The sequence below is a fragment of the Rhinoraja longicauda genome, chromosome 7 (assembly GCF_053455715.1).
Source record: "Rhinoraja longicauda isolate Sanriku21f chromosome 7, sRhiLon1.1, whole genome shotgun sequence".
Lineage (NCBI taxonomy): Eukaryota > Metazoa > Chordata > Chondrichthyes > Rajiformes > Arhynchobatidae > Rhinoraja > Rhinoraja longicauda.
In genome coordinates this window covers 64,749,650-64,821,738 of record NC_135959.1, presented here as the reverse complement: position 1 = coordinate 64,821,738, position 72,089 = coordinate 64,749,650, and positions in this window count along the sequence as shown.

Below are 72,089 nucleotides of genomic sequence, written 5' to 3'. Positions count from 1 at the left end.
GAGTGCTGTGTATTGAAACAGTAAAGCAAGGTCATGCAGCTACGAGATTGCTCGTCTATAGAGATAAGAAAGTTTCTTTCTTAGTAACAACTCCTTATTTGGGTGCGTGTGAAAGTAGGAAAAGTTTTGAATCCACTCTAGGTAAATTGATGCGTTTCTCTAAAAACATGTGACTTATATTAATGGTTTGGTTTCTGAGCATGTGACCTGTATCAATGATTTTGTCTTCTCTGTAACCATGGGAATTGTATTAGATGTGTAATTGGTCCTTGTATTAGATGTGTAATTGGTCCTTGATTTCTTTTTGTCACACCTCTCTTTTTCTGTATAAAAAAGTAAACAATGGTGGAGAAGTTGTTCTTCCCCTCCCCTGAGTTGAGATCTCTTCAGACACTAGTGTTGTGTCTGGAGATCTTCTCGGGAAGAACCCCATGGTGGAATAAATCTGATGTACTAATCCAGTATCACGTGTGATTATTCAGACTGAAGGTAAAGAATTTGATTTAACACCCTCCATCCCAGATCCCCGATGTAGAGAGGGGCAAACTCCAGCTTGTCGAGGCAGCTCACTCCAGCATCGAGAAGATGTGCTAGTGGGTTTAGGTTTGTCCTAACGGCTACATCTTGGCCTTGAGGAGAAGGCAATGTGGCCTTCTACCACAGAAGGCAGTGGAGGCCAAGTCACTGGATGTTTTCAAGAGAGAGTTAGGTTTAGCTCTTCGGGCTAAAGGAATCAAGGGATATGGGGAAAAAGCAGATTTTGGATGATCAGCCATGATCATATTGAATGGTGGTACTGACTTGAAGGGCCGAATGGCCTACTAATGCACCTATTTTTCGAATGTTTTTTAATGTTTTTCTATGTTTCTATTGGTATAGTTGTGGCTTTAAAGGAATGAATCACAGATCTCGACCCGAAACGTCACCCATTCCTTCTCTCCAGAGGTGCTGCCTGACCTGCTGAGTTACTCCAGCATTTTGTGAATAAATACCTTCGATTTGTACCAGCATCTGCAGTTATTTTCTTATACAGATACTCTAGCATAAAGCTTAATCGAGTAAAAAAATATGTACGAACCAATGTGGATTTCATATTGGAGTGTTGTGTGCAGTTTGGCCATACATAATAGAAAATATATTGTGGATGAGGAGAATATCTTCATTCACCAAATTGATGCCATAATGCGAACATAATATACTAAGAAAAGATAAGATGCTGGGACTGTTTCTATTGACAAAGAGTTCGTGAAGCATGAACGAGATTTTGCAAATTATCTTAAAAGGAATTTGAATGTAGCAAATTTGAAGGGCTATTTCCTTTTAATTTGTCAATGGTAAAGAATTGTTAATTTAGAATTGTGGCAGAGTGGAGAGTGATGTTAAAGGGAAATGTTGTTGTATGCAGGATAGTTGGAGTGTAGAATGCTTTGCCTCTGAGCATGATTAGAGCAGAAAACACCAGACACTTCAAGGGAAAATTGGACAAGTATTTGAATCAGAGCAAGATAAAAGGCAGAGAAAAGTGGAGTGATAGGGTTATCCTTTGATTGCCCTAGCAGAGATGGTCTCTTGATCAGGTAAACGACCCCCTACAAGCAGTAATGTTTTTGAGGTTTCTTTAGAATAGAATGTTACATCATTCCCTTTTGATTTATATTCAGTGAATCTGACCAAACGTGGAAGATTACGAATTGCCTCCCAAATCTAAATGTAATCGACCGTTCAGCTATGTTTAATAAGTCAATTGGTGATAAAGATATCTCATCAGGCCAAGTAGAATCAATTAGAAGTAGCTGTACTGATAAGGCTGGTTTAATTATAACATAATCACCAGAATCAAATCAGTAAGCAGGTCAAGTTACAACATTAAGGCAGATGGGTTTGTACATGAATGTTAAGATCCTTTTAGTTTTGTGCCAGATGAAGTTAACTTTGGAATTTAGAACTTCATTATGTTTTAACCTCAATCTTAAACATTTCTATTTTGTAATATTCTCTGGAAGTTAGAAATATTGAGATTTTAATTTATCAGGACAATGTAAAAATATGCTTTAATGGGAAGCCTGAATTTCCTGATAAAATTACAGCAAATTCAATGTGCATGTATTATTGTTGTGTAAATTATTCCAAAATCCATTAAATGATAGTTATTTTCTGTGATTTGATAACGTTTCAAATTGTGTAATAGACAATAGACAATAGACAATAGGTGCAGTAGTAGGCCATTTGGCCAGCACCGCCATTCACTGCCATGGCTGATCATTGTGTAACTAGTTACACGAACAATAGCCTACTATCTGCACCCTGCTGACTTCCAGAAAATTGTTGCGATCATATTAATTTTGAATTAAATGTACTGGGGGAAGTTAACCAGGCAATTAACAGTCAGTAGTCCTTTATAAAATATTTAATGCTCCTGTTGTACAGCTTGACATCACTGGATAGAAAGGGCACAGCTCACGGCATAAGGCCATATGGAATAGGAGCAGAATTAGGCCATTCAGCCCATCGTCTACTCCATCATACAATCATGGCTAATCTATCTGTCCCTCCTAACCCCATTCTCCTGCCTTCTCCCCACTTCACAGATACAATAGTAGGGTTGTATTCCTGTAGGTAAGAAATTTAAAAATAAACTTTAATTTTATCTTTGCTTTATAGTCTCAATCCAAATATTTTGATGTATCTATTTTTCTGTTTTGTTATTGATCCACCTACATAATTGATTTAGAACATGGACCTTTGGTCCTCTGATTCAAGTCCGAGGGGCTCACTCAAAATGATCATTGTATATTTTCAGCAAATTACCAGTTTCTGACTTGAATTTTATTGAAGATGTTTAACATATCAATACACTATATGAGATCCCTGATTCCAGCAAACTAGGAAATACTAATTGTCAGCAGTAACACATACAGGAGTCTCCGGGAATAATTTCATGCCTAAAGATGCAGGATCATTTCATGCCCAAGAGGAAGAAACATACTAAGGGGAGAATGAGGTGTCCGTGGCTGATAAAGGATATCAAAGGTAGCATAAAAGAGCATGAGAAGGCATATAATATTGTAAAGATTAGCAGGAAGCTTGAGGATTGGGAAGCTTTTAAAAAAACAACAGAATGAAACTAAAAAAGCAATGTGTAGAAAACATGAAATATGCAAGTAAGCTAGCTAATAATATAAAAGTGAATACCAAAAGTTTTTTTTAGATATATTCAGAGTAAAAGATAGGCAAGTGTGGACATTGGACCATTGAAAAATGACGCTGGTAAAGAAATGGCGAATGAACTGAATACTTTTTTTTGCATCAGACTTCACAGTGGAAAACACCAACATCATGCCAGAAAATCAAGGAAGTCAGGGGTCAGAAGTGAGTGCAGTCACTATTACCAGGGAGAAAGTGCTGGGGAAGCTGAAAGGTCTGAATTGTGAACGAGATGGACTACATCCCAGGGTTCTGAAAGTGGTAGCTATATTGATTGTGAAGGCATTATTCATGATCTTTCAAGGAGACAGAATAGTTTCAGAGGACTTGAAAATTGCAAATGTAGTTCCACTGTTTAAAAGGGAGCAAGGCAAACAAAAATAAATTGTAGTGTAGATCCGTGGTTGGTAAGATTTTAGAGCCATTATTACAATAGACAATAGACAATAGACAATAGGTGCAGGAGTAGGCCATTCAGCCCTTCGAGCCAGCACCGCCATTCAATGCGATCATGGCTGATCACTCTCAATCAGTACCCCGTTCCTGCCTTCTCCCCATACCCCCTCACTCCGCAAGAATATCCTTCCTCAAATTTGGAGACCAAAACGGTACACAGTACTCCAGGTGCGGTCTCACCAGGGCCCGGTACAACTGTAGAAGGACCTCTTTGCTCCTATACTCAACTACTCTTGTTATGAAGGCCAACATTCCATTGGCTTTCTTCACTGCCTGCTCTACCTGCATGCTTCCTTTCAGTAACTGATGCACTAGGACACCCAGATCTCGTTGAACATCCCCTCTTCCTAACTTGGCACCATTCAGATAATAATCTGCCTTTCTATTCTTACTTCCAAAGTGAATAACCTCACACTTATCTACATTAAACTGCATCTGCCATGTATCCGCCCACTCACACAACCTGTCCAAGTCACCCTGCAGCCTTATTGCATCTTCCTCACAATTCACACTACCCCCCAGCTTAGTATCATCTGCAAATTTGCTAATGGTACTTTTAATCCCTTCATCTAAGTCATTAATGTATATCGTAAATAGCTGGGGTCCCAGCACCGAACCTTGCGGTACCCCACTGGTCACTGCCTGCCATTCCGAAAGGGACCCATTTATCCCCACTCTTTGCTTTCTGTCTGTCAACCAATTTTCTATCCATGTCAGTACCCTACCCCCAATATCATGTGCTCTAATTTTGCCCACTAATCTCCTATGTGGGACCTTGTCGAAGGCTTTCTGAAATTCCAGTAGATTTTTCAAGCATGATTTCCCCTTCGTAAATCCATGCTGACTCGGAATGATCCTGTTACTGCTATCCAAATGCTCAGCAATTCCGTCTTTTATAATTGACTCCAGCATCTTCCCCACCACTGATGTCAGACTAACTGGTCTATAATTACCCATTTTCTCTCCCCCTCCTTTCTTAAAAAGTGGGATAACATTTGCTATCCTCCAATCCACAGGAACTGATCCTGAATCTATAGAACATTGAAAAATGATCTCCAATGCTTCCACTATTTCTAGAGCCACCTCCTTAAGTACCCTGGGATGCAGACCATCAGGCCCTGGGGATTTATCAGCCTTCAGTCCCATCAGTCTACCCAAAACCATTTCCTGCCTAATGTGGATTTCTTTCAGTTCCTCCATCACCCTAGGTTCTCCGGCCCCTAGAACATTTGGGAGATTGTGTGTATCTTCCTCAGTGAAGACAGATCCAAAGTAACGGTTTAACTCGTCTGCCATTTCTTTGTTCCCCATAATAAATTCCCCTGCTTCTGTCTTCAAGGGACCCACATTTGCCTTGACTATTTTTTTCCTCTTCACGTACCTAAAAAAACTTTTGCTATCCTCCTTTATATTATTGGCTAGTTTACCCTCGTACCTCATCTTTTCTCCCCGTATTGCCTTTTTAGTTAACTTTTGTTGCTCTTTAAAAGAGTCCCAATCCTCTGTCTTCCCACTCTTCTTTGCTATGTTATACTTCCTCTCCTTAATTTTTATGCTGTCCCTGACTTCCCTTGTCAGCCACAGGTGTCTCTTACTCCCCTTAGAGTCTTTCCGCCTCTTTGGGATAAATTGATCCTGCAACCTCTGCATTATTCCCAGGAATACCTGCCATTGCTGTTCTACCGTCTTCCCTGCTAGGGCCTCCTTCCAGTCAATTTTGGCCAGCTCCTGCCTCATGCCTCTGTAATCCCCTTTGCTATACTGTCATACTGACACTGATTACGGATGAGGTTTCAGGATACTTGGAAGCACGGGATAAGATCGGCTGACGTCAGCATGGTTTTGTGGAGGGGAGGTCTTGCCTGGAAAATCTATTGGAATTCCTTGAAGAAGTAACAGGCAGGATTGACAAAGGAGGGACAGCAGATTTGTTTACTTGTATTTTAAGAAGGACATCGATAAGGTGCCGCACATAAGGCTAATAAACATGATTGGAGCCCATGGTATTAGAGAGGAAAGGTACTGGCATGGGTGGATGACTGGCTGAATGGAAGAGGGCAAAGAGTGAGAATAAAGTGGGCATTTTCTGGTTGTCTGCCGGTGACTTGTGGTGTTCCACAGGGCTTGGTGTTGGGTCCAATGCATTTCATGTTATACGTTAATAAGGTCATAAGGCTTAGTAGTAGAATTAGGCTATTCGGCCCATCATGTCTATTCCGCCATTCAAACATGGCTGATCTATCTCTCCCTCCCAACCCTATTCGCTTGCCTTCTCCCCATAACCTCTGACACCCGTACTAATCAAGAATCTATCTATCTCTGCCTTAAAAATATCCACTGACTTGGCCTCTACAACCTTCGGAGCCAAAGAATTCCACAGATTCACCACCTTCTGACTAATGAAATTTCTCCCCATCCCCTTCCTCAAAGAACATCCTTTAATTCTGAGGCTCTGACCTCTAGACTCTCCCACTGATGGAAACATCTCCTAGACTCCCACTAATGGAACCATCAATTACCATGGAATTGCTGTCTTTGTGTCCACGTTTGTGGATCATGCGAGGGTAGCTGTGTTAGCAGGTAATGTTGAGGAAGCAGTCAATCTGCAGAAGGACTTAGACATTACAGACATAAACCAGTAGAAGGGTTAGAAAGAAAACACGATCAACGTGGGAGGAAAATTGAAAATACATTATGCACATATTGGTTATTAGTCTTCTTGCTTGCTATTTGATGTGATTTTTGATCCACTTGAAAGGATGTGCGAAGCTTTTACTGGCAACACATTCCTAAGACATATTTTCTTGGGAGCACCATATGGATTTTACTACCTTTCTCGCCACCTCTACCAACACGATATTGTAATCTCTACCCTTTGGATGCAGGTACTTATTTAGCTTGGCCTAAAATATATGTACTTTAAAGTTTTGTTTCTGCTTCAGATTCAGATTCAGATTCAGACAACAACCTTTCTCTCAACACCAGCAAGACAAAGGAGATAGTGATCGACTTGAGGAAGCGGTGCACATACCCCAGTTTGCATTGATGGTCCTACAGTAGAGATGGTCGAAAATTTCAAATCCCTTGGAGTCAATATCACCAACAACTTCTCCTGGACCACCCATATTCAAGCAATGACCAAGAAGGCACACCAACGCCTCTACTTCCTTAGAAGGCTTAGGAGGTTTGGCATGTCCCCTACAACTCTCACCAACTTCTACAGATGTACCATAGAAAACATTTTATCAGGATGCATCACAGCTTGGTTTGGATAAGAAAATAACTGCAGATGCTGGTACAAATCGAAGGTATTTATTCACAAAATGCTGGAGTAACTCAGCAGGTCAGGCAGCATCTCGGGAGAAAAGTCTCGAAGAAGGGTCTCGACCCGAAACGTCACCCATTCCTTCTCTCCTGAGATGCTGCCTGACCTGCTGAGTTACACCAGCATTTTGTGAATAAATACCGCAGCTTGGTTTGGGAACAACTCCATCCAAGGCAGTAAGACATTGCAGCAAATTGTGGACGCAGCCCGGGCCATCACACAAACCAACCTCCCTTCTATCGATTCCATTTATACCTCTCGCTGCCTCGGCAAATAGCAGCATAATCAAGGATGAGCCGACCCCTGGCTACTTCCTCTTCTCCCCTCCCCCATCAGGCACAAGCTATAGAAGTGTGTCAGGGACAATTTCTTCCCAGCTGTTATCAGGCAACTGAATCATCCTGCCACAACCAGAGAGCAGTGCTGAACTACTATCTACCTCTTTGATGTCCCTCGGACATCCTTGACTGGACTTTGCTGGCTTTCCCTTGCACTAAGTTTTATTTCCTTATCATGTATCTATACACTGTAAATGGATTGATATCAATCATGTATTGTCTTTCCACTGACTGGTTAGCACGCAACAAAAAGCTTTTCACTGTACTTCGGTACACGTGACAATAAACCAAACTGAACTGATTACCAGGTTGTAGAATAATTATTTTTTAGCAAGCATGCTAATTACACTGCACTGCCTGTGATATTATACCATAAATTTTTTTTTCTGTATATTAATAGGTTTCCTCTCATTTTTGTTTAGGGGTCTTCACTGTTGCTACAATTTTCACCTGGCATAGCGACCTCCGTTGTGGTCTCCCCTCTGAATTTAGATGAAGATGAGCTTCATGAGAGGGTAGAAAGGCCAGGTCCTTGTTCCTGCTAGTCTGCTAATGGATCTAGTCCTTTGTACCTGGGTAATTCAGCAGGATAAATTGTCTTATCTTGGCCACAGAAGAAAACTGTGAAAGGGTTTTTTTTTCCCCCTCCTACTCCAGAATAACCCACATAAAATATCCACTTCAATGTTTCCCATTGGTGTGAAGGGCAAAAAATAAATGATACATTATCCTTCAAGGCACTCCCAAGAATCACATCAGCCAGTCTAACATCCGACTGTGCATCAAACAAACAACATGTATGGTAGAGTTAATATTTTATTCAATTCTCCTGTGGCAAGAGGAATAATTTGACTGGCCACTGATGTCTAATTTTAGATTTTTATTTTATTTTTAGATTTTAGAGATACAGCGCGGAAACAGGCCCTTCGGCCCAACGAGTCCGCGCCGCCCAGCGATCCCCACACATTAACACTATCCTACACACACTAGGGACAATTTTTACATTTACCCAGTCAATTAACCTACATACCTGTACGTCTTTGGAGTGTGGGAGGAAACTGAAGATCTTGGAGAAAACCCACGCAGGTCACGGGGAGAACGTGCAAACTTCGTACAGACGGCGCCCGTAGTCAGGATCAAACCTGAGTCTCCGGCGCTGCATTCGCTGTAAGGCAGCAACTCTACCGCTGCGCCACCATCAGACGGCATGATCCAGAGCAATTGCCTGCTGCAGTATATAATGTCCATCTGGCTGCCCAATCAACTCTCACCAAACCCATGCCCTGTCCAAGGGAAAAGATACTCAATGCAAGGTTGCCCACAAAAACATATCCTTTTATTGGGTGGTTGGCTGTTTCAAAATGTTGTTTGCAAAAATAGGGAAATAGCCTCTGAGACCAAGGTTATTCTTTTTTAATCCTGTCGCATGACCCTCCTAAGAAACCCCCTTGTAAAAGTGACATGGGATATAAGCGGTGGACTCCTATTGAATTAACTGGCAACTGGTAAGCTTCAGCTAAGAATCCAATGCCTGGATTTAACATTGAACACCTTTCACGTGCCTTTGTAAAGTTCTTCCTACTTGCTCCAAATTATACAGCTTTGTCGTGAAGAGAAAAGAACTGTACAAATGAAGAGTAATGTCAATAACAGACGGAGGAGGAGGACAAGAATGAAATCAGCAAACAAATTGCAATCAGGAAGAACAAAGCAATCGTTGAAAACTATATTCAATCATAGAATAATTCAGCAACAGGGGGAGGTCATTTAGCCCATAATACCTTCACCAGCACTTCATAATTGTGTATAAAATCATGAGAGGAATAGATTGGGTAGAAGCACAGAATCTCTTTCCCAGAGTAGTGGAATCGAGGACTAGAGGACATAGGTTCAAGGTGAAGGAGAAAAAATTTAATAGGAATCTTAGGGGTAACTTTTTCACACAAAGGGTGGTGGGTATATGGAACAAGCTGCCAGAGGAGCTAGTTGAGGCTGGGACTATCCCAACATTTAAGAAACTGTTAGACAGGTACATGGATAGGACACGTTTGGAGGGATATGGACCAAGCGTAGGCAGGTGGGACTAGTGTAGCTGGGACATGTAGGCCGGTGTGGGCAAGTTGGGCCGAAGGGCCTGTTTCCACACTGTATCACTCTATGACTCTATGACTCTAATCTTATCCAATTAATCCCATTCCATACTCTTCCCCTCATGTTTTTATGGATTGTCCCTTTTGCTTCATCAAACATTCATCTAATTTCCTCCAGCATTATTGCAATTGCTTTTGGCATTCTTTAGTAGCGTAACCTCGATGAAAACAACTTACACCAGAAAAACCCCCCACCTCATCTCCCAAATTATCCTAAATATATGTCCTCAGGTTGTTGACCATTTTGCCACTGAAATAGTTTCTTCTTAGTAACTTTAACACAACCCTTCAATACTTTGAACACCTGTCAAATTATCTTCCACTAAACCTTGCTGCTCCAAGCAGCACAATCATACCCTTTCTGTCCTTTTGACTTAATGAAGGTTTCACATTCCCTGCTGCTGTTCTTCTCCACACTTTCTGTAAGACCTTGACATCTGTCTTAGTACTTAGAATTGAAAATAATACTCCATTCTGGGCTTCACCAGTAATTTATAAAGAATCCGTTTTATTCCCTGATTGTACTATCAGAGGGTGAATTTTGTCTTGGTCTGTAATGATAAATGCCCAAAACTGAAGCACTGATTTCCAGTGCTCCAATTATGAAAATCAGTTCAACTGAAGCTAATAAATCAAGGATCATATGTGTCTTAACAGTTCTCAAATATCTGTACATCTTCAGAGACTGCACTCTTCCCATTTGGTTTATATCATCTCTTCCCTCTCCACCTTCCAATATGTAACAGTCTATACTTTTGATAGATTTTACCCAGCGTGCAATGAAAGTTGGTTTAATTTCCATGCTTCTCTCAGCTTCATAAGGACCATCTCCGTCTCTTTCCTTCCTCACCTTTTCCATCATCATTTCTGCACCAAGGCTGTAATTCAATCTTTCATAACAGTTATGATGGAAGGTTATTGTCCTTAAGCATTAACACCATCTCTCCACATCTGCTGTTTGACCTGATGAATATTCCCAGTACATTCAGTTTCACTTTTAAATTTCCTACATCTGCAGTACTTTTGTTCTGGCTCGACAGTAAATTGGCTTGCTGACTTGCATAACTATGTGTAGGAAGATACTGCTGATGCTAGTTTAAATCGAAGATAGACACAAAATGCTGGAGTAACTCAGCAGGACAGGTAGCATCATTGGAGAAAAGGAACGGGTACCGTTTCAGGTTGAGACCCTTCTCCAAAGATGCTGCTCGTCCTGCTGAGTTACCCCAGCATTTTGTGTCTATCTGCGCCTTGCATAACTACGTTGATTATACTTCCTCCGAGTCGGCTCCTGGAAGGCTTCTATTCCATTCCTTCTTCAGTATTTCTACTTCATGTTGATGAAGCAAACTTCCATACTAATGGTCCTGTAGTATCTTCTTCAGAGCACGACTTCTAGTGGCTCACCAGATCCATTGAATGTGCCTTCGCTGTTTCCATGTGTCTGTGCTCACCTTTTATTTAGAATGCTGCTTTGATGATATTATTTTCAATATTAGAGTGTCATGTGCATCCTGGTGGTGCTGCTGTGGCCATGACATAGGCCAGACACTCTTCAGAACTCCCCTGCATCCCATTTGTTTTGCAAATTGCTTGGCACACGCTGTCCTCACAGTGCCACGTGTAATTAAATGTTTTATCACCTATGTGAGCAGTAAACAGGATCTGGAATGTCATCCTCAAACAGATTATCGCTATCCTTGTGCCACTGAAGGCAACCAGTGGAGCTGGTCTCACCAGCAGTATTGCAGCCATTTGTCATTTGATAGCTGGGGAAACCACTGGCTGTAAAAACTAACTACAGTTTGGTTTAATTTAGTTTCGTTTAGCGATGTGGTGTGGTGTGAAAACAAGCCCTTCGGCCCACCGAGTTGGCACCGATCATCGCTCACCCATACACTAGTTCTATCTAAAACAACTTTTACATAAGTGAGGGCAAGGAACAGATAGTTTTACTCTGAGGGCTAACATTGTTTTGATGGCCCTTCTGTGAGATGAAAAACTTGGGATAATCACTTTGGATCTGAACTGCTGACACTGTGAGTCATAGCTTTGTGCCTCAGCCGACTTTTGCATCCTATATACCAGGGGCAATTTACAGAATTGTTTACATATTCTGTTGTGCTGCTGCAAGCAAGAATTTCAATGTTCTATCGGGGACATTTGACAATAAAACACTCTTGACTCTTGTGTAGGAAGGAACTGCAGATGCTGGTTTAATTCGAAGAAAGACACAAAATGCTGGAGTAACTCAGCGGAACAGGCAGCATCTCTGGATCTTTGTTCGGACTGAGAAAGGGTCTCGATCCGAAACATCACCCATTCCTTCTCTCCAGAGATGCTGCCTGCCCCGCTAGAGTTACTCCAGCATTTTGTGTCTACTCTTGATTCTTGACTCTCTTGAGAAGCCTATTAACGTACAAACCTGCACATCTTTGTTACGTGGGAGAAAGCTGGATCGCCCGCAGAAAATTAATGTGATCCATGCAGGGAGAAGGTACAAATTCTGTACAGACAGCACCCATCGTCAGGATCGAATGTGGATCTCTGTTGCTGTGCCACTCCTCCGTCCCATTCTTGAGTCATAGCTTTGTGCCTCAGCCAACAACTCGCAGTGTGAGCAGTTCAGATCCAAAATGATTATCCCAGGTTTTTCATATTTCTTTACAACGCAGAAGGAGGCTTTTTTGAGCCATAGAAACAATGTTAGCCCTCAGAGCAAAACCATCTGTTCCTTTCTCTCGCGTATGCACAGAGTCTCCTATATCACAATGTAGATATTAATAACAGTACAGTCCAAACAACAATTGTCACTGTGCATAATTTTTGAATCAATTGACCTTGAATTGATTTGAAACCTGGCCCTGGACTATAATCAGGACCGAGGAACAGGACTGAAATTCAATGTCTATCATATGGGCAACCCCTGTGTTAACCCGGTCCAAGCTGTGGAAATTCATACTTGCAGAATTCACAAATCACTCCCCAAAAATTGAGAAATTGAATAAGATTAACACTCGTGAAATATATGTGAAAAAAGTAAATCGGTGGACAGAATTTTTTTTTTTTTATGCTTGATGCACACGAAGATGACTTAAGGTCCTGTCCCACTTTAGCGATTTTTTAGGTGACTGCCGGAGACTGTCAAAGTCGTAGCAGATCGCCAAAATAATTAACCCTATGACAATGTCCACGACAATGACTGCGACAATGCCCAGCGACAAGCTAAGACGACCTACCACATAGGCGGCGGCAAGCTGACGACAACCGGCGACTCAGTCTTCGCTACCTAGGACGTCCACTACAACAGGGACCATGGCAAGCTAAGACAACCAACGAAAACCTGCACTTATGTGGAGGTGTCACAAGCACAACTCACACGTGAACAAACTGACAGCAAGGTCCGCCCAGTGAAATTTCTAGATATATTTTGCAATCGTTTGAAGTGTCCGTTTTAAAAAAAGATTTTGGCTTGCAGTTATCCATCTTTCATAGGAATATATTGTTTTTGAATAAAGTTGATTTAGGTGATTTTTTTAAAAATAGGTGTCGGAATTTATTGAATTTCTAAGTACTTTATCATGACATCTCATTCAAAGATTGTAGTCGTCTTCATTTTGACCATTAAAATTAAACGCTGACACACGCACTGCGCTATGAGAACTCTTTTCATTCATTTATTTAGATCAATAAGGCAAACACATACACAGGCATTTCACTACGTTTATTAAAGGCCAAAGCTCACACAAAGACAGACACTACTAACACAAAGATAAACGGAGTTTTACTGCTATGCTGTTTGTGGGGGGTATGCACACCTGACCACAAGGACAGCAAGGTCTGGCCAGACCATTTCACACGTCTGTCCAGTGAAATTTCTAGGTATATTTTGCATTCGTTTGAAGTTGATGGAGATGGAGTATGAACAAGGGTTTGCAAAATATACCTAGAAATTTCACTGGTCAGGTGTTCATACCCCCTACAAACAGCATAGCAGTAAAACTCTGTTTATCTTTGTGTTAGTAGGGTCTGTCTTTGCCTCATTGATCTAAATAAATGAATGAAAAGAATTCTCATAGCGCAGTGTGTGTGTCAGCATTTGATTTTAATGGTCAAAATGAATGCGACTAGAATCTTTGAATGAGATAACACGATAAAGAACTTAGAAATTCAAAAAATTCCGACACTTTTTTTTTAAAATCACCAAAATCAACTTTATTCAAAAACAATATATTCCTATGAAAGATGGATAACTGCATGCCAATTTTTTTTTAAACGGACACTTTAAATGAATACAAAATATACCTAGAAATTTCACTTCTGTCAGCTGTCAAAACGGGTTTTGACAGTTCCTGTCGGACCTTGTCTTCAACCTGTGTCCGGTTGACATAGGTAGTCTGCAATGAAAGTAGTCCGTCCTCAGTACAGGCGACAACCTTGCAAACCTGGGGACAGCATGCGACAGCGCCCGCGATAAGCAACGATACCTGGCAACAAGCCAGCTGTCGCCGAGAAATTTCAATCCGGTTGATTTCTCAGCGACGCGCTGAGATCCACTAGGATTCTTTGAAGACTCCTCACGATCATGCCCGCAACACCCGGGCGAACTGTCGGCGACAGCCTAATCACCGGCAGTCACCTTCAAATCGCCTATGTGGGACAGGCCTTTAGTTTTGCATTATGGAATTTTAAGATACAGACCACTTTCATGGAAGCACAGCCCCCCTCCCTCCCCCCCCTGCCCCCCCCTCTTCCCCACCCCCCCCTTATCCGCCCCCCAACCCCCTCCCCCCCACATCCCCCCCCTTTTGTAACATGGGGCTATCTATACCATCTATAAGTGATCGTTTTACAATTGTGCGCTAGTGGCAAAGACATTTTCTATTTACACCGTATATTTGGCCATCAACTAAATTTTGAAATTAATTTCACTTCTTGGAGAATCATGCAAGCACTTCCAAGGTCTAAAAAGCTAAACAAATGTTCATATGCCCAGTTACCATAGAAGCCCTTTGCCAAACAGTTACAGTATTATCTAAAGACCACATGCAACCTCTTTATTCAGCTATTCTTTCATATTATAATCTCAACTTTCAAACGATGCAAAAGCACTTCAAAGCACACTTTAAAACAACGTTGGCATTGCTCGCAACAATTTTTTCTTCATCCCTTATTTAATTCTGTGATTGCATCATATTCTTGCTATGGAGGGCGTGCAGCGTAGGTTCACTAGGTTAATTCCCGGAATGGCGGGACTGTCGTATGTTGAAAGGCTGGAGCGATTGGGCTTGTTTACACTGGAATTTAGAAGGATGAGGGGGGATCTTATTGAAACATATAAGATAATTAGGGGATTGGACACATTAGAGGCAGGAAACATGTTCCCAATGTTGGGGGAGTCCAGAACAAGGGGCCACAGTTTAAGAATAAGGGGTAGGCCATTTAGAACGGAGATGAGGAAGAACTTTTTCAGTCAGAGAGTGGTGAAGGTGTGGAATCTGGGCTTCCTGAAAGATTTCCTCAAACTTTGACAGATCGTTTCTCATTTTCTTTCCTACACCTTGTACTACTCCTTGAAATTAGATAATCCTCGTGTTTGTGAATGGGAAACATGATTTTCAATGTCATGGCTAGCTTTTATTCCTCTGCTTATATTCCAGAGTTGTAGAAACATGAAAGCATGGGTTTCTGCTTGTAGATTCTCACTTGCATGCATTGCCAGCTTTGCCAGAGGCAAGCAGGTTCAGGAAGCTGGGCCTGTAGGCTTTCACCCACATTGTGTACACATTGCACTTTGAAGTAAAGAAAATAGTCAGCTTCCAGAAAACTGCACTGCTGGCCAGAATAAACATCACTCTAGCCTTTACCATTGTCTTTAACTTGCACCTCGACCAGTCTTTTAACAAAGTCCACTTTCATTTTACATCCATCACATGCAAATTACTCATGTGATCAATCTACAGCGCTGCCTGTTATGGTTGTATTATTGAGGCTACGCTTCTGTTAATGATTTTCATTGATATTCTGGTGCGATTTTCATTAATATTCTGTTTTATTTTCCTCGCTGCATTTGTTTCTGTGACAGTAAAAGCCCCATTGTTTTTTCTCAGTACTTAACTGTGAACAAAACTTTTATTCGGCATTGTCCTATATTTACTGCAGCATCAACAAAGGCTGGAGACAAAATTGTTGAAGGGGTTTGAATGGATATTGTGCCTTTCTTGGCCTTGAGATGTCACAAAATGCTTTGCAGTTCACAAGTACTCTTGATGGTGCATGGTCTGTTGCAGTATGGGAAGCGCAGCAGTCAATTAGTGTAATGCAAACTCTCAGTAAATGCATCACGAGGAATGGCCAGATAACCTGTTTAGTTTAGTTTAGTTTAGTTTAGAGATACAGCACAGAAACAGGCCCTTCGGCCCACTGAGTCCGGGCCATTCAGCGATCTCCGCACACTAACACTATGAATGAATGAATGAATGAATGAATGAATGAATGAATGAATGAACGAACGGATGAACGAACGAATGAATGAATAAGTCTATTGGCCAAGTATGCATATACAAGGAATGTGCCTTGGTGCTCCGCTCACAAATGACAACACAAACATACAGTTAACAATTAAGAATAAAGCATAATCACATCAAAACAATAAGGATACACCATTACGGTCTAAACATGTGGGTGAAAATAAACCAGAGCAAAAAACGGGACTACAGACTTTGGTTATTGAGTAGAACTACCACTCGTGGAAAAAAGCTGTTTTTATGTCTGGCTGTGGCTGCTTTGACAGTCTGGAGTCGCCTTCCAGAGGGAAGTGCTTCAAAGATTTTGTGGCCAGGGTGAGTGGGGTCCTACACACACTAGGGACAAATTATTACCAAGCCAGTTAACCTACATACCTGTATGTCTTTGGATGTTCTTCTAAGTGTTTACTACGAACAAATATCATTCAGGATAGAGAATACACCTTTGCTCAGATTTGTGCAATGAGAAATATTATGTCCACTTGAGAGAAGGACCAAGCCCTTGATTTAACATTTAACGTCAAGAATGATATTTCTGACAGCTCGAAGGTATTTATTCACAAAATGCTGGAGCAGGACAGGCAGCATCTCAGGAGAGAAGGAATGGGTGACGTTTCGGGTCGAGACCCTTCTTCAGACTGATCCACAAAATGCTGGAGTAACTCAGCAGGTCGGGCAGCATCTGAGGAGAGAAGGAATGGGTGACGTTTCGGGTCGAGACCCTTCTTCAGACAGCTCAGCTTCTCTATCCATTGCACTGCCGTGTAAGCCTTTTCAGCTTGTGACTAAGGTGTGGAACCTAAAGCATGAGTCCACAAACGTCTGACCGAGATGAGAAATTTGTCCTCCATTTGTAACGCTTAACCTGCGGTGTAATAGTGTTTACACTTTGAAGATAGACACAAAATGCTGGAGTAACTCAGCTGGACAGACAGCATCTCTGGAGAGAAGATCCGTCCCAGTGTCTATACTTTGCTTTTCCAAGTAAGATCAATGGAATGAAAATTCAAAAGCCAGCCTTTAGCATCATCGACCCAAGATGAATTTGTGCCATAAAAATCCTACCAACTGTGTCATGCCTGAGGTTCTTTAATAAACAGAATCATTGGCATGGAAATTCAATTGCCTTATGTTATTATCCCCGAGTGTTAATGACTATTTGCAAGTTGATGCGCGTAGCTTCAGAATTTGATCAGTACTTGCCTCTCTGACCCCCACTATCACAACTTATCAAAATTAATGTTGTATGCAACCTCTGGTCCCAATCTCACAGGGTGCAATTTGGTCACGTTTCTGCCATTTTCTCTTCACTCACTAATTAGACCCCCCTGGTTTTCCATGATGTTGTTAGTTCTGTTGCTGCACTCAACATCACCTATTCCTTTTCTCCAGGGATGCTGCCTGACCTGCTGAGTTACTGCAGCTTTTTGTGTCTATCTTCAGTGTAAACCAGCATCTGCGGTTCCTTCCTACCCATTCTCCACATGTACTCAATCTCCCCCACACTCAATATCCCATGGACAATTGCTAGCTTTTTGTCACTTGTTTTTCAGCTAGACTCTGATTCCCTATCTGGTCCCAATGGCAAAGAGCAGACGTATTGAAGAGGATTACTGATTGTGAAGTATATCCTGGGCCCAGCCACACCCCAAGGCTGGTTCTCAACTCTGTACAATTGAAATGGGTTGGAGATTCTGAGTAAAGTGATAAATAGTTTAGATAATTCCCTTTATCTTAATGTGTCTTTTAAACAATTTTTAGTACTCCTTGTAAAAAAAACATTTAGACAGACACTTGAGCAGGTTAAGGGCAAAAGGACACAGAGCAAATGTGGGCATATAGGATTAGTATAAATGGGCCAGCATGGACATTGTGGATGGAAAGGCCTGTTTCGTGAAGTAGACAGCATGAGTCTACTTCATCTGGTCTGCTGTCTAAAGCCCAAGGGCCTGCCAATGCTGGTTGCCTGCTTGGATATAAAGTTGTATCTTGGGCTATTCTTCATATTTGGAACCAGGCTTGGTGTACACCCCAGAAAACAAGACATCAGTCCACATTGGGAAGAGACCATTCACAGTGGCCACTTATTTCTCCAAGGTCTCAAGGGACCCAATCTCCTAACAAAACCTTGCCAACGGGTAATATCTGTAGATGATAATATTTACTTTAGTTTAGAGATACAGCACAGAAAAAGGCCCTTCGGCCCACTAAGTCAGCGCTGACCAGAGATCCCTGCACATTGACACTATCCTACACACACTAGGGACAAGTTACATTTATACCAAGCCAATTAACTTACAAACCTATATGACTTTGGAGTGTGGGAGAAAACCCTCGCAGGTCATTAGGAGAACATACATACTCCATACAGACAGCACCCGTTGTCGGAATCGAACCCGGGTCTCTGGCGCTGCAAGGCAGCAACACAACCGCTGTGCCACCGTGCGGCACAAAGTTCATTAAGTCAGTCATCACAATGCTGATAGAGCTAATGCCCGCTGCAACCATTACTAGTAGCGAACTGTCCGAGCACAAGCCCCTGAAAGATGCTGAGATTACCAAAGTGCTCATCACCCAGAAAAGGATTTCTCCTTCCCAGTGCGTCGGCTCTGGCAGCACGCTCGTAATCTCTGTGTCAGGCATACAAAGTGAAGTCCAACCATGACAAGAATGTACTGGATGCATTACCTGCCTCAATGAGATCTCAAACCTCTTGGCACCCCCTGTGTTGGCTGCTTACAATGGCAGACTGCATTTGTGTCAACCAGGCAGCATTGCACCTGCTGTTTGTATAATTCATCCTCAGACAAGATCAATCCTCTCATGGCAGTCAGTTCCTTCCATTTATTAAAGAAGTCTTGGAGTCAACTTGCTTAAGAGATCTGTTGCCAGGATCTCCGGCATAAATGTGGCGGTAGTCAATGAGATGTGACGTAATAGTATTCTCAATTATCAGTTAGATTAAAGCCATGCTGTGGCGCATAATGGATAAATGCTGATCGCTTAATTACAAGAATATTAGCCTCAGCTACACCAGGGGTTTAGTGTGTCTTTAGACAAGGACAGCTTGTTCTCTGTGCATATTTGTGTGTATTCATGTTTTGACCCCATTGGACAGGGGAATCATGAGATGCCTGCTTTATAGCAATGCAGTGATGCCAAAGGCCTTCCGTCCACTCCCTTAACTGTCTTGGTGTTCTGCTTGCAGAACAATCCATTATCACTCTGATTATCTGTGAGGGATTGTGACGCATTTAAAGGTAGAGGTTAAGTTCCAAGACGTTGTCTTTCTCATCATTTTGATTTGAATGTTTCCATCTGACTGACGGGTTGAGTCTGAGAAAGTCCAAGGCAGCCCAGAAGAAACAGGCTGAGTGTCCTGGCCATTTACTAAAGAGAAGGCAATAAAAATGAATCAATGTCAGGAGTGAAGTCGCTATGATGAATTGTCGACCATAATTTAAATGTTTGCATCCGGTAAATCATATTGTGCTAATGGAAAGAGACGGTCTGTATGGGACAAGAGGTGCCGTGCATGGATTCCCTCACCATGCATGTTATGCCAGTTCTAACATACAAACAAAAACAAAAAATCCTGGAACAACTCGACACGGCAGGCAGCATCAGTTGAAAGTGAGGCATGTCCAACATCTTGAACAGGAATAGGTTCTTTGGCCCACAATGTCTATGCTGAACATGATGCCAAGAGAAACTAATCTCCTCTACCTGCATGTAATCCATTTCCCTCCATTATCACGTGCCAATTGAAACCTCATTATCACAATCTACCCTGCCAAACGCCACTCTCTGTCTAAATGTCATGCCTCATACAGTACATCTCCAGTAAACTTTGCCCCTCTGATCTTAGAGGTATATTATCTAATCTTTGACATGTCCACACAGGGAAAAAAAGTTCTGACTGTCTCCCCTTTCTATTCCTTTCACTATTTTATAAACTTCCATCAGGTTTCACCCTCAACTTCAAACGCTCCAAAGAAAATAATCCGAGTTTGTTCAACTTTTCTAATAGCTAACAGGTGTCAGAGGTTATGGGGAGAAGGCAGGAGAATGGGGTTAGGAGGGAGAGATAGATCAACCATGATTGAATGGCAAAGTAGACTTGATACTACAAACTTGCACAAAAGTCTCTTATTGGGCAGCACAGAACGCCATAGGGGATCCTTTATCGCTGTGGTCATCAAACTCAATAGTCAATAGTCAATTTATTTGTCACATACACATAAATGTGCAGTGAAATGAAAGATTACCCACAGTCCAACAATAAGACCAATAAAAATAAGCAATAAAAATATGCAATAACACATACAATCATAAACCAACACCAAACAAAAGAAACATCCATCACAGTGAGGCTCCTCCAGTCACCTCCTCACTGTGATGGAAGGCCAGAATATATTTTCTCTTCCCCTGCCGCCTTCACCCGCCATCAGGCTGTTGAAGTTGCCACATCGGGGCGGTCGGGGCTCCCGACAATGAAGCCCCCGCCGGGCAGAGAAAATCCTGCGGCCTATTCCAGGCCGCGCCGGACGGTGAAAGGTCCGCAGTGGGCCGACCCAAGCCCCGCAATCATCCTTTTTCTGTCATGGGGTTGACTGACTCCCCACCCCCTCCCCCCACCCCAATCTTCGCACCACCCCAATCCTGGACTCGTCACTTTAATTTCATGTTTCATGTATCGTGTTGTGTTTTATGACTGTTGACAAACCAATTTCCCTCCTCTGATGAATAATGACCGTAATCTCCTTTGTCACATGCCACATGCCCTCCTTAAAATGGTGTCACATCATCACTGATATATGAAATCCCTGAACAAGGCGACTTTAAACTTGTGCATGTGTGTGTGCATGTGTGTGTGCATGTGCGGGTGTTTGTGCATGTGGGTGTGCATAGGCGTGTGCATCTGCGCATGTGTGTGCGAGTGTATGTGCGCATGTTTGTGCAGGTGCACGTGTGTGTGTGCCTGCCTATGTGTATGTTTGTGTGCACTGTGGGGGGTGGGGTTGCACACAGTTAGCTGAGTATAAACCATGTAACTGTTAAATCAGAAATAGCATAAAATGGTGGTTCAGATTCATTCTGGCTCCATAGTATTGACATTTATAATAATGGCGAGAGCCATTGATTGCTTATGTAGGACAGATATTGGTGTTCTTCAGGGCATAAAACATTGTTGAAATCAAGGATGAGGGCAACACTATTCCTGCTCCAAACCTGTACAAGAGAGCAATATCTTTGGTGTTGAGGCCGGCTTGGTTGGATGTGCAGATGGCCCAGCTACCATGGAAGGAAAAAGATGTTCCATTCGATGAGGTGCTAGAGAGATTGCAGATTGACTTTAATCTTCAGAGATTGTGGAAGTTTACAAATTCAGAAGCAGAAACCAATGCCTAGCTGTGACCATGTGTGATAACGTATTAACGGTGAAGAATCTGTCACTGTAATTTTGGCACCTTCATGAATCAAGTAGATGGCTTCCAAACTCACTAAAGGATCTCAGCTGCAGACTACTGCTAGTATTAACACTGTATATGGGCACAAAACAGAAGTAAGGGTGAAAGCTGGGTATTAAGCACTGGTCACGTGAGTAAGCTTGGCGCAAAAGGTGAGATTGTTGGGAAAAGGTGCTATCAGTGTAATGGAGAACATCCATCACAATTTGCCAGTTTCGACTGGTGAAATGCTCCGACTAAACACAGGCGCTGTGTGTGAGGCTGAGCCCTGGAGCACTAGCCAGAATATTGTCAGCCAAGTAGTCCCCAATGCAAGGACAACTGTTAAACAGAAAGCCACATAATATTGAAGCTGATGAGCTGCGGGAAAAGCAAAAAGCATCTGTGCCACAAGCGGCAGTCATGAAAAATGCAGTGATTTTAAAATTAGAGGGAAAGTTAAAGATGAGTTTAAAGATATGAAAATTGATCCTGCTTGATTCTTGACAGGGATGCGTACATCAGGGAGTGCAGCAAAGTGAGATGAATCTGAAGGCCTGTTCTGGTGGGACGCTCTAGGTCATTTGTGATGTATAGTTTCTCATGATGCTAGAACAGTGACGTTTCCAATCATGGATGAATGAATGAATGAATGAATGAATGAATGAATGAATAAGTTTATTGGCCAAGTATGCAGATACAAGGAATGTGCCTTTGTGCTCCACTCACAAATGACAACACAAACTGGTAGGGCCGGACAGGCCTGTTTCCATGCTGTAGTTGTTATATGTTATATGTTATATGTTAAACATACAGTTAACAATTAAGAATAAAGCATAACCACATCAAATCAATAAGGATACAACATTACGGTCTAAACATGTGGGTGAAAATAAACCAGAGCAAAAAAGAGACTACAGACTTTGGTTATTGAGTAGAACTACTACTTGTGGAAAAAAAGCTGTTTTTATGTCTGGCTGTGGCTGCTTTAACTGTCTGGAGTCCCCTTCCAGAGGGAAGTGCTTCAAATATTTTGTGGCCAGGGTGAGAGGGGTCAGAGATGATCTTGCCTGCTCGCTTCGTGGCCCTTGCAGTGTACAGTATATGTAGGTATTCCCAATGATTCATTTATTGGAATTAAAGGGCAGGTAATGCAAGCATGCATTAGGCCAAAATGTCAACTAATGCAGGCCTAGACTGAGGCCTACCTAATGCAGATGGCAGATGGCTGGAAAAACGTCCAGAGGTTAAAATTGAAGGTGTGAGACAAAAAGACTGAAGGGTTGAAAATTGTGAAGCCAGAGGAATGAATGAATGAATGAATGAATGAATGAATGAATGAATGAATGAATGAATGAATGAATGAATGAATGAACGAATGATTGAATGAATGAATAAATGAGTGAGTGAATGAAAGAATGAATGGTGGGTGGAGGGGGAGGGGGAGAGGGGACATAGGTGTGAGTCTGTCCATCATTTTATTGTCTCTATATGAGACATTGGAGGGATAACTAAGAAGGAGTACCACAGCTGAGCATTCATACAAACCACCACACTTCATGCTGCCAGGGAGAGGAATTATTGAAAAGCACATCAAATATACAAATCAATCCATAAACCTGACGTTAAAACAGTAAAAAAAAACCTCAGCTAATCATTATGTCTTACAACATTAATAATAAATGAAACTAAATGTGGCAATACTTCCCATTAAGCAGCTGTTTCTCATTAGAAGGGACTGCCTTCTCACCATTACGCAGTCTGTAGTTCTCCCTTTGTTCTTTTTTAAACATCTTTTGTGAGGTCTTTCCACAGTTTATGCACAAAGGGTGTACAGTTGAGATCAAAATTTACCTGCATAAACAAAATGGCCATTTTTTGCAGAGCGCTGAGTCATGGGTTTTCACCTAGCTAGACTGAGTTCATTATTGTAAAGTCCTCCACTATGCTGCCAGGTGGACACTATAGGGAGTCATGGTGATCAAATTAGATCTCTCTGTCCTCTGAAATGCATGTCAGAAACCAGCTCTTCTTGTGCATTCAGCTGATATTATCAGGCAGATTATTGGTTTTTATTTATCCATTCAATCAATAAAACAATTCTTGTCCTTCACACGGTGGCAATTTTGTTTGGCACTGGCAATGCTACTTTGTATGTCATTCCTCTCTGGCATGTTCCTCAGACAGGGTCCGCTGCTTTCAAAGGCTAGTTTACATAGATCCAGGCAACCCAGTGCTGTAGAAAAAGAATTCTCGAATGCATTCTTCACTAATTTCCCCCTCCTCAAGCAAACACTGGAGGAAGCAGCTATGTGTCTGATTTGACAAACCCTCTCTGCCCTTAGCCTCTTTGTAAAGCTTTCTTGAATAGCATGGATTTGCAAAACAACTTCAGTCACAGATGATTCAATTTTCTCAATTCCTCCTGAAAGGGGTCTATTTGTTTACAAGTAAAAGCAAACTACAGTTTTGTTTTGAGGCTGGTTAAAGATGTTTTCTAACAATGTGAGGCACTTTTCTTGGGTGGAAAATATGCCTCAAAAATCAACAAATCTCTGCCTGCTACTGGTCTGAGAGATATGAACTACTTGTTGCTGTTTTCTAATATTTCCAAACATTCTAGGTTGGCACAAATTGCCAGAACTCTTTCAGTTCTTTGATGCAAACAGCGTAAATGTGAACGGATTTATAAAGGTTCACAGCAAATCACTTTGAATCAAGTCTGCTGCTTTTTGTCATGAACAGTGTGCTCATCGCAACCAAACATCCCTTTGCTTTGTCTGAATTGTGATTTTTATCACACGTTGTTTATCCAGACCGTTTAGCACCAACAAGATCTGTATTGGTGTTATCTGCACAAGGTCCGGCAAGCTTTTCACTGAGATTATTTTTCTCCATCATTCTTAAAGAAATTCACGTTGCAAGTAAGATGTTTTGCCTGGTGGGGGAGGCTGTTGCTTTCATCCTGATTGTTGCAAGAAAACAGTGCACCAGAACAAGGTGCAGCTTCTTAATGTTTGATGCATCCAATCTCAGTGAGAAAGCACTAACTGAGTGTTCCTTTGAATTACACGATAGTTCTACCATTGACAATGGTGCCAATAGGTTGCGCGAATTTCCCTCTGATCTTTTCTGCGTGGTTGAAAGTCTTGTCAGAGTTTTATAATCAATTGTGATGTGTGATTATTAAATTTAAATCATTGTCAATGGTGTAAAGAATTGTGGGCAAACAGTATCTCACTCACATGAATATGACCCATTTCTATATTTTGTTTCATTTAAATAATGAAACTCTTCTGATCGGACATGTACGATGCTCCTCAGCATCCTGGTGTTTTTTAGTTTGAAGATGCTGTGTAATATCACTTTGGTTGCTGCAAGACATTGAAAAGTGTCCTCTAACAATCTGACAAACTATATTAAGTCCGCGTTATCTGCTGATTTACTATCCATGGATCGGACTCGAGAATGTTACCAGGAGTGTTGATAAATATTGTGCATCCCTCCAGAACCCTCTCCTGTGAATCTGTGGAATTCTCTGCCACAGAAGGCAGTGGAGGCCAATTCACTGGATGTTTTCGAGAGAGTTAGATTTAGCTCTTTGGTCTAACGGAATCAAGGGATATGGGGAGTAAACAGGAACGGGGTACTGATGTAGGATGATCAGCCAAGATCATATTGAGTAACCGTGCTGGCTTGAAGTGTCAAATTCAGCACCTATTTTCTCCTGGAACGTGGCAACTTCAACAGCCTGACCCCGGGAGAAGACGGCAGGGGAAGAGAAAATACATTCTGGCCTTCCATCACAGTGAGGAGGTGACTGGAGGAGACTCACTGTGATGGATGTTTCTTTTTGTTTGGTGTTGGTTTATGATTGTGTGTGTTATTGCTTATTTTTATTGGTCTTATTGTTGGACTGTGGGTAATCTCTCATTTCACTGCACATTTATGTGTATGTGACAAATAAAATTGACTATTGACTATTGGCTATTCTATGTATCCATGTCTGGTGAATCCTGTTTGTCTTGAGATGTTTTGCCTTTGATATTTTGTGCTAGGAAATGGTGAGATATCAATAATCAGAGGGTTGTCAGAGAGGGGGTTTGGACAGAAAACTCCAGGAATCCACGTTGTGGGTAAGAGTACAGTATGTTTGCCGGGGCATGAGCGTATGGCCAGATTTGGGGTTGAGATTGATGCAGCAAACACAGGGGGTCAATAGTTAGGCTTGCAGGTGGAGCCAGGGTCAGGGCTTAAGGTCATAAGTCATAAGGTCATAAGGAATAGGAGTAGAATGACACCATTCGGCCCATCAAGCCTACGCCATTCAATCATGTCTGATCTTTCTCTCCCTCCTAACCCCATTCTGCCTTCTCCCCATAACCCCTGACACCAGTACTAATCAAGAATCTATGTCTGCCTTAAAAATATCCACTGACTTGGCCTCTACAGCCTTCTGTGGCAAAGAATTCCACAGATTCACCACCCTCTGACTAAATAAATTTCTCCCCATCTCCTTCCTGGAAGAACGTCCTTTGATTTTGAGATTATGACCTCTAGTCCTAGACTCTCCCACAAGTTTAAACATCTTCTCCACATCCACTCTATCCAAGCCTTTCACTATTCTGTATGTTTCCATTAGGTCCCCCCTCAGTCATCTAAACTCCAGCGAATACAGGCCCAGTGCCGACAAATGCTCATCATAGGTTAACCTACTCATTCCTGGGATCATTCTTGTGAACCTCCTCTGGACCCTCTCCAGAGCCAGCACATCCTTCCTCAGATATGGTGCCCAAAATTGCTCATAATATTCCAAATGCGGCCTGACCAGCACCTTACCCTCCTCCCTTCCCCTGGAACAGGCTGATCCTGCACGTTGACCAGCTGGCCTTCAAAATACTCCCACATGTCATCTAACAAAGCATGAGCGTAAATGTGTCAAACAGAGCTGAGCGCATTGATAATAGTTGTTGGAATCAAAACATTCCAGTTCTTGTTGATCACCTACCACAAACACATGTTGGCCATTCTTGGCTATAAGTCTGCAATCCCACTAAGGCATCCTTTAAAATGCACCATTGAGCCATCTTCCTGCTCCAACACACTTCTAATGTTAAAAATTGAGCTTCCCAACTTCTGATTCTTTTACCAATTCCTTTCATTCTTTGTCCCCGACATCAATGAGAACAGTTTCTTTTCCATCTATTCTGCATGTCCTTCATAATTGTTAGTACCTTTATCAGATTCCCAATCCCCAACCCCTTTATTCTACAAAGAACAGTTCTAGCTTTCCAAATCTATGCATATATCTAAAGCTTCACATCTAACTGGAACATTTTGCAACTTCACTAAAAAATCTTTCCTTTCTTCTAAAATCTGCATGCCCAAAATTGAACATAGTATTCCAGTTGTGCCTCAGGCATACATATCTGGTTTGCAATTTATAACTGTTTCATCCTTAAAGACATGAGTAAACTAGGAAAGAATCGTTTGAAAGCATGTAACAATAGATTAACGTTTTTTGAGCCGATAAGAAAATTAATTACTGATTTAGAAATAAACAATTAAAGTTCTCAATGAATGAATTTTAACACAAATTCTGTGGGTTACTAGCCCAATAACATAACTCAAACATACTGGACCTAATGCCCATTGAACATGTACACAACCTTAGTTTGATAAATAATACATTTTCTTCTCCCTATCATTGCACGTGAAGTGAAACAATTTATTCCAACTAATTATTTTGCGAAATTAGATACTTGGTATTTCATAAATTATTAATCAATGTCGTTTATCATAATTGATACAACCATTATTTAATGTTATTCTGATAAACCCCTGCAGTCTTAGCTAGATGTTGTTAACTACAGCATCTATGCTTTGCTGGTATGTTTTGCTGGTATGGCTGAGTGAAGGGAGCTATTTAGACCATCATATTCATGTTGTTTATTCCCCGAGGGCAGGTGGCCTCTTATTTCTCAAATAATCTGGAATAATTTGTTGGACAAAATCTCCTCATAATTTTGAAACAATATACTTTATTAAATATTAAGGCTTGGATAGAGTGGATGTGGAGAGGATGTTTCCACTAGTGGGAGAGTCTAGGACCAGAAGTCATAGACTCAGAATAAAAGGACGTTCCTTTAGGAAGGAGATGAGGAGGAATTTATTTTGTCAGAGGGTAGTGAAATTGTGGTGTTCATTGCCACAGAAGGCTGTGTAGGCCGTCAATGAATATTTTTAAAGCAGAGATAAATAGATTCTTGATTAGTACGGGTGTCAGGTGTTATGGGGAGCAGGCAGGAGAATGAGGTTGAGAGGGATAGATAGATCAGCCATGATTGTATGGTGGTCTTGATGGGCCGAATGGCCTAATTCTGCTCCTATCACTTATGGATAGGAGAAGAAACCTCAGGTTTTTCTGCACCAACAAAAATTAGATCTGTAGTTCATTTTCCTTTGGGCTCATCTTTTTCTTCATTGGCATTGTCTTGGAAAACAATTATTTACCTGGAACATCAATTGAATAATGTTATTTTCAGCATTATATGGTTAAAAAATGAACCATTCCAGAATGAATGTGATAATGAATATTTTTGGTAGCAATGACACACAAGATGGTCTATTCAATGTGCCACAAATCTCCAGAATATTTCAAGGGAACTTGGATTACATTGGTCCAGGCGTGATGACACTGAGAGTTTCTCCAACATAGACTGGCAGATAAGACTCTGACTAACATTTTATCTACTGGCACCATCAGCCACCTGTGGCAAGGGTCTAAAGATTCCACTGGTCCCAATTCTCAACCTCTGATTGCTTGATCCCCTAAACTCTTGGCTTCTGAACTAATAATTCCACAACGACAGATTATGATACCCCAAACCATTGGTTCCGATAAAATGCCAGTGACCTCCCCCTTCCCTCCTTGACCATATTGCCTGCGACATATTACCTCTCTCTGCAACGATCTTGCTATCTTTACACTGCACAGCACAGGCTCTTAGATGTCTCTCTCCAGCATTTAAAATGGTACATTAGAGTAACACCCTTGGTGTTGGTGCGACATGGTGGCGCAGCGGTAGAACTACAGCCTTACAGCGCCAGAGACCTGGGTTTGATTCTGTCTACGGGTGCTCGTTTGTACGCAGTTTGTACGCTCTCCCCGTGACCAGCGTGGGTTTTCTCCAGGATCTTCGGTTTCCTCCCACACTCCAAAGACGTACAGGTTTGCGGGTTAATTGGCTTGGTATAAATGTAAAATTGTCACTAGTGTTAGATGAGTAGTGTTAATGTGGTCAGTGCGGACACATTGGGCCAAAGGGCCTGTTTCGGTGCTGTATCTATAAAATAAATTAAACCAACCCCTGATGTCTATTATCATCAACAGAGCGACAGTATAGGCCCATGCTGTTTCCACTCTCCTCAACTAACAATGAAGGTTGCTAAGGCCTCTTCTACCCATCACACAACTAGTTCTAATTCCTGTCCTTCTCTCCCTATCTTGGTCATAGGCCAGGCACAATCAGGCTTCACTGGCCCATGGATACTCCTGACTCTCTCGATTCAGCTTCAGAAATGCCTCCTGAGAACCAGTTTTTCCTCTCAGAAAATAAAATAAACAAAAGGACATCTGCTTTGACATACATTGAGGTCCTATTGCAGTATCTAGTTAGCAGAGCCTTTCCAGTTCATCAGAATTTACAAGGCTTGGATTTTTCTCAACAGAATTCTCCAAGCTAAATAGAGTAACATATCAGCTACCAAGCTGTTACTTGTTAAAAAATTACCATAAACCCTTTAATTTTTGTATCCTGTATCTTCTTTATTTATTCTTGAATTTGGCTAGACTCCTTAGTGGTTTCATAACCTTCAAGTATTCCTTCAATGTCCTCGTTCCTATTTCCACATATAATTTCTCACATTTTCTCAGTGATTTGCAAGGGGGTGGACCTTCTATCTCTGCAGTATTGCTAAATCAGTGGAATTTCCCAGCTCAAAAAAATATTTCGGATTAGTATTACCAGGATCAACTTTATCGGCATAGGCCCAAGAGGCCACAATGCCTTTTAATCATTGTCTTTCGTTTCAACTCACACAGTGAAATAATGAGGAAGGGTTGTCCGTTTTATTGATAAGCTTATTGGTGAACAATTGAGTGGAGACTATTTCAGAGAGACAGTTCATTGACATACAATCAATGCGGGCAGCACAGAGGCACACAAGCAATCAGTCAGCAATCATGGTGTGTGGGTGAACTTCAATTCAGCAAGGAAAAGTAAGTCGGGAGCCAGTCAGGATCTAAGTGAAGCCCGGGAAATAGTTAAGGAAGCTTCCTCCAACCCTCTCAACCCTCAGCAACAATGGTGTGGATGTTCCTTCTGTTATTTTTCCTGGTCTTCAGAAGCATTATGTAGCTGTTATGAATAAAGGCGAGATTAAGCTTTTGTTATTCTGCACAAATATTGTTGTCTCTAAAATATAATTGGTGAAAAATTCAGACTTGGTTTCACCTTTCAAATTTTGTTGAAACTAAACAGGGAGGAAATTTAGTGATAGCAATCGATCGTGGATTTTGCTTTGCCCTTTGGAGCTGGCAGCAGGATACCCAGCGATAGAAAAAGGATCCTTTGGAAATATCTCAGAACAATTTTGTGGATGCCTTGCCAATGATGTAGCATTAGGTGGAGGCCTTGCTTGAGTGTGGGGAAGAATACCATACCGGCCTTCAAATAGAGTTATCAACTAATGTCTTTAAAACAACCAGAAATGGAGATGGACAAAACATGAGGGAAATGCCAGAGAGCATAGAAGGCCTTTGAATGCTGTTGGAGAGTGAAGAAGGCCTTCGGAGAGCGAGGAGGGCCGCCGAGAATGGGGACCTGGCAGGAAGGGGCCATGAAAATGAAGGGGAGACCCAGTGGGGGGGTTGGGGGGGGCGGAGTATGGAAGGGAGAGGGGGGCGGGGTTGCTGCAAAGTGCGGCAGCGGGCAGTAGATAGGATTGTTCGGTGAACTTTTATAACTTTGTCAGCGCCAAAATGTGGTGACGCTTGTCTACTGCCCAGGTGAGGTCTGCTGTATGATTTTATCGGGTTGTATGCAAAACAAAGCATTGCACTGTACATGTGACAATAATAAAGTATCATTGAATTCATTCATTGAATCATCTACCGCTGTGCCACTTACATCCAGTCACATACAGTGTGGCATGTTGGACACTAGACTGTTGAACCAGGTAGACTATTTGTAGTGATGAGTTTGTAAGGCTTTATAAATTTATGTTTATAAGGAGGAAAAGATTCACGGATGTGCCCACTGCATCTTGGACATCCGAGGCTTATGACCACTCAAAAAATGGACATTGGTTTGGTATTGAGAATCTCAAGCCTATATATTGAGAAAGACACTGAACCCCTTCATGAATGGTAGAAAATGCTCTCCACCTCAAAAACTACCCGACATCGCCCCCCAAACTATCAGCTGCTTCTCAACCACCTGTGAAGAGTCTGCAGTTAAGATAGGCACACAACGCTGGAAACCTGTTTCCCTCACCCCAACTCTCAATCTGAAGAAGGGTCTCGACTCAAAACGTCACCCATTGCTTCTCTCCAGGGATGCTGTCTGTCCCGCTGAGTTACTCCAGGATTTAGTGTATATCTTCGGTGTAAACCAACATCTGCAGTTCCTTCTTCCTACACAAGAGTCCGCAGTTCCTACATTGACCTCATCGGTCAGCCCAGAACCCACATAGTGTCATCCTTGGGCACGAGGGACTGCCAAACAAGTTCACTCCAATAACCTATGAACAATCGATAACCGCAAGCCATCCTGTACCATCTAATACCGTCTGTGATGTTTTCAATTGTTAGACCCTTGGAGTCAAACGTTTCAAAATGACACCGCATGGCAACATGATTGACATTTTAGGCGCATGAATTATATATTGGAACTATGGATCACAACCTTAGTCATCTGGATGCTAAGACGTCCGGACGCATTTAAGCTAGCCCTTTATATGGTAATAAAAACACAGTGAGGCAGAAATTCCTGCTTGTAGCTTGTACTACACCTGTACATAGCAACAGCTGCCTGCCTTATCCATTTCCAAAATTAGATCCCATTGAAGTCAAATTCAGAAGCACGGTACAATGTGCAGCAGCTACAATGCTGCTTCTTTTGGCCTTGGGTCTATGATTGAATTTGTATTTCATTGTACCTCCATTCGTTTCTGTGTCAACTGAACCACTAGTTCTGATAAGCAAATGATGATTAAGGAACAGCAGATGCATCAAAACAAATTTACCTTAAATTCCATGGGAATTCGACTGCAAACAACAGTGAACCCGAGTCCACATAGCGCAACTCACGGAAAACAGAACTAACCTGCTGCCTTATTAAGATTTCCTGAAGAGAAGTACGGCCTTTTCTTAAAGTAAAAATGAAGCCATTTACGTTGAAAACTTTCAACAATATCTTGCCATTTAATGCTCGTAACATCAATCTGTGGCTATTCCCCTCTGTGCTGATCTTGCAGCTAGCTGGAATGAGATATTTCATAACGTTTTGTACTGTGAATACTCAAGCATTGAGCTCTACAGTATCTGCCATAACCATACATGTAACAACACGTTTCAAAATCTCAAACGCAGCTGCTTAATATCTTCTTTGGAACTGGGGGAAGCAAACTACGGTGAATGAATACTTAATGGCACACATAACATCCCGATGCCCACCTAGAGGGCTTGAGCGGTGAATGAGCTTACGATTGGGCAGACCCATCAAGGGGCATTAAAATATGTTTTGTCATGGTAAACAGAGCTAATGTGTAGAAGTGATCCACGATCCTTCAAATAAGCATTAAAGTTCTGTTGGAAGAAATATCAGGGGATGGTAAAAAAAGTTGGTTCCAGGATAGGTTTTAAGGAGCAATTAAATGTGGAAATAAGAAAAGGGCCAAAATGAAAGGAGCACAGAGACTTGTGATGGTTGCTTGGCTGGGGGATACTGCAGAGAGGTAGAGAGAAGAAGAGGTGACCCTGCTGACAGCACCCTGATCCTGGAACCAAACAAACACAAGCTTAATAAGTAAATAAGTCTGAAGAAGGGGGTCGACCCGAAACGTCACCCATTCCTTCTCTCCAGAGATGCTGCCTGTCCCGTTGAGTTGCTCCAGCTTTTTGTGTCTATCTTAAGTAAATATGATCGGTGCAACCTCAGGGCATCCCAAAATATTCTTTGTAACCAGGGAAATGTAGTCTCAGCTTTGCATTAGGGGTAATTTCTACATGTGAAATGCTTTCAGTTGGTCACAATTTGATGTACAACTCCCTCCTTTGCAAATAGACCTAATTTTTACAAATGGAATCATAGATACATAATCTAAGTCTTCCCTCTGCACAGTGCAGCAGATAACATATGCTGAGGAATTAGCAGTTCAAAATTAACTGCATACAAAAACCAACACACGGCTAGTGAGAAGCACTGAGGCACCATAAGGTCATAAGTTCATGAGGTCATAAGTGATTGGAGCAGAATTAAGCCATTTGGCCCATCAAGTCTGCTCTGCCATTCTATTATGGCTGATCTATCTCTCCCTCCTAACCCCATTCTCCTGCATTCTCCTCAGAACCCCTGATACCTATGAGGTCCATGCTCCATCTGGGTCAGGGTAACATCTGAATTCTCTTCAAAGACCCAACCAGTATTGTCCAGCATTTTTGAGAAATAATTGGTTTTCAAATATCCAAATATAAATCTGAGATTAACTGGACACATTCTAGATTAGTACGGGTGCCAGGGATCATGGGGAGAAGGCAGGAGAAAATTGGGTTAGGAAGAAGAGATCGCTCCATGAAGAGCCATGATTGAAAGGCAGAGTAGACTTAAAGGGCCTAATGGCCTAATTCTGCTCCTATCACTTATGACATCTTTGATGTCATAAAAGCTGTACAATAAACCGTTTACTTTCACAAGGGATATATTCCAGACATTGCTGCAAATGTTAATAAATGTAAATACCAGTTTTATGTTAGTAGGTAAGTCTCTGCCTGGCCTATAGTGCCCCTTGCATATTTACTTTGCCTCATTATTAAACAAATCTGTCAATATGCATAAACACTGAGGAAAATATCACGGCCCATATGAATGTAATGCTTTTTTTCCAGAGGACTTGTGTTAAGTGGTTCCCTGCTATGTGCACCTTCTGATTTCAAAATTGATCACTTGGTAAGAATCAGTACATTCAATGGTCTGGATGGAAAAGAGAATTAAAGATAGCCACAGAGGGTGTAGGAAGGAACTACAGATGCTGGTTCTCCAGAAGGGTCTCGGCCCAAACGTCACCCATTCCTTCTCTCCAGAGATGCTGCCTGACCCACTGAGTTACTCCATCATTTTGTGTCTATCTTCAGTATAACCACAGAGGGGTCGACTGTAAATTTGCAAAGCTGTACAAGATAAATACGTGAAAATTAAGAGTAGCACATCATTAACCAAGGAACAAATGAAAAAAATAATAAACAAAAATGAAAATAGACACAAAAAGATGGGGGAACTCAGCGTGTCAGGCAGCATCTCTGGAGAAAAGGAATAAGGGACGTTTCAGAACACAAGAGATATAGACGGTCATCTATCTATATGCTCAAACTCTCGTTTGTTTGTTTGTTCCTGAAAGGAGGGGTGGAGGCAGGGGTAGGGGGGTGGGGAGAGGGGAGGAGGGAGGGGGGAGGAGGGAGTGAGGGGGAGGGGGGAAGGGGGAAGATAAGGGGGGTTGAGGGGGTTGGAGTGGGGGGAGGGAAATAGGGGAGGGGAAGGGGGAGGTGGAGGAGAGGGGGGGAGCGGGAGGGGTTGGAGGGGGAGGAGAGGGTGCTGCACCAAATGCAGAAGATGTTTGGGCCCAACGGGTCCGCTTGGTCTAGTATATTGCTAAAACTCTGTGTCGCAGTGAGGGACGTGAGGATGTTTGTGATGTGAGGATGTTTGTTATTTGTTTTGGCTGCCTGTGATATAATGGTATTTGTGCCCCCGTGTGACACTACGTGTGACAATTTTAGATCCACATTATTCACCTTTGCACCTTTGCACCTTTGATCCAAGTTTCATTCAAATTGGTCTTATATATTTAAAGTTAGAGAGATTTTAATGTGTAAAATTTCGCTTAATAAACTGAACTAAACTGGCACGGCTCAGCGTGTGACGAACACAATGGGAGGGGGAGGGCACATACAATGAGGGAGGGGGCAGGACTTTCGATCCAGCTCGACGCTCGCTTGGTCCGGGTTCCACGTGGGGGGGGGGGGGGAGGCGCAGCCCCCACTCTTCCCTCTCCTTCGAGCTGCAAGAGGCGGCGGCAGAGGGTCCAACAAGATGGTGGTCGGTGTCACTGCTGTTTGCCGTCGCCGCTGTTCGCCTTCGCCGTCGTCGTCGCCTTCACCGCCGCCATTCCCCACCAGGCAGCGCTGCACGCGCGAGGCACAGGTAACTGGCTTTAGCCACCAATGGGTCCACGGATCAGTAGGGTTCCTGCCCGCATCACGGCCCCAGCGGAAACTCCCCACCCGCCACCGCGTCCTGCCCACCGCCCCGGGGAACGCTATCCCCGCTCGCTAACGGGTGTATGGATCGGTGGGGTTGCTGAGATGGCCGCCAGATCTCCAATGGGTCCGCATCTCTGCAGTTGGGGCCCGTTGATATTGAGAGGGGATGGGGAGGGTGAGTGGGGGGGAAGGGAGGAGAGGGGAGGGAGCAATGGAGGGGGAGGGGGTAGTGGAGGGGGAGGGGGCAGTAGGGGGGAAGGGGAGTGGGAGGGAGGTGGGGTGGGAGGGAGAGGGGGTCAGGGAGGGCGAGGGTGGGAGTGGAGGGGGAGGAGTGGAGTGGGGGGAAGGGGAGGGGGGAGTGCGAGGGGAGTAGGGATGGGGGGCAGGGATGGGGAGGGGGCAGTGTAGCGGGAGGGGGGAGTGGGGGAGCGGAGGGTGCTAGACCAATGCAGGAGAGGCTTTGGGTCCACGGTTCACTCTGGCTGCAGCGCTGGCGACACGGGGCCAAGGTGAGTGGCACCCTCTCCCCTTCCCTGTCCCCCCTCGCCCGTCCACGGCCCCGGGAGACGCTCCCCGCCTGGCAACGTGCTTCATCAGTTGGAGAGGGTTGCCGGCCTCGCAGGGTCGCCAGTTGTGGGAGTGTTGCCCCAGGAGAGGCCCGCAGGAGAGATTTGGATCCAACTGGTCCACTATGTTCTATGTCTCTCTACATCATCATCTATATCTCTTGTTTCCCCCTCCCCTGACTCTCAGACTGAAGAAGGGTATCGACCCAAAGCATCACCTATTCCTTCTCTCCAGCGATGCTGTCTGAGTCGTTGAGTTACTCCAGCTTTTTGTCTATCTGCAGTTTAAACCAGCATCTGCAGACCCTTCCTAAACAAAACTGAAATCTCCATTAGCTGCAGTTTTAGATGCCCCTCCACCTGCAGCACGTTCCACTGGACTGAAAACCAATGGACACAGCTTTACTGTCCAATTTAGAGTTTGCATTCCTTTCTGCTGAAGTCCGTTCAGCCAGTGGGCAAACTGGGTGATCGTTCCCATCGCTTAATTCCCAATCTGCCAGGTAGTTCATGCATGGGCGGAAGGTGGCGCAGCGGTAATACTAATAATAATAATGCATTACATTTATATAGCACTTTTCTAGAAACCCAAAGACGCTTTACATATTAGATCTAACATAAAGATAAATAAATAAACGAACAGAAAGGATGAATAAGGTGGAGCGGCGGTCAATGATTGAAGGCGGTGTTGAACAAGTGAGACTTCAGTGATGTTTTAAATGTGGTGAGTGAGGAGGAATCTCTGACGGTTTGGGGTAGTGAGTTCCAGAGGGTGGGAGCAGCGATGGAGAAAGCCCTGTCCCCCCAGGATCTGAGTTTGGTCCGGATGGGGGGGGGGGGGGGGGGGGGGGCAGGAGGTTAGCAGCAGCAGAGCGGAGGGTGCGGGTGGGAGTGTGTGTGTGGAGGAGGTCAGTCAGGTAGGATGGGGCCAGGTTATGGAGGGCTTTGTAGGTCATGAGGAGGAATTTGTACTGGATTCTGTGGGGGATGGGGAGCCAGTGGAGCTTGTAGAGGACAGGGGTGATATGGTCACGGGTCGGGGAGTGGGTGAGTAGACGGGCAGCGGAGTTCTGGATGCTGTTGCCTTACAGCGTTTGCAGTGCTGGAGACCTGTGTCCGATCCTGACTACATGTGCTTAGTCTGTACGGAATTTGTACGTTCTCCCCGTGACAGCGTGGGTTTTCTCCGAGATCTTCGGTTTCCTCCCTCACTCCAAAGATGTACGGGTTTGTAGGTTGAGTGGCTTGGTATAGGTGTAAATTGTCCTCGGCCTGTATGCAGGATAGTATTAGAAAATAACTGCAGATGCTGGCACAAATCGAAGGCATTTATTTATTCACAAAATCCTGGAGCAACTCAGCAGGCCAGGCGGCATCTCAGGGGAGAAGGAATGGGCGACGTTTCGGGTCGAGACCCTTCTTCAGACAGGATAATGTTAGTGTGCGGGGATCGCTGGTCGGTGCAGGCTCGGTGGATCAAAGGGCCTGTTTCCACGCTGTATCTCCAAACTAATTTTTTTTTAAAATTGTGGAGAGACAGTGGGAGAAAAAAAGATGAGGGTATTAATACAATTAAAGTTTTATTAGTGCACTCAATTCCCCATTCCTCATACTGCTTCCAATTTATTGGCTTTTTGGGAAAGTTTCACATCTCTATGCATTGCTTACTCAAGTTCTGAAAACAGAGAAGCACAGTGTCTGACACAGATTTTACGGTTATGATTTATCATTCTGTATTATTTTCCTATCAGATGCCTATAATGTGTGAAATATACAGTTGAGGCTCCAATGCAAGATGTGTCAAAGCCAATACACAAAGTAATTCAACAAATTACACTTTATGTCTCAAGGTGTATTGTAACTGGCTATCATTAATGAGAAGTTGTACCAGCAGTTACTGTACTGCATAATTCAAACTTTCAGAAAGATATTCAAAGGATTTCCTCCTGACTTCTAATGCCAATTCTCTTTTAGGTCTCATCTGACAGAGTACATGTTCACTGGTGCACAAAATATTTTTCAGCTCCTTTGGAGGTGGGAATTAAACGTCTTAACAACTATGCTATCAAATTATTCCAGCTATTACATCTGCATTCACTAAGTCCTGTGAAAAAGAGGCCAGAAACTGATTAAAAAGTGAGGGATGTTATAGCTTTGTAGTAATTATTGCATTTATAAGCCAGGTCTCGGAGCTGACAGGAAGTTAATATACCAATTGCATGAAGCTTCATTCATTGCAATGTCACGAAGAAGAATGCACAATGTACTTAAATAATATCTCACTTTTATGTGAATGTCGGCTAGGCAATGATCAGATTCTGTCAAACAATAAGAATGACCGGATGAATTAAATGCATCTTCTTGGAAAATTCAACAAGACAAGGTAATGACTTGAATTAAGGTCATAAAACAAAGAAGTGGCTATTTGCCCACTACATATATTTTAATGTTTTAAGGTAGTGTAAATACCTTCTTAAGGTTTTATGGTGTCACTTGAACTTTCTAGTTTTATTCGGAGGAGGGAGGGAGGGGGAGAGGGGAGAGGAGCGGAGGGAGAGGGGAGGGGGGATGTGGGGAGGGGGGAGGGGGGAGGGGGGGAGGAGAGGGTGCTGCACCAATGCAGGAGGGGTTTGGGCCCAAAGGGTCCACTTGGTCTAGTATATCTTAAATTATGTTGTGCATTTGCAAAACATTTGCAGGGGCTCATGTTGTCGACCTCCCCGTGGTGAGCCCTGTCAACTGATCTCAGTCAGGCGAACGACAACAAACAGAGACAGCAGAAGCAGAAGCAGCTTCATAACTTCTGCTGCCTCAAACGCAAGAAGAAGAAGAAAACATTTGCAGCAGTTTTCCTGATTTCCTATCCAGCTCAGCCTTTGTAACATTGATTGGAGTTTTGGCTACCTATTTGACTATGCTTGCAACCAAGCCAATTTGATGGGAGCACATCAGAGGTCATACTATGTTCATGCTGTACGTTGTACGAGAAATATTATTGCCAGCTGCAGTAGAAGCCTAGTTTTGCAGCCAGTAATCTGGAGTGCTCAACTAATAACCCATAGGGCAAGGTGCCTTTCATCATTTCTTCATTCACACTGGTCACAATTTTGGGTTACACTAACGAGCAACATTGCAAGAGTACCTACATCACAAGACCGCAGTTATGTAAGATAAAAGTCATCCACCGCTTTTTCAAATGCTGCCCTTTGCATTGATGCCCACATCCAGAGAAAAAATTAAAAAGAAGCTCATCTTCAAGAAATACAAAAAGTGAAATATTTTTTTAAGAAACAAGATCACTGGAAGCTTGCTTAGCATATAAAATATCCGGATGTCACCGAATATATCAGAAACAATTTACTTCTGATGATGCAGACGATTAATCCAATTTTTTCTCTGCTTTGTTTCGCGTTCTATTAGTTTCTGGTTTCAAACTTTCAGACCACAAATCTAATTGAAAATCTCTTAACTGGTCTAATGTGGTAATGTGCTTCCATCCACATGGAGTTTCTAACTGTGAATGAAAGAGCTAAATGCAAATCCCCTCCTGTGTGGGGAAGGCGCGATAAATAATATATTCCTTGCAATTTTCATGATGGAGCCAGAAAATGTTTTTTTAAAGAAAAGCAAAGGATGCTAAGGCTGTTCAAGGAAAGGTGAGAAAAGACGAAGAAAAGGTACCAGTAATGAGTAAGCAACTCACTTTTTTTTTGCCTACAGACAGTGTTAATGTCTAGTATCTGCAGTTACATTTGCAGATTAGTATTTGCAGTGGTTACATTAATAATTCATTGTTGTGTAATTATTGTATCGTGTACTTATCCTCACTGGTTTTCAGGCAACTCTATTTTTCTTGTAATGTTTTGATTTTTATGTTCTTATGCAAGGGCTATTCAGTCATTACTTTTTAAATTTTTTGTTGTAAACCTAACTTCCCCCATAAGGCTCACTGTTGCTTCATTTTGAAACCTCATCGAGCTTAAATAAACTAATGTTATTTTGTATCTCGGAGCATTGCGCGGTGCAGAAGAAAAGCATCATAAAGCCTGACACTGTTCAACGTCTTTAAAAGAATTGATCTTGACATAACACTACTTTTTGTTTGGATTTAATGTAATTTACCAGTCCATAAATAACATAGTAAATGAAATACCTTTTAATTTTTCGGTCATGTGCAACAATGCCTCTGACTGCAATCCACTTTGAAATAAATATATGACAATTTTTAACTTAACATGCAAGGTAGTTGAAAAACTCTATGAAGTGGCTGGTGTGATTATCACAGTGCCTCAGCACCAATGTAAAATCATTCCTAGCAACACCATGGAAACCTGATCACTGGACTGGATTGCATCTTCAAATTTTGCAATAAATTATGAGTGAGGCTGTACCAGATCTCAACCTAGCAATTACTGCTGATGATATTAGTGAATGCGTGCTTTATGTGTTCAGAAGGCATTTCCAAGCCTATTATTCAGTGCAGGTGTTATGCCATTTATTTTAAATAGATAATTGCGTTCACAAAATTCATTGACAGAAGAACATTATTCAGAAAGAAAAAAAAATTCTCTTCATCTCAGCAAAAGTATTTTCCACGCCCTGGAGAACAGGACAACAACACAAGAACGACCTTTGGCATCGCAAAATGCTGGAGTAATTCAGTGGGTCAGGCAGCATCTCAGGAGGTGCTGAGGTGTTTCATTTACTATCTTTCACACCTGGAGAAGCCAGATAGCACTGTGAGAATCATGTTCTTTGATTTCTCCAGTGCATTCAACATCTTCCAGCCGGGGTTTCTGGGGGGCAAGCTGGAGCGCACAGGAGTGGATCTACCCTGTTGACCCTACACCCCCTTTTATAGGGAAACTGGGTGATTTAGTTGTTTTGGAGGCCAAAATGACGTGAATTGTCTTCAGTTGTCGCCAACAGGGTCGTAGTTTGTCGTAGCTTGTCGCGGATGGATGTAGGTTGACTTTGGTTGTCGTAGGTTGTCGCCTGTGTGGTCGTAGGTTGTTGTAGTAGGTGTGTTCGTAGGTTGTCTTAGGTGCGGTGGTAGGTAGACATCCAGTCGCGAGCATGCCGTAGCTTGACGTCGACTAGGTGGTAGGTTGTTGTAGCTGGTTGTAGTGGGGTCCAGTCGCCGGTATGTAACAGTCGCCGGCAGTCGCCTAAAAAATCGCCTAAGTGGGACAGGTCCTTAAACTAAACTAAACTAAATCTTCTGCCATGGTTCATTTGTGACTGAAGGGAATGGATTTAAGAGTTACTGTTGAAGTAGCCTAATCAAGAAACATGGATTGATGTTGTAATGTCCAATAGCAATCTGAAATAAATACCTAAAAAAAATCTTACATAAGGGTCAGTAGATAAGGGATAGTGAAAGGGAACAGTAAAGTAATGGCAACAGTATTGCCATTTAAACAGGCGCATTAAGGTTAGATGTTGATCCAAATAATAACTGCAAAATCTAACCCAAAATGTTTTTGGTGCCACAAGTGCTATTTTGTTTCCCAAATTTTGTTAGAAGAATCTACCCATACTTATGGCGAGAGTCACACCAAGTATGGCATTCACGAGATAATTGTAGAGCGTGCACCTAATGTCTGGGAAGGGCGGCACGTTGGTGCAGCGGTAGAGTTGCTGCCTTACAGCGAATGCAGCACCGGAGACTCAGTTTGGATCCTGACTACGGGTGCCGTCTGTACGGAGTTTGTACGTTCTCCCCGTGACCTGCGTGGGTTTTCTCCGAGATCTTCGGTTTCCTCCCACACTCCAAAGACGTACAGGTACGTAGGTTAATTGACTGGGTAAATGTCAAAAATTGTCCCTAGTGTGTTGTAGGATAGTGTTAAGGTGCGGGGATCGCTGGGCGGGGCGGACTCGGTGGGCCGAAGGGCCTGTTTCCGCGCTGTGTCTCTAAAATCTAAAAACAATCTAGACAGATTGTGACTTCAGGCAGAGTTCACTTTGTACGAGCACAACTACTTTTGGAATCCAGCTTCTCAACTGATGGGCTCCTGTACCTGCACAGGTGCTTAATGGGAGTTAGAGCACTCCCTCCATTCCTTTCAAGCTAGTCGTGCTAGATTTCTTCAACTGTTGCTACGGTTGTGCAGGTGATTTCCGGAGTTGTTTGGGGCAGCAGATGCGAAAGGACATTATCTTTTCCCTTTGTAAAATCCAGATGGCCGCAGGCATTTGTAGGCGGTTCTGGTGGAATAAAATACTACCCAATGATGAGAAGAGTACACAGCATAGTCTCAGCAGGATGATATCTCCATCCAGGGAGCAATTCAGCTACCTGGATCGCAACAAAGAGCAATATCTAAGGTCACCTGCAATAAAAGCTGTGCCTGCTACAATCTGGGGCAGTGGGGCAAAAATTACATTGCCAATAATTAACTTGGTGACATTATCCATGGGTTTACATGCAATAGTTCTACCTCAGCTGAAGCTAGTGATATTTGCAACCTCTCATAGTTTGCCTGCCATTTGCATGTAGGAGGTTATTGAAACAATATTAAACACGTTACTTCCTGCATGCTGGGGTGCATCAGCCATCGTGAGTACATAGCTTCACCACGATCCGCATGTTTTCCATAGTGAATGATCCCAATTTGTGCAGGAACAATGCGTTGCTTGTGCCACATGTCCATTTTGAGATGTACTGCAACTAAAATATATTCCTTGCATTCAATGGCACCATGGCTTAGTGGTAGAGCTACGGCCTTGCAGCACCAGAGACCCAGGTTCGATCCTGACTACGGATTCTTGTCTGTTCTCCCCATAACCTGCATGGGTTTTCTCTGAGATCTTCGGTTTCCTCCCACACTCCAAAGTCGTAGGGTAATTGGCTTGGTATAAAAATGTAAAAATTGTCCCAAGTGTGTGTAGGGTAGTGTTAATGTGGGGATCGCTGGTCGGCATGGACTCGGTGGGCCGAAGGGCATGTGTCTGCACTGTATCTCTAAACTAAACTAAACTAAACTAAACATGCAGTTATATTTGACTGTGCATAGTGCATAATCCAAGTGCTTTGAAAACAGTTATGACGCCTTCATTCTACCTATACTCTAAATCAAAAACATTTAGGCCACCATGACAAACCTATGGCTGTTGCTTGCTGTGGGGCAAAGTGTATCTGTTGATAACATGATTCATGACTCTGGAATGCAAACAATATATGATTGAGTACTTAACAAAAAAACAACCAAATCAGACCAAATGCACCACTTCCTCTCCTGCTTGAACTGATCTGCAAAAGCCCCACAGTGCAGGCCAGAGCAATTTGTGGCCTGCTATAAGCTATGCAATGTCACCATCGTGTACTATGTGGCAACTAACTGAGGAATAAAAGGATAGGGAAAATGAATGGAAGAGACTTGGCTCCATTCTACATTACCCATGCACAAATCATTCACCGATAGTAATAACACCGCTCCAGTCCCCTATTCTCAACTGCCCTCCACTTGACATCTCTCTATTGCTGACCTTCATAAGGCAAAAATAAAACCCAATATAAAGTACACATTCCATGTTAAATTTAAAAGTCAACCTTCACTATGCATAGAAACATCGGCAAGTCACCCTTGTGCATCCTCTTGCTACCTACCATCTATGTACCTATCTATCTAGGCAGTCTTGGAAGCCTATCCTGCCTAGTCAAACCGCATGTCAAAAACCTCGGCGTGATATTTGACTCTGTATTAAAATTTGACAAGCAAGTCAACGCTGTGGTAAAAGCCAGCTTCTTCCAACTTCGTACCATAGCAAAAATCAAACCTTTCCTCCAATTCGACGACACTGAAAAAATCATTCACGCATTCATTTCCTCCCGCCTAGACTACTGCAACTCCCTATACACTGGGATCAGCCAATCTTCCCTGTCCCGCCTGCAACTGGTCCAAAACGCCGCAGCGAGACTCCTGACGGGTACCCGTAAAAGGGACCACATCACCCCGATTCTGGCCTCTCTCCACTGGCTCCCCGTACGGTACAGAATCAACTTCAAGCTCCTCCTATTCACATATAAAGCCCTAAATGGACATTCCCCCCCTACATCAAAAATCTTCTAACCCACCTCTCTAACTCCAGGTCCCTCAGGTCGGCCGACTTGGGGCTACTCACTATCCCGCGGTCTAGGCTTAAGCTCAGGGGTGACCGCGCTTTTGCGGTTGCAGCTCCTAGACTGTGGAACAGCATCCCTCTCCCCATCAGAACTGCCCCCTCCATCGACTCCTCTAAGTCCAGGCTCAAAACCTATTTCTACTCCCTAGCGTTTGAGGCTCATTGAGGAGGCGCTGTGAACTGTTTTGTATGTGCTGTTATGTTTGCGTGCTACTGTATGTTTAATTTAGTACCTAATCAGATGTACAGCACTTTGGTCAACGTGGGTTGTTTTTAAATGTGCTATACAAATAAAATTGACTTGACTTGACTTGTACCTGGTGCTTCTAAACAGTAGATGGTGGATAGCAGTGGAATACTGTTGACTTACAGTGGGCTGAACTCTAACTTGGGACGTAAAGATAGCAACTGTGGTGTGTCTATAACCTATGGACATTTCCAATGCCACAGGTTGGGCCTCACCTCTATGCAACCTACTTATTCACTGCTACAGTATAGAGCACCCCAACGGCACTGTTCATGGACTCATTGCATCAGGAGGGGCCCCAATTCTGTGGGCAGCTACAACCATTTAACCTTGTTGTGAGACCAAAGCTGATCTGCCCTCTTTGAAGGAGATTTCTATTCCAGTAACAGCTGCTTGGCAAGTAATCGGGAATACATTCTGACTTGGATAGCATTCAAGAAAATCACAGCATGGGAAGCAGCTGTTGCCATGGCTCTTTAACAGTGCACTGAGAGAGTGGTCTAAGAGGCAGAAAGTAGGAGAGAGACCCTGCATCCCTATGGTAACAGGAGATTCTCCAGACACACATTGTGAAGGCAGATGGGAGGAGATTATCGTGATGGCCAATTCCAAGGGACAAACTTAAGGCATGTAGGGAAAAAAACGCAGATGCAGGTTTAAATCGAAGGTAGACACAAAATGCTGGAGTAACTCTTCGGGTCAGGCAGCACCTCAGGAGAGAAGGAATGGGTGGCGTTTCGGGTCTTGACACAAAACGTCACCCATTCCTTCTCTCCTGAGATGCTGCCTGACCCGCTGAGTTACTCCAGCATTTTCTGTCTACCTTTGACAAACTTAAGGCACCTGTTCAATGTATCTGGATGCACAAGGAATTCAATTAAATCATTGATATCTGGTCAGGAAAAGTAAGGGGATCTGTGAATGTCATCTCCAACCAGCCACCTCAATGGCCACAAATATTGCTCACTGCATCAAATCCCTATCCCCATCACTAACCGAACAATAACAGCAATCAGGTAGTGTAAGGAAATAACTGCAGATGCTGGTACAAATCGAAGGTATTTATTTCACAAAATGCTGGACTAATTCAGCAGGTCAGGCAGCATCTCAGGAGAGAAGGAATGGGTGACGTTTCGGGTCGAGACTTTTCTTCAGACTGATGTCAGGGGGGTGGGACAAAGCAAGGATATAGGTGGAGACAGGAAGATAGAGGGAGAACTGGGAAGGGGGAGGGGAAGAGAGGGACAGAGGAACTATCTAAAGTTAGAGAAGTCAATGTTCATACCGCTGGGCTGCAACCTTCCCAAGCGAAATATGAGGTGCTGTTCCTCCAATTTCCGGCATGCCTCACTATGGCTTTTTTCCAACCTTAACAGCCTTAACCAACCTGATCTCCCGGTGGCTGAGCACTTCAACTCCCCCTCCCACTCCCAGTCTGACCTTTCTGTCACGGGCCTCCTCCAGTGCCATAGTGAGGCCCACCGGAAATTGGAAGAACAGCACCTCATATTTCGCTTGGGCAGCCTGCAGCCCAGCGGTATGAACATTGACTTCTCCAACATTAGATAGTTCCTCTGTCCCTCTCTTCCCCTCCCCCTTCCCAGTTCTCCCTCTATCTTCCTGTCTCCACCTATATCCTTCCTTTGTCCCGCCCCCCTGACATCAGTCTGAAGAAGGGTCTCGACCCGAAACGTCACCCATTCCTTCTCTCCTGAGATGCTGCCCGACCTGCTGAGTTACTCCAGCATTTTGTGAAATAAATAACAGCAATCAGGTCTCTAGGCATTTGTATGCTCCAATGGCCCCAAACCCAATACTGCCTGGGCAGAGGGAAAGAATAGCACAAAGCCTGTTCTCCAGAGGTCAAGATCGCATACGTTTGTCTGGTGAGAGTACTGAGTACTGATGCACATTCACTGGAGCAGCTTATGGGAAGGGTCTAAATGATTTACACGATATGGTTAAACTCCAATAATCCACAAGCGCTTGGAAAACCTGACGATTTGATATCTGGCTTGCTCAGGCCCCATCCCAATGCTCAGTTCAGTGCACCAGGGCTCCGGCCCATGCTCCATCTGGACCTCTATTCCTATACTCACTTTAAACATACTGAGGCCATGTTTCAACACATTGGGTTATGCTTCCTGTGCTCCCTTTAAACTCACCTGGATCCCTAATAGATTTGTTAACAAAAGGTGAATGAATATAATAGTGTTGATTGGAATAACGTCCAATAGTCTGGAAAGTCTGCCAGCCAGGCGCCACCATTAAGGTCCTGATGATGTGGGATTATTGGTTTTACTGTCAAATGCCTGATGTGTTGGGAGTGTCAGTGCCAGAGAGCATGGGGAAGTGCAACAACAACCTTGTGCAAGGATTAAAGCTATTTATGCAGATCTGACCACTCTGCAGATCCTGAGGGGGATACCTCAACTTTCACTGCCCAACAAGCTGAAGTTACCTAATTGCTTTCTGTTAGTGGAACAACTCACATTGCTTCCATCTTGGCTAAGGATTCAAAAATTCTTTGCCACAGAAGCCTGCGGAGGATAGGTCAATGAATTTATTTAAAGGCAGAGATAGATTCTTGATTAGTACGGGTGTCTGGAGTTATGGGGAGAAGGCAGAAGAATGAGATTATGATGGAGAGATAAATCAGCCATGATTGAATGGCAGAGTAGACTTGATGGGCCAAATGGCCTAATTCTGCTCCTATCACTTTTGACCTAAAAACCTTCAAAGGAGTTACACTAATCCAAACTTCTGTTCTCCAACAGATTGCTATTACTGAGGAAATGATAGTTCCTCTGTTATCCACAAATCCATTGCCCATAGGATGTCAGCATTGATAAACCCATTACACCCATATTGCCAGTCTATTATTTGTCAGCTCTTATTGATGCTGAACAGTGACAAGATGCTGTCTGAAAACCAGCCTTAGGTCTCATTTATAGATTCACTTACTTAATCTTGGTGCAGTGTTACAATATTCAAGGAATGAATTTGAGTTGGATTGATTAGTTTGTGAAGGTTTTTTAATCAAGAAAAGCAGAGGTGATTGATAAAATGTGGTTGCAGACGAATAGTGAATTGTTGAAATCTTTATTTGCATTGCAGTGGAAAGAATAGTTTGAGAAAAGCTCACCTACAAAGGTAGACACAAAATGCTGGAGTAACTCAGCGGGTCAGGCAGCATCTCGGGAGATAAGGAATGGGTGACGTTTGGTGTTGAGACCCTTTTTCAGACTGATCACCTCCAAAGGTGTCATGCGGGTTACCTATGCTTCTTGTGTAGGAAGACGATCAGTCATGATTGAATGGCGGAGTAGACTCGACGGGCCAAATGGCCTAATTCTACTCCAATCACTTGTGAACTAGTGAACTTGTGAAGGAACTACAGATGCTGGTTTAAACCAAAGATAGACACAAAAAGGTGGAGTAACTCAGTGGGTCAGACAGCATCTTTGGCGAAAAGGAATAAGTGACATTTTGGGTCGAGACCCGTCTGAAGAAGGGTCTCGACCCAAAACGTCACCCATTTCTTTTTTCCAGAGATGCTGTCTAACCCGCTGAGTTACTCCAGCTTTTTGTGTCTGTCTTCATCTACTACTCCTTCTCCATGTCTTTTTCCATCTCTGTTTTCTCCTTCCCTATAGTCGGTGATAAAGATTGAGCCCAGGGGTTCAGATTGATCAGTCTGGAGCAGATTGTTGTGAATCTTGAGAGGAACTTGTCAGCTACTATAAAGTTCCTCCAGTATGATCAGGCCTCCAGAAATAATGTTTGGGCATGCTGATAGTCTTCTTCTTGTGACAGCACAGCACTGCTGTTGTACATGTTGCCCTCGCATGCACTGGTGGGTTGCACATGGGTGGCAAGAGTCATGTTAATTTGCATGTATTGCATGTAGTTCTGGTCGTCCCAGTGGAGGAGAGATGTGGAGCTTCGGAAAGGGTGGAGAGGAGGTTTATCATAGAATCATAGAAACATAGAAACATAGAAAATAGGTGCAGGAGGTCAAGAGAGAGCTAGATAGAGCTCTTAAGGATAGCGGAGTCGGGGGTATGGGGAGAAGGCAAGAACAAGGTACTGAATGAGAGTGATCAGCCATGATCACATTGAATGGCGGTGCTGGCTCGAAGGGCCGAATGGCCTCCTCCTGCACCTATTGCCTATTGTCTATTGTCTATTGCCATTCTGCCCTTCGAGCCAGGTCCGCCACTCATTGTGATCATGGCTGACCGTCCCCTATCAATAACCCGTGCCTGCCTTCTCCCCATCAGAATAACGTGTAGGAAGGAACTGCAAGATGCTGGTTCTCGACCCGAAATGTCACCCGTTCCTTCTCTCCAGAGATGCTGCCCGTCCCGGTATATTATTCCAGCCTTTATGTGTTTATCAGAATAATGCCTGGATTAGGGGTTTCTAGATAGGGAGAGCGGACAGATTCTGGAATGCTGAAGGTTGAGGGGAGACCTGATAGAGGTGTATAAAGTTATGAGAGGCATAGATAGAGTAGGCAGTCAGAACGCTTCCCCAGGATGGGAATATCAAACACTGGACAGCATGGCTTTAAGGTTGGAGGGGCAAAGTTTAAAGGAGTTGTGCAGGCTAACATTTTTACACAGAGGACGGTGCCTACTTGGAATTGCATGGGTGGTGGTGGAGGCAGATACAATTGTGGCCTTTAAGAGACTTTTGGATAGGCATATCGATATGCAGGGAATGGAGGATATGGATAATGTGAAGGCAAATAAAAGTTGGTCTGGGCATGATGTTCAGCACGGACATTGTGAGCTGAAGAGCCTGTTCCTGTGCTGAAGTGTTCTATGTTCCTCACACAAAGGGTGATGGGTGTATGGAATAATTTGCCAGAGGAGGTAGTTGAGGCCGGGACTGTCCCAACATTTAAGAAACAGATAGAAAGGTACATGGCTAGGACAGGTTTGGAAGGATATGGACCAAACGCAGGCAGGTAGGACTGGTGTAGCTGGGACATGTTGTGGGCAAGTTGGGCCAAAGGGCCTGTATACTACCCTGTATCATTCTATGACTCCATGACTCTACGTTCTATGTTGTCAACAGACACATTCTGCCAGTGGTCAGTGTGTGAGGGTGAGTGGCTCCAAAATGTGATGGAGCTCATTGTGATGATGAATGAGGAAGAGAAATAGAAAGAGAGTAGGTGGCCTGATTCATACCTTCGTAGGTGGGTTTCCAGAAACAACTGCAAAGTAAGTCAAGATTTCACCATTTTGCCATTCATTTGCAACCACATTTTACCAGCCAGCACGACATCCTCTTGGCCAAAATCTCAAGCTTTCACACAGGAATAACATGAGGGAAAGTGGGCTCCAATTGAACCAAAAGGCCCTTGTGGAAGAGGAGGAAAGGTGTCCTCAATCCGTAGGGAGCAGAAAACCCTTCAGCGTCTGAAAGCCTATGAACACTGCCTGAGCAAAGGGCCTGGGATATTAGTGCTGGGAGTGAGGGTCCAGTGAGCTGGATCATGTTAAACATAGAGGATTCTTAATATGTTAAAAATGACAGATGTTTGGATCACTGGCCATTTCCATGTTGAAAACTGAGGTGGGGTGGGAGAAGAGGATTATGAAATTAGTTAATGCAGGAAGATGATCATGTTATCATAGCTTTTAATTTGCTTACTATCATCCACTGCCTAATGGGTTTCTAAGCAACAGATTGCACATTGGCTGCCTTTGACTTTGATAACCATGGTTAGTCATGCACTGCTGAGTGGGGATGTTCTGCAACTTAGCACTGCTAAGTGGGGATATATAGGTAAACAGTGGATGAGCAATATTTTGCATTTCCTCCTTGCTTTCACATCTTGTTTTTCTAATATTGTGCTCTTTCACAGTTCTTCCAACTTGTCCTACCCACTTTAAAGAGTTATGTCAATGCACCTGCCGATTACTCTGTTTCTGCAAATCCTTTAAAATTGGTCACTTGAATTTATTTTGTTTCTCCTCATGATTGGTAGCATTAAATGCACCTCATGGATCTCTAAGTTAAAATGTACCTGTTTTTGCAGCACATTCTCTACGATTTTTTGAAGTCTGTTAGCCTCCTTCCCCTGTAACTTAAGTTGTATACCATCAGCAGGCTTTAAAAACGCAGCAAACATACTCAAGCTCCGGTCATGAACGGAACACTGGACTTAACCTATGGCTCACCATTGCCCCCTGTGGTAGCACTTAACCTTTCCAACGGTATAACTTCCAACCCCCTCAGCAAAGTGAGCTGCATGCAATGACATGGCCTCAGGCAGAGCAACTAAGGTGCTGCATTGTGATGGTCTGGTGGCTGTTTGATATCAGGACTTTACGCTGGTTTTAAAATGATCAGAGACATTTCAAAAGAGTTTACATTTTTAAATGCTTCGAACAATTAATGGGAAATTAAAAAGTAATTGATTCACTTAAAATGTAATTAACCAACATGAATTAATTAAAACAATAAGATTCATTGAAATAATGTTAAAAAAAGTAAATCCCCTGCCTTCACTAACTTTTTTTAATTAAGTTTGGTGACCTGCTAAGAAATGGCACTGGTCTACTTGCATTGACTGGAGCTGGCACAGAGCTGAGGGGCCAGATGAGAAGTATCTCCATCTTCCAATCCGTTCTGTCATCTTTTACTACCACTGTTTCTTAACCCTGGAATCTTTAATAAACATCCTATTATGTCATATTTTGTCAATTGAAAATTGACCTACATAACATCAAATGCATTCACATTCATCTGCCGAATTATTTCATCAAGTTACTCAATCATGTTAAACAAACAAGCTTGTCTTTAAAAGCCCATGGTGTCTTTCATTAATTGCAGCAATACCTGGAGATGGGTCTTGGAACACCATTTGTATTCCATTGATCTTTTGATTTAAATTGCAAATGATTTGTAATTGAAAATTAGGGACTTTTTGGGAACAGCTCAAAGACTGTGATGTTTGTTTGTTCCAGTTCCCTGTACACTTGAAACACAGACTTACAGAAGACCTGAACATTTACTAGAGGCTTCCAATGACACGCAACACATACCTGGCCTCTTCTTCCACAACAGGAGCAAGTACAATCTGGTCTACCTGTGGAAAAGCAGACTTCTATCGTGAAGTTCACAGCTTCAACTGAGGCTAGCTGACCAGATCCCAGGCTGGTACCCAACTCAGCTAGTGGTACTTTTAGTTGGATGCATATCTGGTTCTACTATGGGCATTCCCCTGCTCTGGGGCATCCCAGCATGTTCCCCACAACCTCATCCAGCCTCTCTACCTGTTACAATCCTCAACTCTATCTCCTCCATCCCCTCTATTGTCAATACCCTTCCCTGAATCTGGATCTTGATTTTATCTGATTTCATCACATCTTCTTTATCTAATTTAATCCAACCCAATAACTGACACAAGGCCACGATCCTGCCATCTACTGTAGTAATTCACTGTCGGGCAGCACAGTGGCGCAGCAGTAGAATTGCTGCCTTACAGCGCCAGAGACCCTGGCTCGATCCTGACCTCGGATACTGTATATGTGGAGTTTGCACATTCTCCCTGTGACCACGTTGGTTTCATCCAAAAATTCCAAAGATGTGCAGATTTCTAGTCGAGACCCTTCTTCGGGGTCTCGACCCGAAACGTCACACATTCCTTCTCTCCTGAGATGCTACCTGACCTGCTGAGTTACTCCAGCATTTTGTGATACCTTCGATTTGTACCAGCACCTGCAGTTATTTTCCTGCAGGTTTCTAGGTTATTTGGCTTCTGCAAATTGTCCCTAGTGTGCAGGATAGAAGTAGTGCATGGGTGATGACTGGTCAGCATGGACTCAGTTGGCCAAAGAGCCTGTTTCCACACAAAATCTCTAAAACTAAAGCTAAAAAAATTTGTTTCCTTCCATCATATGACTGCTGCTCATTGTGATAACACAACTACAGAGAAGGTAATTTTTGTTGTGATGGTGGTGGTATCCTGATACAAGAGGTATCCTGATACCTTGTGACATTGACATAAACCAAAGTGGTCTTCTGGATTAACTATGTTTTTCCTAGAGATTGGAGGGAAATTTACCATGTTTTACCCCAAATTAAATGGCTGGAGTTTTCAATTTCATTTTACTTCTATTAAAGGATTTCAAGATTTCACATACAGTGCCCACGATTGCTATAATCAATGCACAGATCATTATGAACTTGCCAACTCCCTTAGTTTTCCATTTGCTCAGAGACTACTTTGGTCCAGGTTGATGTTACACAGTGCTCATCTCTTAGAAAAAGTTAAGACAAAATTAACACTAGACAGTGTGGTAGCATCAGGGTTTTGACTTGGGTTGGGGTAAATTGCATCAAATTACTGAAGAAAGGAAACTTATATTCAAGCAACTAAAATAAATCTGGAACAAAAACCAATAAAAATTACCACAAAACTACTGGATTGTCTGAAAATCTATTTGGTTCACCAATGTCTTCAAGGAAGAAAATTTAACACCTTTAGTTTGTCTGACAATAGACAATAGGTGCAGGATTAGGCCATTCGGCCCTTCAAGCCAGCACCAATATGAGACACCAGACATGAAAGAGTAACTGTTCTCATGAACAGCCCAACCTGCAACTCTGTTCAAGGGGTAATTAATAGGCAATAGACAATAGACAATAGGTGCAGGAGGAGGTCATTCGGCCCTTCGAGCCAGCACCACCATTCAATGTGATCATGGCTGATCATTCACAATCAGTACCCCGTTCCTGCCTTCTCCCCATACCCCCTGACTCCGCTATCTTTAAGAGCTCTATCTAGCTCTCACTTGAAATCATCCAGAGAATTGGCCTCCACTGCCTTCTGAGGCAGAGAATTCCACAGATTTACAACTCTTTGAGTGAAAAAGTTTTTCCTCATCTCCGTTCTAAATGGCTTATCCCTTATTTTTAAACTGTGGTCTCTGGTTCTGGACTCCCCCAACATTGGGAACATGTTTCCTGCCTCTAACGTGTCCAATCCCTTAATAATCTTATAGGTTTCAATAAGATCCCCTCTCATCGTTCTAAATTCCAGCGTATACAAGCCTATTCGCTCCAGTCTTCCAACATAATATTTGTTAAATAATGCCAACAATATCTGTAAGTATTGAAAAAAAATGTAAAATGATTCAAAAATATGATCATTCTTTATGATTACTGAAGAATAATCTTTAGCATACTAAAGATGAAGAGGGATTGCCAGAGAACACACTGCTAGCATAAAGGCTGAAAACCCTAATCAAATCAAAATCTTTCTGCTTTGATTTTTCTTAGAGTTCTTCAGCAGAATGAGTTTGGGCAGACTTGACACAACTCTCAATGGACAAAAGTTGATAACATTATTCCGCTTGTCATTTTGCACCACTTGACATTGACTAGGCTTCGTCGCTCAGGAATGCCATAAGAATGGATGTCATGGTTAAGGGACAAGACACAAGAGTGCATTAAGTGAGCATTCGTGTGAGGACAGGTTTTCAGGCACATTACAAGGGTAATGTAAAGGGAGTACTATATCACATCTGGTCCATGTCATACATGATTTAAGAGTTGAAAATATTCCCTACCCACATCAGTGGTGTCATTTATGTTCATGAACTGATTTAGAAACAAAAATCGAAGAAAAATAGCTTTTTTTAAAAAAATGTGAAAGTAACAGAACCACAATGCTTGGAATCAATCTACAAAATTTGAACAGTTTTAACATTTTAATCAAAAGAACGTCTAATCTGTATTGGTCGACCATCAGCAAATGCAAACAACAGTCTCACTTCATCTACAGTTTGACCTTTCTGGATTTAAATTAATGTGCAGTGGAGCTTGTGTTAGCTAACTGCCAGCTGTAGAGAGCTTGGCAACATTCTGAGGCACCGCACTGTACATCAGACACTTTGGGGGTGCAAAGGTTACAGGTGCCTGTGCACAATGACAGCAGGACTGAGCATAAAAAGGACAGATTTGTGTGTGTGTGCCAGGAATCAGTGTCAGAAGAATTGACATTGCAGTAGCAACCGCTAGTTTTTGCCCAGCTCTTATTTATTCACAGGACCAGTACAGATTCTCATAGATTCTGCAGTAACAGATTATCTCCATGAAATTAGATTCATTTCTTTTTTTTTTAAAGAAAGCAAGACATGGATTTTAGTTTAGTTTAGAGATACAGCGCCGAAACAGGCCCTTCGACCCACCGAGTCCACCCCGACCAGTGATCCCCGCACATTAACACTATCCTACACACCCCAGGGACAATTTTACACATACAGCAAGCCAATTAACCTACAAACCTGTACGTCTTTGGAGTGTGGGAGGAAATCGAAGATCTCGGAGACAACCCACGCGGTCACGGGAAGAACATACAAACTCCGTACAGACAGCACCCGCAGTCGGGATCGAACCCGGGTCTCTGGCGCTGCAAGCACTGTAAGGCAGCAACTCTACCACTGCGCCACCGTGCTTCCCTTATTTGATTTCTATTTGTAGTCAACGTATACAACACCCCCTGTCTCACTAAAAATATTCAGGTCATTGAAATGGCTATCATGATCATGTAATGCCTCTGGTACAAATCAGAAGATAAGGTAAAATCCTGACAATTTTGCCACTAAATTGTATAATTGTTTAGTCAGTACTATATCTATTAATGTTAATCAGGATTATTTCATTAGATCCAACACACCACCACATTGGAGTTTATCTAACGAACTTGAAGGAGGCTAAAGCTGGAAATAAAATAAGTCAGCTTGCAATAGTTTGACGTCTACTCTTGTCTCTTTAGTAACTTTATCATAAAAATTATCATTATCAGTATCACTGCACAAGTTGCTCCGTACATTACTAAACACTAATTGCCAATGCCAAGAAATACACATTTGCTATCTTTAATGTACCAGCCACCTACTGTATGTAAGATGTCACAAATAGCATTTCTAAGTTTGGAGCTGACACCAAGTTTGGAGCAGTGTGAAGATTGAACAAACCTACTAAATATTTTCTTTTTTTTGTGAGATTTTCATCAAATAGTTAACAAAAAGGTGTTCAAGCATAGAGAATAATACTGCCTTACATGCTATGTTTCCTGAAAATAATGAACAGATATAAATTCGTTTATTAAAGTTTGGTTTAATATGTATCAAATGCTGCCTGTGTATATATGTGTGAAACAATTAATAACCTACTGAAAATGGCCTTCCAAAATATATTTTTGGAATAGTGTAGTGATGAGGGAAGACATTGTGAAAGTGCTGTGAATAGTAATCATTTTTTTGTTCTGCATTTAGAGTGAACACCTTCACATTCTGGTTCCTCATCTAGACTTGTTCACTTAATGAGCATCCAAGATGGCGCCCAAGCCAGGTGACTCTCGCGTGCTTCTCCTCGAGGTGGATCTGCAATCATTCGTTGCAATCGCTCCACTCCACACTCCAACAGCAGCATTTCCTACTCCAACTATGCTCTTCGTAATCCCCTCTCAGATCTGTCGATTCTCAACTCCCGCGACCCAAAGACCAGCAGAACGGCTCCAGGAGCTGAGAAGACCTGACCAGCGAGGCCCACTGAAACCATTAAGACCTGCAGCCTATCAACCTCCCAGAGCATCCAACTGACTCTACCGTTGCCCTCCCGACCCCATGACTGGTCCTCTAGGCCCGATCGTGAGTCGTCCCCATCCAACACTAATAACGCACCCGTTAATCACTCCTCAGGCCTACCACGACTGACCAAACGTGGCCTAACATCCTTTTGGAGCCTCCAGACAACCTGACTGACATCACATGGGACCAGCCGACCCCACGGGTGGACCTACAAGCCCGATCGGGAACAGGTCCCATCCTGCAGGCAGCAGATGTTTCCACTGCCCGATCTCGAAGCCACCTGAAAAACGGGCCCGACCTCCAGCACCTCCCGACAGTGGATCTCGGCAGCGAGGCCTGACGAGGCTGAAGACCCAACCTCCAAGACCGTCTAGCACCGACAATGACCTACTGGAGCCAGGGGCCCGACCTCCAGGTCCACCTGACGGTGGACTCTAGAGCAGGGCCCGACCAGGCCGAAAGACCTGGCTTATTGTACAGATCAACACCACTGACACTGACACCAGCCATCGGAAGCCAGCAAGGCCAGAGGCCTGACCTCCCAGGCCGACCATCGCCGAAGCCAGTTTGGAAGTCCAATCCAAGGTACCACCTCGCATCTCCCGGGGCTGCCACCTCGTGAGGTAATGAGGGATGCACCTTGGGCTACAAGTGAGGTTGAAACAACGTGGTTGCAAGAACACCTACCCCTCCCCCCCCCCCCCCCCCCATAGCATACTACTGGCCAATGTGCGTCTATAGAGAACAAGCTGGATGAACTTCAAGCCAGACTGATCTACTTCAAAGAGCTGAGAGCCTGCTGTGTGTTCTGTTTCATAAAGACATGGCTCAGCCCGTCATGCCTGTCAGTGCCATTCAACCTGAGGGCTTCTCTCTGTGCGGCACGGTGGCGCAGCGATAGAGTTGCTGTCTTACAGCGAATGCAGCGCCGGAGACTCAGGTTCGATCCTGACTACGGGTGCTGCACTGTAAGGAGTTTGTACGTTCTCCCCGTGACCTGCGTGGGTTTTCTCTGAGATCTTCGGTTTCCTCCCACACTCCAAAGACGTACAGGTATGTAGGTTAATTGACTGGGTAAATGTAAAAATTGTCCCTAGTGTGTGTAGGATAGTGTTAATGTGCGGGTATCGCTGGGCGGCGCGGACTCGGTGGGCCGAAGGGCCTGTTTCCGCGCTGTATCTCTAAAATCTTCACCAGATGAACCGTACGGCATCTTTGGGCAAGCTTAAAGGTGGTGGGGTCTGCTTTTGAATCAGTACCTTGTGTTGGTCAGCCGTGCCAGTCCTGGTGCTCCCCAGATCTAAATATCAGACTGTGAAGTGCCAAATCCATGAACTGCCGAGGGAATTCACCTGAGTTATCCCGACAGCAGTGTACATCAGACTCAAGTGTGCCTCTTCCCAGGGTCACTGTTGCAGAAGTTAGGTCGGCCTTTCCTGAGGCTGAACCCATGGAAAGCAACTGGCCCAGACGGAGTCCCTGGCCACATGCTTAGGAACTGAATGGACCAACTAGCAGGAGTGTTCATGGACATCTTTAATCCCTCCCTGCTCCGTTCTTAGATACTCACTTGCCACATTTTGGAATATTGGAACTCCCAAAAAGATGAATACACTCATATCATATCATATCATATATATACAGCCGGAAACAGGCCTTTTCGGCCCACCAAGTCCGTGCCGCCCAGTGATCCCCGTACATTAACACTATCCTACACCCACTAGGGACAATTTTTACATTTACCCAGCCAATTACACTGTAAAGATTCTAATGACAATATTTTTTTTAAATGGACATTATCCCCGGCGTTCTGACCAATGTTTATCTCTCAATCAACAGCAGCAAAGCCATTATCTGACCCTCATTATTTGTGGGATCTTGCTGTGTGCACATTGCCTGTGGGGTTTATGAAATTCAATTTATGGCTATACTTAAAGAAGTATTTAATCAGTCACAGAAAACTTTAGCATTTCTGAGATCATTAAAGGTGATTATACTCATGCAAATCTTTCTTTAATAATCTGTTTCTGTGGCGTCTCAGAATAAATTATGGGATTTACAGATTTCACATTTAGACTTGAGTTCCAAGAAAAGAATGGGTTTCAAGCTTTGTGCAAAATGCTGGAGTAACTCAGCGGGCCAGGCAGCATCTCTAGACCCGAAACGTCACTCATTCCTTCTCTCCAGAGATGCTGCCTGGCCCGCTGAGTTACTCCAGCATTTTGTGATACCTTCGATTTGTACCAGCATCTGCAGTTATTTTCCTACACAAGCTTTGTGCAAAGACTTGTTGATGGTTGCAATATATATTGAGCACTTATGTATCTTTAGCAATTATGCATGCCATGTAGTATGACGTTTCATATGCCTTTCTGCCGTTATTTGAGTAGAACATAGAACATAGAGCCGTACAGTGTCGGAACTTGCCCTTTACCTACAGTCCACGCAGAACATAACGCTGTTAATTTATTCTCCTCTGCCTGCATATGATCCATATCCAACCATTTCCTCCATATCCATGTGCCAAGCAAACAATCTCTTAAATGCCACAATCATATCTGCCTCCAGTACCATCCAGGCACCAACTACTCTCTGTGTGAAAAACGTGCCCCATACATCCCCTTTAAATGTTAGTCCTCTCACCTTAAACCTATGTCCTCTCTTCCCTGATATTTCCACCCTGAAAAAGGTTCTGACTGTCTCCTATCTAAGTCTCTCATAATTTCATAAACTTCCATCAGGTCTCCCTCAAATTCCAACGTTCTCGGGAAAATAATCCAAAAGTATGACCAATCTCTTCTAATAGGTAACACCTTCTAACCCAGGCAGCATTCTGGTAAACATCTCCTGCATCATCTCCAAGGCATCCATGTCTTTTCTGGAACAGTGCGAGCAAAACTGCGCATAATACTCCAATATGATTACCTTCAATGAGAACGTAAGAAATAGGAACTGGAGAAAGCTATTTCGTCCTTTGAGTTTATTCAACCATTCATCGACTACCCTTCATTGCCTTAATGCCCAGAAATCTTTTGAAGCCTGTTCTAAATGAATGTGATTGAGCTTCTTCCACCTTCCAGGGTAGCAAACTCTAAAGGTCCACCACTATCAACAATTTTGTGAGTTTCAATGAGATCTACTCTCATTCTTCCAAACCCTAAACAACACCTTACTAATCAGCTCAACTTCTCATATAACAAACCTGCCCATATTACAACAAATGTAGTGAATCTTTATCTCTTTCCTTCGTTGGAAAATACTTCCTTGGTTAGACAAGGAGACCAAACGATATAGAATTCTCTAGGTGCAATCTCACCGAGTACCAATAAAACATAATAAGACCTCCTTCCTTATATAATTCTCCAGTCATAACCACTTACCTTCTTATTAACTTCATGTGCCTGCACAGTGGCTTCTAGTGACTTGTGTATATGCACACCTGATTGCCAATAAGAGATGTTTTGTCAGGAGCTCCAACCTTATTACTTACCTGATAAACAACAAAACAAGAATCATTGACAATTCATTAGCAACAAGTCTGGGACATCACAACCTGAGGAAGTAGCATAGCAGTAATCAAGAGCAAAGGATATTAGTTTTCCAAGCAGATGATAGTCGATAGAAAGCTTGACATTTATGTCAGCATGCTTGAGAAGTACCAGAGATTTCAAAAGTTTGCTTTATTCACAAAAGAAGCAGAGATGTTCCTGATGGCAAACTATAGTTCAATGGTTCGTTTATTATTACGTGTACCAAGGAAGAGTGAAATTAATCTTTTTGTCTATAGATCAGTAAGATTATTGCGTAGGAAGGAACTGGAGATGCTGGTTTAAACCGAAGATAGACTCAAAATGCTGAAGTAACTCAGCAGGACTGGCAGCATCTCTGGGGAGAAGGAATGTGTGATGTTTTGGGTCGAGACCCTTCTTCAGACTGATGTCAGGGGAGAGGGAGATGCATAGGTAAGGAAGTGTAAGGTGTGAAAACAAGACAAAGGGAATGGAGGTCGAGGAAAAATAAGATTATCGCTATTGATAAGGATAATCTCCTAAGTATCGAATGCATCAAAGCAGCCCACCGAGTCCTTATGCAAGTGTTGCTAGGTTTGGCTCCATTTTCACAGTCCAAGCTGGCCATAATATCCCATTGTAGCACGGAGCCAAGGTGCAAGAGGTCACAAAGCAGAGCAACAGGGCCAAGTGTACAGAGCTACATAGCAATGAGCAGAGGAGAAATGATCTTGTTGTTGGTAGTGGAGCTTGAGACAAATGAGTTGTTGGTGAGTTTACCACCATAATCTGCGGTTTTGCAAAAGTGAGATCTTGCCTGACAAACCTGTTGGAATTCTTTGAGGAAGTAAATAGCAGGATAGACAACGGAGAGTCAGTGGATGTGGTTTACCTGGATTTTCAGAATATCTTTGAAAAGGTTCCGCACATGAGTCTGCAAAAGAAGATAAGAGCCCATGGTATCAGAGAGTTGATACTAGCATGTTGATACTAGCAGGTTGGCTGGATGGCAGAAGGCAAAGTGTGGGAGTAAAGGGGGCTTTTTCTGGTTGGCTGCCAGTGGAGTTCCACAAACATCGGTGCTGGGGCCGCTACTCTTCACGGTGTATATTAATGATTTGGACAAGGGGATTGAAGGCTCTGTGGCCAAGTTTGCAGATGATACGAAAATAGGCGGAAGGGCAGGTAGTGTAAAGAAAGCAGAGACTTGCAGAAGGACTTGGACAGGTTGGGAGAGTGGGCTGGGAAGTGGCAGATGGAATACAGCATAGCAAAGTGGGGAATCATACATTTTTTAGTATGAATAAAGGCATAGACTATTTTCTAAATGGGGAGAGAATTCCGAAATCAGAGGTGCAAAGGGACTTGGGAGTGCTGGTACAGGATTCCCAAAAAGTTAATTTGCAAGTTGAATCCATTGTAAGGAAGGCGAATGCAATACTGACATTTATTTTGAGAGGGCTAATATACAATAATAGGGATGTAATGCTGAGGCTTTATAATGCACTGGTCAGACCGCATTTGGAGCATTGTGAGCATTTTTGGGCCCCTTATCTAAGGAAGGAAGTGCTGGCATTGGAGAGGGTCCAGAGGAGGTTTACAAAAATGATCCCAGGAATGATTGGGTTAACATACGATGAGCATTTGAAAGCATTGGGCCTGTATTAGTTGGAGTTTAGAAGGATGAGGGGGACCTCATTGAATTTTACCGAATAGTGAAAGGTCTGGATAGTGTAAATGTGGAGAGGATGTTTCCATTAGTGGGACAGTCTAGGACCAGAGGCCATAGCCTCAGAATACAAGGGACATACCTTTAGAAAGGAGATGAGAAGGAATTTATTTAGTCAGAGAGTGGTGAATCTGTGGAAATCATTGCCGCAGCCAACTGTGGAGGCCAAGTCAATGGACATTTGTAAGGTGGAGATTGACAGATTCTTGATTAATATGGGTGTTAGGTGTTAGGTGGCAAAGTCAGGAGAATGGGGTTGATGGGAAAAGATATATTAGCCATGATTGAATGGTGGAGTACACCTGATGACCTAAATCTGCTTCTAGAACTTATGAATCTGTGGATCAGGTCTCTTAAAAGGACACTGCAAAAGTCCTGGAGGGATATGCTAGCAGAGTGTCTTCTGAAATGTTGAGGAGTTATAATAAACCAGGGACAATAAGAGTTCAAGGATTGGTTGAAGATATTGCTTTGAGATTCAGGTTGCAGACATTTTAGCTGACTTGCATGGCAAACACTTGAGAGAATTGAAGCAAATCAGTTTGATGCACTTGACCTAATAGATAAAGAGCCACCAGCATGGAGAAAAATCAGGGAAAGGTAAAACCTTTTTTCACAGGGCACAGTTCTGTAGAGAATGGAGGGAACAGAGCACAGAAATGAAAATGGTGCCATGGGTTCCTTGTTTGTCGGTATAGGTTGGTGTTGGTTTATTATTGTCATGTGTACCAAGATACATGTAAATCATAACATATATGAGTAAAACCATGCGTGTTTTTGTCCAGTTTCCAGCATCTACAGTTCCTTGTGTTTCTATAATTTTTGATGTCGTTTTTAGGGTCTCTGATATTTGTATGCCAAATAGCATTTGACTACAGCATTTGCTTTTACAGTCCACATGTCTCTTTTGTGCAATCTTTAGATAGATTAATTCATCTACCTTTTGCTAATTACAATTGTTGGGCCAGAACAAAATTGGCATCAAAACGCTGTTACCTAATTATGATCTTCAGATAGTCTAGAAGCTTAATTATGGCAGCGCTTTAGCCCTTTTTTAATGGTTGTTTATTTTTTAAATTCATGGAATAAATATTGATCACAGTTTAGAAAATGGAGTTGCTGAATTCAGTGACTGTTACTGACTTGAGACATATAAAAATAAAGTTCACGTGCAGTTCAATGGAAAGGAGCTTATTGGTTTCACAGGGATTTATAAATTTTCCCTGTCCTGCACTTATCACAGAGAGTAATTGGCAAGGGATAGGTGAGTGGCAGATATTTTACACGTGTACTATGTTGTCTACTAAATCTGCTGACTCATAAAACCCAATCTCATCACTGGAGAATTTTTAAATACATTGCAACATCTTGTTGGCTTGCAGTGAAATCGCTGGGAATAGCAAAGGAAATATGTGGTTGTCAATCTCAGAGAAGTGATCCAAGGCCATTTATATATTTCAGGTGAGATACCTGCAATATTTTATTCACTTGGTTGATTGGAATATATAAACTGGCTGCATGTGCTGAATATGAAGTAGATGCCTTCTCACTTTTCACTGGTCCTTTAAAAGGAGAAGACACCATAGGAAGACAAATCAAAACCAAAGATAGACACAAGAAGCTGGAGTAACTCAATGGGACAGGTAGCATCCCTGGGGAGAAGGACTGGGTGAAGTTTCAAGTCGAGACTGGGAGTCTGAAGAAGGGTCTCGACCCGAAACTTCACTCATTCCTTCTCTCCAGAGATGCTGCTTGTCCCGCTGAGTTACTCCAGCTTTTTGTGTCTATCTTCGGCTTAAACCAGCATCTGCAGTTCCTTCTTACACAAACCAAAACCTAAGTTGGTTTCAATAATCTATACATGGGGTAGACTATTAATAATATTAAAGCCTTCAGCAACCACTATATCAGGAGAATGTTATATTGCTACTTCCCCTCCTATGAATGTCTTATTTCATGCTGAAGTGAAACCCTGTCCCTGTGATGTCAACCACTGAAAAATGATACAAGGCCCCAAAATAAGTTCTTAATATCTGCTGTCTGCCAAGATTGACTGCAGGTATCATTTATTGCTGTAAGCAGGTTAGATTAGACATTTCCATCACTCACAATAGATCATAAGAGATGTCTCAAACTTTCCAAGCTTGAAATATACCATTTTGCTGTCCGGCACAGTCCAATTCCTGAAACAGACTCCATGAATCTGGTTCATCTCCTTTAAGTTTAAGGCACTCAAGCGTGTGGATGATGGAAGTGTCAGCAGTGGTTTATTACTTTTTTCACTTCTCGGAGCACCGTGAGTACATTTTTCTCTTCAACATCCCTCTCACAGTATTTGTTAAACCAGAACACTGCAATGAAAATTTATATACAATCATTTGATTGTGTTCTGAAGAACAGTTGCTTTAAAAAAAAAAAATGTAATCTGGCATTTTTAAATGTATTATTCAAAACGCACAATGAACGAGTAAGACTAATGCAACTAATTATACACCGGCATTCTATCTGATGAAAACGTATTATCAAGGAATTTGATTTTGATTTGCAAAACTGAATTTAAAAAAAAAGATTTAATTGCTAACCACCACCAATTGGATGATCTTATGTGAAGCAGAGCCATAGTTACACAAAGACTAGCTTTTTTTTAAATAGTTTGTGTTCAGGGCCTCCTGTCATGTATTTTTAAACCATTGGTACCTCTCCTCAATACCCACCCCCTCCCTTTCAGCATTATTTATTCACTCTGTTTAGTTTGCTTTACAGGCTGTGGAAGTGCATATAGGGCAGGCCTATTGAACCACAGCATAATAGATGTAATACATCAATATATTTGAACTGAACAGCTTTAATTAGGCCTTGCAGGTCATTTCATCAATTCAGTTGAGTACCTCTGGGATTTGGATAATACCTTGCCAGCTGCAATGCATGTGAATTACAGCACTCAAGCACAGCTCTGCTAGTTACACTGCAAGGTTAGAGAATGAAATGCTAATTTATGGTTAAACGTACTTTGCAAACTAACCACTAAAGTTAAGGTTTGGCAGGAGGATGACGTCAGTAATCATGAATATATGGTTCCTCCATTTTCTGTACACTGGCTGTAACATTTTTGTGCGTTCATCAAATAAACCTTCCTATCCACATTTGCACACTCCACCTTAATGTTATAGTTTGGTAGCTGCAAACCTCAAATAAATTATTATTTAATTCTCTGAGTAAAATAATAAATAATAACCTTAAGAACTCATCACTAAAACAATAATTAATTTGCATAATGGATGGCTAATGGCTGCATCCATTTTAGTGATATCTCAAAAAAGTCGTAAACATCTCATGGTCTGTGAAAATTAAATTGATCTGCCAAATTTATCTGTATGTTAATTCAATCTTATTTACCTTGGATAGCAATCAATAGTATCCGCAGCCGGGCCCAGTTCTTTTCATTGTTAGGCAGCCTTGTTTGAGGTGATGTACCACAATGAGTGGATTATGTGTAGTCATGGTTCATCAAATCACAGTTCTGACCAAGAGGAAGGATGGATCACTGAAGCTTTTTAATGCACGTCCAAACTTCAACTCCATTCTAAGGTGGGTTTTTTTATTGATACGAAAATTAAAGAGATCGCCCAAACAATTAGCAGAATTCTACTTCCTAATAGCCATCCAATGACCTCTGCTCCAACTTGTGTGGTCAGAGGTGGGTTCCACATTAGACCTGCTATTGCTAAATGCATTGCAGTTAAAGCATTGCAGTTGGAACAAGATCATAAGAAATGGATGAAGCCTGCTCCACATTTAGTAACATTATAGTTGATTCTATGTTGCAAGTCCGTTTTCTTTCTGAGTCCATGCACTGTTGGATAGTATAAGAAAATAACTGCAGATGCTCGTACAAATCGATTTATTCACAAAATGCTGGAGTAACTCAGCAGGTCAGGCAGCATCTCGGGAGAGAAGGAATGGGTGACGTTTCGGGTCGAGACCCTTCTTCAGACATATGTGTAGGAAGGTACTACAGATGCTGGTTTACACCAAAGTTAGACACAAAATGCTGGAGTAACTCAGCGGGACTGGCAGCATCTCTGGAGAAAACGAATAAGTGACGTCTCGGGTCGTCTGCAGAAGGGTCTCGACTTGAAACGTCACCCATTTCTTCTCTCCAGTGATGCTGCCTGTCCCGCTGAGTTACTCCAGCATTTTTTGTCTCTTCCCAAGTTCAATCTTGCCTTTGCTGTGGATTTTGCATGTTCTCCTTGTGACTGCATGGATTTACTCCAGGTGCTCTGGTTTCCTCCCACATCCCAAAAAGCTTAATTTGCCACTCTAAATTTGGGCAATATGACAGGAATATATATGTTGGAGTCCCATTCAAGGATAGGCTGAACCAAATCTACATAGAACAGAACTAAATAGTGAGAAAAGAATACAGACTTTTAGTAGAATCTTTCATAATTCCAGAACATCTCAAAATACTGGAACCAAGTTTTTGAAGTTCAAGATTAGACATAATGGAGAAAACCTGATGGTTCATTTGTATGTAAAGATAATAATAATAAGCATTTATTTTATATAGCGCCTTATCAGGTGCTCAAAGCGCTTTACATAAACAATCAAACATAAAAACAAACAGACAAACTATCCTAACGGAGAAGCGGCGAATAAACAACGCCAGCGTCCTCTCACGTCAGGGTCCGGCAGTAGACAACAAAAAGCACAGGACACACAGATACAATTTTTACACAATTTTTACACAAACAGCCATCACAGTGATTGCTCTAGGCACACCCTCACTGTGATGGAAGGCAAAGTCTTATCTCCTCCTGATTTCTTCTCCCGTGGTGCCACGAGGTGATCGAGGCTCCCAACTTTTTGAAGCCCCCACTGGGCGATGGAAAGTCCCAGGGCCGAGCTGAGCCGACCGATGAAAGTCCTGAGCCCCCACTGGGCGATGGAAAGTCCCAGGGCCTAGCCGAGCAGGCCGATGAAGGTCCTGAGCCCCCACCGGGCGATGGAAAGTCCCAGGGTCGAGCCAAGCAGGCCGATGAAGGTCCTGAGCCCCCACCGGGCGATGGAAAGTCCCAGGGCCGAGCCAAGCAGGCCGATGAAAGTCCTGAGCCCCCACCGGGCGATGGAAAGTGCTGCGGCCGAGCCACGCAGGGCGATGAAGGGCCTGCGAGCGGGTCGATCATACCTTGCGCTCCGGGGCGGTCGAAGCTGCTACGGCTGGAGCTCCCGAAAACCAGTCGCCAGCCAGGAACCTGCGAGCTCCCGATGTTGCGGTCTGCAGGGCCCACGGCCGAGGCCTCCGAGATGGTAAGTCCAGGCCCTGCGACCGGAGCCTTCAAGGTCGATCCCAGCTGGAGGCTGCCGACTCCACGATGTTAGGCCATAGCGCGAACGGAGATACGACACGGTAAAGGTGTATGTATATAAAGATGTATATAGGTTGTGGGTGCAGTTGATGTCGTTATCCGTGTATACTTGGAGTTGCTGTTAACTACAATAAAGAGGTTAGCACGTGTTGTGAAACCTTCCATGTCTCTTGAGCTTCTTTGAAACAGTAATCGGTGGCGCAGCGGTAGAGTTGCTGCCTTACAGCGAATGCAGCGCCGGAGACTCAGGTTCGATCCTGACTACGGGCGCCATCTGTACGGAGTTTGTACGTTCTCCCCGTGACCTGCGTGGGTTTTTTCCAAGATCTTCGGTTTCCTCCCGCACTCCAAAGACAATAGACAATAGACAATAGACAATAGGTGCAGGAGTAGGCCATTCAGCCCTTCGAGCCAGCACCGCCATTCAATGCGATCATGGCTGATCACTCTCAATCAGTACCCCGTTCCTGCCTTCTCCCCATACCCCCTCACTCCGCTATCCTTAAGAGCTCTATCCAGCTCTCTCTTGAAAGCATCCAATGAACTGGCCTCCACTGCCTTCTGAGGCAGAGAATTCCACACCTTCACCACTCTCTGACTGAAAAGGTTCTTCCACATCTCCGTTCTAAATGGCCTACCCCTTATTCTTAAACTGTGGCCCCTTGTTCTGGACTCCCCCAACATTGGGAACATGTTTCCTGCCTCTAATGTGTCCAATCCCCTAATTATCTTATATGTTTAAATAAGATCCCCCCTCATCCTTCTAAATTCCAGTGTATACAAGCCTAATTGCTCCAGCCTCTCAACATACGACAGTCCCGCCATTCCGGGAATTAACCTAGTGAACCTACGCTGCACGCCCTCCATAGCAAGAATATCCTTCCTCAAATTTGGAGACCAAAACTGCACACAGTACTCCAGGTGCGGTCTCACCAGGGCCCGGTACAACTGTAGAAGGACCTCTTTGCTCCTATACAGACATACAGGTATGTAGTTTAATTGACTGGGCAAATGTAAAAAAAAAAAAAAAATTGTCCCTGGTGTGTGTAGGATAGTGTTAATGTGCAGGGATCGCTGGGTGGCGCGGACTCAGTGGGCCGAAGGGGCCTATTTCCGCGCTGTATCTCTAAATCTAAAACAATCTAAAATCATCACCTCTCTAATAGGGTGCGGGGTGTGATGGAGGTAGTTGGAAGGAAATAAAATGCACAAACTTGACAGTCAGAAGTAAATCAAGGGTGAACCTCCTGGCACCTCCAAACTGCAAACGGAAAGGACAAAGCAGCTGTGACATATACCTGAAGAGTTCACAGGGCAGAGTGCAGACAGGCATAGAGTTCAGCAGCATCGATGTTTAGCGGGGAAACAGGATAAAATGTCAATAACAAATACAAGCGCGACAAGCAGGCTACATAGTGTGCATTATCAAGTATGTGAGACTTTCAGGGCGTATATGGAAAGAATAGAAATGCTTTTTGTTGCCAATGATATCTGAGAAGTTACGGTTTCCATTGGAAAAGTGCAAGCTGTGAGCATGCTATAACGGGCGGCAAAGTAGTAACACTGGCAACAGTGAGCCCCTGTCAGATGAAGTCGATGCATTCTATGCCCGCTTTGAACAGAAGGGGTGTGGAGGAACACCAGTCTCGTTGGTGCGCTCGTACCAACAGTTAATGTGACGGGCAGGATCGACCACCCTGAGAGTGAATGTGCACAACGCAACTGGCCCAGAAGATCCCTGGCCGCATCCTCAGCAGCTGTATGGATTAGCAGGCAGAAGCATTCAAGGACATCCTAACCTTCTCACTGCTCCATTATGAGATGCCCACTCGCTTCACGAAGACCATTATCGTCCTGGTGCCAAAGAAAAGTAAGATAGCACGCCTTAATGACTACCGTCCAAAGGTTCTGGCATCCATTATCATGATGTGGTTCGAGAGACTGGTGATGGCGCACATTGACTCCAGTCTCCAGTCCCAGCCAGCCTTGATCCACTGCAGTTTGTTTACTGTTGCCACAGGTCCACAGCAGACACCACCTCGCTAGCCCGAAACTCTTCTCTGGAACACTTAGACAACAAGGACTATATTAGACTTTTATTTATCAACTATAGCTTTGCCTTCAAAGCCATAATCCCATCCCAACTCATCTCCAAATTCCAGGACCTAGGAATCAGCAGCACTTTCTGCCACTGGATCCTGACTTTCTTTTTTTTTTAGAGATACAGCGCGGAAACAGGCCCTTCGGCCCACCGGGTCCACGCCGCCCAGCGATCCCCGCACACTAACATTACACACTACGGACAATTTTTACATTTTACCCAGCCAATTAACCTACACACCTGTACGTCTATGGAGTGTGGGAGAGAACCGAAGATCTCGGAGAAAACCCACGGAGGTCACGGGTAGAACGTACAAACTCCATACAGACGGCGCCCGTAGTCAGGATCGAACCTGAATCTCTGGTGCTGCATTCGCTGTAAGGCAGCAACTTTACCGCTGCGCCACCGTGCCGCCCTTGCACTTTCAAGTCCACAGACCCCTGCAATCAGTGAGGAGAGATGACAATACCTCCTCCATTACATTTCTCAACAGCAGCACCTTGCAAGGATGCATCTCAGTCCCCTACTGTACTCCCTAAACACACATGACTCTGTGGCCATACTCTGCTGTAACTCCAACTATAGGTTTGCACGTGTCATCACAGTGGTGGGTCGGATCATCAACAATGATGACGTGGAATACAGGAAGGAGACATAGTAACATGGGGCCAAGACAATCACCTCTCCCTCAATATCAGCAAGATCAAAGGAGAAACAGAAATAGAAAATAGGTGCAGGAGTAGGCCATTCAGCCCTTCGAGTCAGCACCGCCATTCAATATGATCATGGCTGATCATCCAAAATCAGTACCCTGTTACTGCTTTCTCCCTTTATCCCTTGATTCCGTTAGCCCTAAGAGCTATATCTAACTCTCTCTTGAAAACATCCAGTGAATTGGCCTCCACTGCCTTCCGTGGCAGAGAATTCCACAGATTCACAACTCTCTGGGTGAAAATGAGCTAGTTATTGACTTCAGGAAGCATGGTGGAGTACAGGCCCTAATCAGTATCAATGGTGCCGAAGTGGAAATGGTTGAGAGCTTTAATTTCCTTGCCGTTAGGATTACCAATGGTCTGTAATGGACCAACCACATTAGTGCAACAGCCAAGAAGGTATACCAGTGCCTCTCCTTCCAAAGCTGACTGAGGAAACTTGGCATATCTCCAATCACTCGTAAACGTATAGAGATGCACCTTAGAAAGCTTACTGCCGGGTTGCATCACAGCTTGGTTTGTGAAAAGCCCTGCCCAAGACCGCAAGAAAGGCAGAGAGTTGTAGATGGAGCCCAGTCCATCACACCAGACCAGGTTTCGTACCAGTGACTCCATCTACGTTTCTCGTTGCCTCAGACAAGCAGCCAACATAATCGAAGACTTATCCCAACTCAGTCATCCCACCTTCTCCTTGCTCCTGTCTGCTAGAAGGTACAGAAGCTTAGAAGCATGCACCACCAAACTCAGGAACAGCTTATTCCCCTTTGTTATCACTAACAGGCTTCTGAATGATCCTTTCATAAGCTAACGTACTGTCAGATTCACCTCAATCCCAATGTGGACATTGGAGTTTGTCTAAGGATCTCATGCGCTGCAATGCTGAGAACTATATTCTGTATCTTTCCCTTTGCTCTATCTGTTGTATTTGAGTTTGATTTGATTGTATTTATGGATATTATATCTGATCTGTAGGAATAGCATTGAAAACAAAGCTTTTCATTGTACCCTGGTACACATGACAATAATAAACCTAAACAAGTGTAACGTGCTTTCATAGACGAACGCAAAGACTATTCAGTTCTGAGAGTCTACTGATTTGATGGCATAATGGCATTATTAGTAGTGTTGCTGCCTCACACTGCCAGAGATAGACAATAGACAATAGACAATAGACAATAGGTGCAGGAGGAGGCCATTCGGCCCTTTGAGCCAGCACTGCCATTCAATGTGATCATGGCTGATCATTCTCAATCAGTACCCCGTTCCTGCCTTCTCCCCATACCCCCTGACTCCGCTATCCTTAAGAGCTCTATCTAGCTCTCTCTTGAATGCATTCAGAGAATTGGCCTCCACTGCCTTCTGAAGCAGAGAATTCGACAGATTCACAACTCTCTGTCTGATTTTTTTTTTCCTCATCTCAGTTTCCTCATCTCAGATCTCAGATCTGGGTTCAATCCTGAACTTTGGTGCTGTCGGTGTGGGGTTTGTACGTTCTCCCTGAGACTATGTTGCTGCTGTTTCCACCTACATACCAAAGGTATGCAGGTTGGCAGGTTACTTGGCCACTGTAAATCTTTGCAAGTGGCAGGTGGGCAGTAGAATCAGGCGGGAGATGATGAGAATGTGGGGAGGATAAAGTGGATGAATGTGGGATTACAGTGAAAGATTGATCAGCGTGGATTTGGTGAGCCCAAAGCTCTGTTATGGTGCTGTTTCTCTCCATGAATCTAGTCCACAGTGAAAGTGAAGGTGAATCCGTAGCCATTTACAGCAGTGGAGAATTCCAAGTTTGCCACAGAAGTCGGGGAAGCAGTCAGTGAATATATTATTGTATTAAAGGATTTATCCATGCGTTGCAACTTTGATGAATTCTTAAACCGGCAGCGGTGAGATAGATCAGTGTGAGTCTTAAATCATAACAGGATTCAGCCCAAATTTGTCGCGCACACTGCATTTTTATCCCGGTGTGCAAAATTGAAAGATCAAAGGAAATAGCTTCTAAAAATGCCAAAGAATTTCATCCACCAGGCACAAACATCACTGTCAGGAATCACGAATCAAGTGTTTAATTATCATATGTGTCAGTAACTGAACAGTGAAATTCTTATAGCCAGCAGCTTAATGGGCATATAAATGCAATATAAACTAATAATATATCAATCTACAAAAGAAGCAATAAATTAATAATCACAATGGTAGTACAAAAAAGCCCGCTCAACCAAATTCATAGGTGAATTTAGTGCTTTTATTCACAAAATGCTGGAGTAACTCAGCAGGTCAGGCAGCATCTCGGGAGAGAAGGAATGGGTGACGTTTCGGGTCGAGACCCTTCTTCAGACTTGTGAATTTAGTGCAGTTGGGAAGAAACTATTCTTGAATCTGGTAGTCACAGTATTCAGACTCCTGTACTTTCTTCCCAAATGCAGGAGTAAAATGAGTGTGCTCAGGGTGATAATAGACAATAGACAATAGGTGCAGGAGTAGGCCATTTGGCCCTTCAAGCCAGCACCGCCATTCAATGTGATCATGGCCGATCATTCACAATCAGTACCCCGTTCCTGCCTTCTCCCCATACCCCCTGACTCCGCTATCACTAAGAGCTCTATCCAGCTCTCTCTTGAAAGCATCCAGAGAATTGGCCTCCACTGCCTTCTGAGGCAGAGGTGATGTAGTGTCCTTGATAATATTAACTGCCTTTTTGAGGCAGTTCCTCCTGCAGATCCCTTCAGTGGTGGTGAGGGCAGCACCTGTGATGGACCCGTTAGTGTCTGCCACTCTCTGTAATCTTCTTTGCTTCTAGGTGCTCAATTGGCCGAATGAAGCCAAGATGCAACTGGTCAATATGCTCTCTACCGTACACCTATAGAATTTCAAGACAGTATTCGTCGACATATCAAATCTCCTCAATCCTCTAAGGAGATAGAGGCTTTGATGGGCTTTCTTTGTGATTTCATCAATGTGCTGGACTCAGTAATAGTTACAATAAAAATAATTTAATCAATTACGATACAAAATAATATTCACAAACAAAACCGTGGTTACACACTCACCACCATAATACAAAAACACCAAACTATCTAAGTCACTTGATTTGCAGATAACTATAAAATAATCCTT